Below are 72,089 nucleotides of genomic sequence, written 5' to 3' on the forward strand. Positions count from 1 at the left end.
CTGCACTTGTACAATCCTTCACTCCAATTTACATTTTATGAACCATCATTGCAAGATTAGGAAAAAAAATTTAAGTACAGAAATAGAACTTATAGAAGCTTATAGAATTGTAAATAAAACTTAAATAGTAAATATTGCTATGACTTTTTTTTAATATACAATAATATTACAACCTCCTTTTCCAGAACACTGCTTGCTGTCAATGTAAAGTAACATATATTTTAAGATGTGTTCTGGAAAAAGGTTAAACTGGGCTGAACCCGACCACTAATCTGGTGACCTGATCTAACTGCATCATAGGGTCCTAAATATATTGTAAGTTTGGGAAGGTACAAAAAAAATAACTTGGAAAAGCATTATTTTAGGTTTTCAAGATTTATTATAAAATAACTACATGATGAGATCCATTTGGACTTGGAATGGAGATTGGTAGGGTGAAGTTTAAAGATGATGGTAAATTATCTCTGGAAACTTAAGGAAACAGTCTGTGCACCCTCTCCTAAATCAATTGTGAATGCATTGGAATGGAGGTGTCATTTTTGTTGACTAATGAAGGCAATTCTTTGAGAGATTAATATATTAACTGCAGATCTTTCCTTGATATTTTTCTACTTTGCATTTTTGTAGATACAGGAAAAATATATCTTTGTAGCGTGTTAGCCAGTAGATAGAAAAATATTAAAATTTGACAATCCTCAGTGGTTGATACCTTTTATTGGCTAACTGAAAAGATGGTAACTAATGATATTTGTTGCCATATTTTCAGTTAGCCAATATAAGGTATCAACCATTGAGGACTCTCAAATCTTATTATTTTCCATCTTTGTAGGTAAAATCTATCTGTTATAGAACAGACTGTTTAGACAAAGATGTTAGCCCCCTATTAGGTATATTGGGGGAGAAGGACTTTAAAGATTTGGAGAGCATTTCATCTAACAATGATTTAGCTTTATTAATATAAGCCTATAATGTATGTAGGAACATATTCTACAGGACTAAGGTCACATAACAGACACCAGGGCTTAGATGTGAAAAGATTATTTACAGTCACAGAACTTTGAATAAGAGGCATAACTGAGAAGGTGGCAAGATCCCAACTAATTTCCTCATCATTTTGTGCACTTTGGGGGCTAATTTAATAAATGCCATATGCAATTGTACTTATTATTACATATGTATGAGGATGCATATAACTGCACTAATTTAAAGGAGTCTACATAGTCTCTTTAGATAGGAATGATGTGGAATATAATGCAAAATAAAGCAGTCACTTCTATCTCCTCTCAGTCCTCAGTTATGATTCTTTTCCTTGGCCTCAGACCATTCTGCTGATTTACCCCTGAACAAGTCTGTCTTACTCCATAGTAAGAGAGTCTGTGATACAACAGGGGACAAATAGCCAAATTGTGATAGGGGAAACTGGGAAAGCTGGGTGAGGACATCAGTGACTTTTCCAGGTGGTTACTCATATATAACTAGTTAAATATAAATTTTAGCAACTTGGCAGAAAGAGGAAATCAGAGTAATAAGTAATAATAATAATACTGGAGTGGGCATTGTGGGGAGAGTATTTCTCTAGTGAGTGGAGTGTAATGTAAGTAAGGAGTCCATCACTAGCACTGGTGAGGCTGAGCCTCTGTCCAGTCTCTTTCCTCTTCATTATATTGAGTGCAGTAAATCAGGCAGCGCTATTAGAGGTGGCACTTTTGGAAGGAGAGAGTGCCCATGTGCTTGACCCCTGACACCTGGCAGATAAATAATTCTCTCTCCTGAATTATTAAATGGAGAATTTTACCGCTAATCTCCCATTCTGTGACAAAAGGGAGGTCAGAGGCCTCTCCCACGGCTCCCAGTGAGTCCCAGCATCTCCTAGCATGTCCCCGGGATAGGCTCTGGCAGAGATGGATAGTCTGCGGTTCAGTTACAATATCAATGGGAAACTTGCTGAATTAACCCCTCCACACACTGCTCACCTTTGGAGGAGGTTACGTTTAGGTCTGTGTGTTAGGAAGCAGAGATCCGTGTATCTGTATATATATGAAAAAGGATTTTCAGAAATAGATGAGAGTTTAAAAGATAAGGGACATGATTAGAAATAACGATGGAAACGAAAGGATAGAAAGAAAATATCATAGTGTCGTGATACTATTAGAGATAGAAAACATCGGTCACAGACATATAATATATTATAGCAGCTCTGTATACAGGAAAAAAAAGATTAAAATGTGAAGCCACAAATGTAATTAAAATTATGTCAAACTGAATGAATAAAAAAATCAGGAAGCAACCTAGTGCTTGTATGGGAAATATATGACCTTCACTTTAACGAGAAAAAGGAAAGAAAGAAAGAAATCAAGGAATAGAGAACTAGAGAGAATGAGAGGAAATGAAAGAAAGAGAAAGAAAGAAAGAATGAAAGAATCGAAAAGTAATCTATAAGATAGATAAATAGATAGAAACATGTAGTTTAGATCTCATGTTTTCAGTGTTTGCATATATCTTGGCCCTTATAGAGTGCTTCTGTGTTTTCTTTTTTCAGATTTTAGCCATAAAATGTATTGTCCAATCAATTATTGGAGAGGGTCCCTTTGGGACAGACAGACAGACAGACAGATAGATAGATAGATAGACATTTAGAAGCAGCACCAGCAAAAAATGATGTGTGCCTAGTCTCCCTGGCAAGAAGTAAATCCTAAAACATCCAAATATAAAGACAATAATGGAGGCAGTACACCAATTGAAAAATTAGCAAATAATTCCAACTTTTAATAGCCCATTGTGGAGTCCATTTGGTTCATAGTGTGAACTTGTGCTGCCTCCAGTACTGGATGGATGGATGGATGGATGGATGGATGGATGGATGGATGGATGGAGAGATAGATAGATAGATAGATCTAAGAAAGGTCCCATAGAGCAGGGCTGAAATGTAGCATTTGGGTGAATCGCATCCTCCTCTATATACACTGTGCTGTATCACATTTGTATTTAGTTTGCTATAAGGGAAGCAGAGTCAGCTGTTCTGGGAGGAATTGCAACCATCATGTACACCCTGGATGTGCTGCTTTTTCCTTCTTCTTTTTTACTTTATCATAGATAGATAGATATTGTATTATATTGGTTTGCAGACACCCCTAGCAGTGAGTAGGGAGCAGCAGTCCATCATTTCCTGAGTGATTTCTCCTGGACATGCAGCTGATGGTTATGACAATGAATATCTTGGCCCCCGAGCCCCCTTCGGTTCCAGGGATGGGTCGGGGCTCGGGCGCCGGCTGCCTCCCCTTCTGCCGGCCCCAGTCTGTACTGCTGCACATATAGACACCATTTACAGCCTGGTGCCTGTACTAATCATTGAATGTTAATTAGAAATTCATTACAATTAGGGCCCTGTCTTAACACAAGGCAATGTTGTAATTACATCTGCTTTTTCATTCCGACTTCGTGTTTACACAGTAAGCAAAATCCGTCTTTACCTTGTGATTATCCCCACTACTCTTTATACTGTACTAATTATGTAAATGAAAGCTAATTATCAGACGAGGAGCACACTCCACTTCATTCCACTGCTAGGAGATGGGAGACGGGAAGACGGCAGCAGTCTGACAAGTGCCAGCCACACGTACAGCCGTGCCTACTGACAGGCCTCCCCTGAATGTGTGTGCCAGGGGGACCGATACCCAGCATCAGGGGGCCTCCAGCACTGGCTCTACAGGACATCAGAACACTGGCATCCTCACCCCATCATTATTGATGCTAATAATAAAAATAATCATCATCATATATTATACATGTAATATCAAAAGGTACTCATCAGATACCTCATCGCTGAATATTGTGCACAAAATGTCAGGAAACTCCAACCTGCATCTAAAGAAGAACAAAAAATACATATTAATATTAGTTATGGTTTTCCCCTGGCAATTGCCCATATAAATATGTTTCCATATGAGTTAAATAGCTGTGAAAAAAGTAACAAAATATTATAAATAACATTATAAACATAATATAAAAAATAAAATAAAAATGATTAAAAAAATATCATTTCAAAACAAAAAAATAATCATAAGTAATAATAACATACAATATTGATTCAACATAATTATTAAACAGCTTATTTAATTTCCAATAATACAAATGGCAGAACACATAAGTTTTATAGATTCATTTTTTACAGCTCAGATATCTACTATAAATATTTGATTGCTGTGACTATTATTATGGACCGATCATGTAAAATATCTATATATAATTGCTGGCAGTGACATATAAAGCTAAGGGATTCCTTGTACAGAACAGATAGAAAGAAAAACGAGTCAAAGTTTTTTAAAGTCGTAAAAGCTGACAATGCTGGGCTTCTTTAGGGAGATGTGTTTACATTTTGTTAATTTTATTGCAATTATTACTGATTATATTAATATTATAACCGGGAATCAACGCCAATGGCAAACAGATCTAGAGGTTATAATTGTTTCATTGATATTAATTGTTATTGTTATTATTAAGTAGTCTCATTATCATAACTAAATACCGTTAACGTATTAATAACTCATAAAATGTTAAGTAGATCGCTGCTATATATATTAAATATAAATATATATAAAAACACATATATATATATATATATATATATATATATATATATTTATTATTATTATTATTTATTTTTGTAGTATGCTGTGCTGTAATTTCCATGCAGTTTGTGATGTGTTTTTATGGACGTCTTTTCTTGGATGAGGACTTCGGTACCACCATTACCTAAGTGACGATCGCACATAGGACCTTCTCCCATTATTCAGCAGGATTGTAGCAGTCATGTATATGAGAAAAAAAAAGAACACCAGGTGCTGCTAAGATCCCGAAGCAATATGTGTAAGGTCTGGGGACAATGTTGGCAACTTCAGAGCTGTGGGAGCAATATTTCCACAGGGGACTTTAGTTCTGCAATATCCAGGATAGACTTCGGCACAATCACCCAGCTCTCAATTAAATAAGGGGTGTAAATATAGGGTGCACCTCTAATATGCGTCTGGAGCCATTATGCACAAGCCTGGCTTAGTTACACTACATGTGTGTATATATATATACATTGCTTAGAACAATGAGCTGTATACTGATGGTGTAAGGGTGTAGGGCCTAAGCTGGTGCAGGGCACAGACAGGTGACACAGGAGAAAGTTAAGAGAGAGGGAGACTGAAGTCTAATTACAGACATGTGAGGTGTGAGGAGCAGGGCTGAGGCTCCAGCCTCCTGTCACCAGCCTGACACAAGCCCTCACACACTCCCTGAATAATTGACAGCACAGGCATAATTACAGAATAACATTGTAATGATGGGGAAGGATGGAGGACGCCGGGCGGCTGCTCTGTAACCTGATCACAAGATCATTATCAAGTTCACCATTATCCGTTCCTATAAATGTTGCATCCAGGGTTGGGTGTATGTGACAGTCTGCAGAGGACATGGCCCTTCATGTAACCCCCATCCTCCCTCCCCTGGTGTAACCCAGAAAATAAAAAAAGAGGGGGTGCAAATCAGCCAAACTCCGGCTGCACTTAGCTATTAATAATGCCATATTGTAAACTTGCACACTACAATAATAAATACCCATTATAATGTATAGCATTCGATATTGTCCAGTGACTATTACTTTTCAGATGACATATTCAATTATTAGCATTAGGCTGAGAAAACAAGCAGATTTTAGCCATAAAATAATGTATTGTCCAATCAATTATTGGGGAGGAACCCTTTGAGATAGATAGATAGATAGATAGATAGATAGATAGATAGATAGATAGATAGATAGACAGACAGACAGACAGACAGACAGACAGTCAGACAAACTCACACTTTGAACCGAAATGTTTTGCACCTTAGTCATGGAATATATATATATATATATTTTTTGCTATGTTTTGAGTGCGACCTCTTCTTCACCTATAGATAGATATACAGTATACATAGATAGATATATAGATAGATACTGTTTTCTACTATATCATACAATAGTAAATTCTAACAAAGTACTGCCATGTCATACTGTATCAAACCATAGTTATTGTATACTGGGCTATATAATTTTATTACACTACACATTATTCTATAATTTCTTAAACTCTACAATATATAGTTGTTCTGTGCTTTATAACATCACCTTATTCTGCGTGTGCTTTAGGGCCCCAGTCTCTGCTATTATTATCATTGCTATTCTTGTAGAGGCTAGAGAGGCAACAGAAGTGTGGCCCGGGGCAATGCTGTGACCGATATTAACTTGTGTTTGATTAGTGTAATTGTTCGCATTTACTCCGGACAGTATGATTAATTACAGTTTAATTAACGTGTCCATTAAGAGCTGTTAATGCCATAGTGTTGTATAAAACGCCTGGGGGGCAACTCTGTGAAACCTCAAGCTGGACAGGCAGTGATGACTGGGGGGAAATCATATATAACACAATGCTACAACTAGAACACAAAAAGTAAATATCTGCCAGATATGTATAGATAATTATACATGACAAGGCCTGGATATCTGTTATCATCCCAGCTTAGGAAATAGGTGTCATATAGATCACTACCAAACAGAATGATTATATTGATTGGGTTATATATGCTAAAGAACGAAAAAGAAATAAGTATACAAATTGATATATAAAGTAGTAAATAAGTGAATAGATATGTGATGATAGAGAGATATGATTACAGATAGATAGATAGACAGCAACAACTAGAGGCAGCACTGCAGAAAATGAGGCAAAAAGAGTCGTTTATTTAGCCCATTGATATGATGGATAGATTAGATGGATAGATTAGATAGGAAGATAATATATACATATATATATATATATATACATATATATATAAATAAAATATATACCAGTGAGATAATAGACATAACTTCTATAGCAATGATTTGGCTGTGATCCATCTACATATTAGATGAGCTATATGCACAGACAGTGTAATAATGTAGTTTACTGTATACTTATTGCAACTAGACAGCTCCTGCTACTTTACAAACATTGTAGCTTTTATTCTTCATGGAGCTCACCCACACTCCTCTGGAGTATTCTGTATTACTGGTTATACATGAGGTTAGTGTAGCATCCCTCAGACAATCTTATAAATCTAAGAGACAGAATATGAGGAAATTGTGCGTGTGGGATTCTGCATGCACCACCATGTATGATCAGCTAAGGACAGCACAGCCAGAATACGCAGTGAGTATATTACAAGGGGACTGGGGCTGAGATATTATTTAGCTGTTGTTTATTACAGCTTCAGTTATCTATCCCTTAATATAACACCACTTGCCGCAAGAAAAAGACACTAAGAGTCTATAAATGCCTTATGGCTGTGTTACTGTTACAATGTGCCACCAGGCTCCACTTTCTAGCTGCCACTCTTAAATATGAAACTAATTTCCCTCACTGCTAAACTCTGGGAGAGATCCTGGGAAATGGATCGAATCCTCTTATGTTTATCCAGCAATTAATTAGTAATAATTATCATCTTCATGATTACACTTTTCTCACACATCAGATTTAAAGGGTCCCCCCCCCTACACACACAGAACAGAGAGGAGGTAGTGGGAGGAGAAGGATGAGGGTGGTATCTGCTAGTAGTAATAATAATAAACACTCACAGGTGAAGAGTAATCCCCCCACTTACCTCTGGTATCTTCTGCACATCTCACTCTCTAGGAGGAAGGAGCCCACCAGCCAGTGCTGTGCCGCTCACAAGGGGTTAAAGGGAACATGTCAGTGCTAAGTGGAGTCGCCTCCCTATTATTGTAGCTGTCACTGGATCATTGGGAGCACTCAGATCAGCCGCATCCTCAGCGCTTGTGTGGACCCCAAGCCCATGGTGCTAGCCTCAGCCTCCATGTCCTGCCACCCTCTGAGCCCATAAGTAGGGTACAGTGGAAGAGCAAGCTTCTAAACTGGAGGAGATAGCAGCAGCCCACAGTACACGAGGGTAAGTAACACTGTGCTCTGCACACAGCTTTTATGTCATCTATCTATTTCATATCTATCTATCTAACCTTGCAATCAAACAAAATATCATCATCACTATAGGTAATTTTCAGAGATCATTAAACCCATTTTAAATGTGATTTCACCCCCATAACAACCCTGTCAGGGTAGACAGAGGCCACCCCAATTTTAGCGAGTGCTGCTCCTCATCTTATTATTCTGTGTAATTACAATGCAATCCCCTTCATTAGGTGATCTCTTTATGATAAGCCGCTTTCCGTGGTTTTCGTGTGCAAGACTTGTACAATTGGTACAGTTAAATAAACTAAGCTGCTCCAGGATTATCCAATGTCAAGACTTTACCCAAAGACCAAGAGCTGGATTTGGAAAAGCACAAAAAGGATTATTAGGAGAGAGAAAATAAATATGTACAGGGGCATAAGGATTCACACATAATGCTCCACCGTGATATTAATGCAAGAATATTTACATGTGTGGGGACACAATATTTCTGTCTGCCTATATTCATTCATCTGCTTAAAAACTAATATAGGAGATACACACTAGGACGAATGGTTTCAATTTCAAAGCTGAATACTTAATACACACAAAGATTAAAATGAATATATATATATATATATATTTATATATATATATACACACATACACATATAGTGAATAAATAATATATATACATATGTATAGTAAATATATATATATATATTATATATAATCATGTATGGGTAGTAATATAAAAATAACATTACAGTACAGTAAATACTATTGTGCAATATTTAGATAGGCTAAATAGATGGATGTTTTGGAACATCATAGCAGTACAACAGAACATTGGTAGCAGTTCTGATGTTGTTCTGCTGGAATAATTAACATTTAGGTGATAGTTTTGTGTGACTGGACAGGACATCATGCATGGTCCTAGGACAGCCTGTACCTGTACTGTGTTGTCAAAGATGAAGGTACTGCCCCTACATTGGGTTGTGGAAATACAATAAGCAGGGGTTATAGACAGGAGACAGCTGTAGACTTGAAAGGAAGATGTTGGACTGTTTGCTGTGTAATACACAGGACATGTATGATGTATCTGTACTAAGGAATAGTGAAGTGATCCCAGTATTCAGCTCTGAGAGAGAATGGAAGAAGAGGGTATAGACCTCAGAGGGGATCAGGACTTTTTGTGTAGTGATAGTCCAGTGTAATCAGAAAGGTTACTAGCAGTTTGTACATAAATCTGTATCATACCAAGATAAGGCTCACACTATTTTTTTATACAGTTTATCCAAACTGATTGGACAAGACATGGTTTCCCTTTTTAACTATATTTAGACCTGGGTGTCTTGTAGTATTTATTTTTTATTCTGCCTGACATGAATATGATACTTCATCAGTTTGCAAGCCAAATAAATGAATGGTCAATCAATAAATATATATACAAACACATAATAAAATTCTTGAAGGACTGTTTACATTATTTAAAAAAACGCTGTATAACATTTATTGCTACTGTGAACAGTCTTACATTAACAATTCACAGACAGATCTAATGCTCGCCGACTGATATTAAACAAACTAGAAAACCCTACACAACTTCACTATATTATACATAGCAGACATTTAATTATTGTATACACACACGAGAATATTATATACACACAACATACCTGATCATACATTAATGAGATTATTATATAGACACACACAGCATACCTGATAATACACACGAGAATATTATATGCATACAACATACCTGATAATACATACATGAGAATATTATATACACATACACTACCCCATAGGTCACAATATGCGACCTTGTTATATACACACAAAATATTACTTTTTTTATACATACACACAATGACATTATCATGTACACTGTAACTTTATGTGCTTACAAGATATGATTTAAAACATCAGATTATTTATCATACATATGCCAATTGCACATACTTTATTTTTTTTGTATGCATACAATATATATATTCATTTTTTGTATATATATGTATAGCCTAAATACATGAGATTATCATACTTTACACAGCATATTCAAAATAACATACAAGAGTTAATAAGCGAAAAGGACACGAAATAATAATGCAGATGCTACACAAGATATAGGTGGTTACATGTCACATTTACAGACATGAATTTACAATATATATAAATTTAACAAGCAGAAATATTTTGACATTGGACACACATTGGCTTGTTGGGATAATCCATATATGTCACATCCTGCCGTTTAAGTCTCTGCACCGTTCAAAGCAGGTGGGGGACTGATATGAAAGCTAATGAAAATAAGTTTTGTATAAAACTGTACTTTTACATCAGTTGTAACATCAGCCATCTCTCCCGATCGGTTGCACGCAGATCTGTCCGACTAAGGGGCAATCAGTCAGCAGCTCTATTATTTTCTGTAGCTGCTGTGATCAGTTTAGGCAGAATGCACAGCACAGATCCGTCTCTCCAGCAGTGTGAGCAGGACTCCTCCACCACAGGTGTATTCTGCAGTGAGGAGATCGGACCCCCTTGTACTCCCTGTGTCATGCACCTGCTCCATAGTGTGACATTTGGGTCCTTTGTGTGCGGATTCCTCTACGAATATCTCTCAGCCCCCCATGCATTATAAGGCAGTGATTATATCTCTGCTCCCATGTCTGTACTGTCTCCTACAGTCATTTATTATTTATAATAACGCATCCGGACTGTTCTCTGCATCAGGCGGGGACCAGAAAATACTCTTAGAAATACCGGCAGTGAATATTGGGATTGGGGCCTGATCCTATGAGCTCACACTCTAAAACTGATGACGGCTCTGGCAATAAAGCAGGCCACCGCTCATTGTGTAGTTTCGGCTGTATAGACCACAAAACACATGAAGCGGAGACGACTTTATAAATTACTTTTTCCTTTGGACATCATTATGATTAATTAAGAATAAGGCTAGTCACACTATCAGTATTTCGGATCAGTATTTGTAGCCAAAGTCAGGAGTGGGTAAAAAATACAGAAGTGGTGACGAGTTTCTATTATACTTTCCCTGTGATTGTTCCACTCCTGGATTTGGCTTATAAATACTGATGTAAAATACTGACCAAATACTGATAGTGTGACCGTAGCCTAATAGAAAGACTACCTGCACCGCTATATATCTACATATCTATCTTGACAATACAATTGCAATATATAAAAATGTATGATAAATGTAGTTATATTACACTGGAATATGGGTAAAACGATATAATATTTGCACAAATAACTTTTCGAATAGAATATGCGGAAATATGAAAATTCCACTGAAAATAACATCATTAAACGAAATCTTCTGCTCTAAGAAATAACAAAGATGTAATATCGCAGAGATAGAAACTATAAGTATCACACCACTGCAAATAATACCGATAGTGCTGAGCAAATAACTTATCATTGGCCCCTTCACAGGCTGAGGACAACCAACATGTTTCCATTTTCCTCTTCCGTTACAAAAAGTTACTAACAATATTAAAAATATTTATTTATGAAGAGAAAACTAAACTCGCAACATTGTCACTTCTCCAAAATTGTCACTATTATTGACATGTCATAGTATAGAGATAGTCTATATATTATATATATATTCACAAAATCATCATCACTGACATGTCTATATATATATATATATATATATATATGTATATATATATGTAAAATATTTATATGTATATAGATATAAATATCTATCTATCTATACACTATTAATGAGTATAAATAATGTGCCATTAGCCAGGGGATAGTTTTCTATTAAATATTATATACCACAGATATACTGCATTATTCTATCCATCCAGTTGCATATCTATACTGAACTATATAGTATAGTACTGTATGTATAATATTATTGTATATAATATGTCAGATATAACAATTGTGCCTAGTGATTATAATTTATATTGTAGTTGTACAACACAGGCATGTTGGGCCATGATAGTGTACATATAGATTTGTATATGTACAGATGCCAATGTATATATACAGGTCGCCTTTGTGCTGATGACACTGACTTTTGTCCCACGTTGTATCTTGCAGGGGAGACACTATGGAGGGGATCAGCGCCCAGAGGGAGCCCGGCTCCTCGCCCAGCACTAAGCCCCCGGGCCAGGACACGCAGCCCTTCTCATCCCTGAAGCCCAACCAGGTGGGGGAGACGTCGCTGTACGGGGTGCCCATCGTGTCCCTGGTGATAGACGGGCAGGAGCGCCTGTGCCTGGCGCAGATCTCCAACACTCTGCTGAAGAGCTACAGCTACAACGAGATCCACAACCGGCGGGTGGCGCTGGGCATCACCTGCGTGCAGTGCACCCCGGTCCAGCTGGAGATCCTGCGCCGGGCGGGGGCCATGCCCATCTCGTCCCGCCGCTGCGGGATGATCACTAAGCGGGAGGCCGAGCGCCTGTGCAAGTCGTTCCTGGGGGAGCACCGCCCGCCCAAGCTGCCCGAGAACTTCGCCTTCGATGTGGTGCACGAGTGCGCCTGGGGCTGCCGGGGCAGCTTCATCCCCGCCCGGTACAACAGCTCCCGGGCCAAGTGCATCAAGTGCGGCTACTGCGGCCTCTACTTCTCCCCCAACAAGTTCATCTTCCACTCGCACCGCGCCCCGGACTCTAAGTACACCCAGCCCGACGCCGCCAACTTCAACAGCTGGAGGCGGCACCTGCGGCTCAGCGACCCCACCGCCTCCGACGACCTGGCGCACTCCTGGGAGGACGTCAAGGCCATGTTCAACGGCGGCACCCGCAAGAGAGCCTTCCCGTCCCCGGCGTCCAGCAGCTCGGCCCGCCAGCACCTGGAGCTCCGGCCTCCGCCACCGCCGCCTCCGCCACCAGCCAAGAGCCTGCGGGGGGACGAGGAGCAGGCGGCGCGCAGCTTCCCGCTCATCCCGGTGCCCAGCAAGAGCTTCTCCGGAGTGCTGCACAAGATGACGCCGCCGCTCTTCCCGCCGCCCCCCTACGGCTTCCCGGCCTTCGGTCTGTGCGCCAAGAAGGATGACGGCGGCCTGGGGGACAAGGGGGCTCTGCCCGGCGTCTTCTGGCCGGCCGCCCCGGCCTCCAAGGACTCCGTATACCCACCCTTCCCGGTCTTCTGGCCGGCAGCCGGGGCGCTACCAGTCCCCTCTTACCCCGCCTTGTCCCAGCAGCAGGCGTCAGCCAAGACCGCGGGGGAGGCGGAGGAGCCGGAGAGCAGCGGAGAAGCCCAGGAGGAGCAGTCCGCGAACCGGGAGGAAGAGCGCTCCGGGGATGAGGGGCGGCCCGGGGAGCCGCTCACGCCCAGAAAGCTCCGCTACATCTCTGCCTTCAGGCCGGTGGTGAAGGCTGCGGAGAGTCTGGCCAAGTTATACGGGAGCCGGGAGGTGTACGGGCCCAGCCGGCCGCCGGGGTACAGCTCCCCGGACCTGCTGAGCGACACCTCCAGTTACCGCTCCGCCTCTCCCGGCCCCGACACCGCAGACGAGCCCGAAGTAGACGTGGAGTCCAGCCGCTTCCCAGAGGAGGACCGAGGAGCCAGCGTAGTCCCGGGGCCGTGCTCCAGCGCCTCCTCTCCGGCATCAGCCCGGGACACCGAGGACAGGAGGGAGCACAGCCCGAGGGAGGACAGTCCGAGGAGCACCGGCGGCTACCAGGTGAGGAGCGGGGCCAAGGACGCGTGCGCAGAAACCACGGGTGTAATATACCACAGGTGTAATATACAGACATAAACTCGGGTGTAATATATACACATAAACCACAACCTGCTGGTGTAATATACAGACATAAACTCGGGTGTAATATACACACATAAACCACAACCTGCTGGTGTAATATACACACATAAACCACAACCTGCTGGTGTAATATACAGACATAAACTCGGGTGTAATATATACACATAAATCACGGGTGTAATATATACACATAAATCACGGGTGTAATATATACACATAAACCACGGGTGTAATATATACACATAAGCCACGGGTGTAATATTTACACATAAACCACGGGTGTAATATACACACATAAGCCACGGGTGTAATATATACACATAAGCCACGGGAGTAATATACCACGGGTGTAATATATACACATAAGCCACGGGTGTAATATATACACATAAGCCACGGGTGTAATATATACTCATAAGCCACAAGAGTAATATACCGCGGGTGTAATATGTACACATAAACTACGGGTGTAATATACACACACAAACCACGGGTGTAATATATACACATAAACCATGGGGGTAATATAGACACATACACTGTGTTCCAAATTATTATGCAAATAATATTTTCTCAGATTTTCCCAAATTACCTTTATGAATTGCAGTCATTGTAATTTTCCAGTCAAATAACTATTAGAGTACAATTGAAAGGTTTTTGTACAAACTGCCTATGATAACAGAATATTTTTTAAAAAATAAAAAACTCAGACTGCACTCAAAATGCATGTTCCAAATTATTATACACAGCAGAGTTTTCAACCTTTTCATTTTAATAAAGAACAAAAAAATTGTCATTTGTGAAATTCTAAGCATTAGCAGGTTATTACAAACTGAAATCAAACAGTTTTCAACTCAAAACTTTATTCTAGGTGATGTTACATTTGCACATAGGACCGCTTGTTTGAAAGGAGCTTCTGAACTCTCTCGTCCATTGAATTTGTCAGGTTTTGGATGGTTTCTGCTTTAATTGTTTTGCATGAGGACAGAATACCCTCCCAGAGCTGTTGCTTAGATGTGAACTGCCTCCCGCCATCATAGACACTCCTTTTGATGATGCTCCAGAGGTTCTCAATGGGGTTGAGGTCAGGGGAGCATGGGTGCCACACCATAAGTTTGTCCCCTTTTATGCCCATAGCAGCCAGAGATGCAGATGTGTTATGTGCAGCATGAGACGGGGCATTATCATGCATGAAATGATCTCGATGGTCCAGATGGATGGAATGGAGGATGGCTGGTTGATGGACACCCCATGCAAACACGGCTACGGCGCTAACAAGGAGTAGGTGGAGTAATGTTTTGGGCTGGAATCATGGGGAGAGAGATTGTCGGCCCTTTTAGGATCCCTGAAGGGGTAAAGATGAACTCCATAATGTATGTTGAGTTTCTCAAACAGCACTTCCTTCCATGGTTCAAGAAGAAGAACCGTGCATTCCGCAGAAAGATCATTTTCATGCATGATAATGCCCCGTCTCATGCTGCACATAACACATCTGCATCTCTGGCTGCTATGGGCATAAAAGGGGACAAACTTATGGTGTGACACCCATGCTCCCCTGACCTCAACCCCATTGAGAACCTCTGGAGCATCATCAAAGGGAGTGTCTATGATGGCGGGAGGCAGTTCACATCTAAGCAACAGCTCTGGGAGGGTATTCTGTCCTCATGCAAAACAATTAAAGCAGAAACCATCCAAAACCTGACAAATTCAATGGACGAGAGAGTTCAGAAGCTCCTTTCGAACAAGGGGTCCTATGTGCAAATGTAACATCACCTAGAATAAAGTTTTGAGTTGAAAACTGTTTGATTTCAGTTTGTAATAACCTGCTAATGCTTATAATTTCAAAACTGACCATTTTTTTGTTCTTTATTAAAATGAAAAGGTTGAAAACTCTGCTGTGCATAATAATTTGGAACATGCATTTTGAGTGCAGTTTGAGTTTTTTATTTTTTTAAAAATATACTGTTATCATAGTCAGTTTGTACAAAAACCTTTCAATTGTACTCTAATAGTTATTTGACTGGAAAATTACAATGACTGCAATTCATATAGGTAATTTGGGAAAATCTGAGAAAATATTATTTGCATAATAATTTGGAACACAGTGTAAACCATGGGTGTAATATAGCACGGGTGTAATAGACACACATAAACCACGGGTGTAATATATGTACACAAACTACGGGTGTAATATACCATAGGTGTAACATATACACAAAAGCACTGGTATAATATATACACATAAACTACAGGTGTAATATATACATATATATCCCATGGGTGTAATATATACACATAGACTACGGGTGTAATATGTACACAAACTACTGTACACAAACTACAGGCGTAATATACATACATAAACCATGGCTGTAATATATAAACATAAACTACGGGTGTAATATGTACACAAAAACTACGGGTGTAATATGTACACATAAACTACGGATGTAATATATACACATAAACTACGGGTGTAATATGTACACATAAACTACGGATGTAATATATACACATAAACTACGGGTGTAATATGTACACATAAACTACGGATGTAATATATACACATAAACTACGGGTGTAATATGTACACATAAACTACGGGTGTAATATGTACACATAAACCACGGGTGTAATATACACATATAAACCACGGGTGTAACATGTACACATAAACTTCAGGTGTAACATGTACACATAAACTTCAGGTGTAACATGTACACATAAACTACGGATGTAATATATGCACATAAACTACGGGTGTAATATACCATAGGTGTAATATATGCACATAAACCACGGGAGTAATATACCACGATTGTAATATATACACATAAACCACGGGGGTAATACAGACACATAAACCATGGGTGTAATATACACACATAAACCATGGGTGTAATATATGCACACAAACTGCGGGTGTAATATACCACAGGTGTAACATATACACAAAAACACTGGTGTAATATATACACATAAACTACAGGTGTAATATATATACATATATCCCATGGGTGTAATATATAAACATTAATTACGGGTGTAATATGTACACGTAAACTACGGGTGTAATATACACACAAACCATGGGTGTAATATACCACAGGTGTAATATATACACATAAACTACAGGTGTAATATATACACATATATCCCATGGGTGTAATATATAAACATAAACTATGGGTGTAATATATAAACATAAACTATGGGTGTAATATGTACACATAAACTACGGGTGTAATATGTACACATAAACCACGGGTGTAATATATACACATAAACTACGGGTGTAATATGTACACAAACTACGGGTGTAATATGTACACATAAACTACGGGTGTAACCTGTACACATAAACTACGGGTGTAATATATACACATAAACTATGGGTGTAATATACCATGGGTGTACTATATACACATAAACCACAGGGTTAATATAGACACATAAACCATGGGTGTAATATACACACATAAACCATGGGTGCAATATACCACGATTGTAATATATACACATAAACCACGGGTGTAATATATACACATAAACCACGGGGAAAATATAGACACATAAACCATGGGTGTAATATACACACATAAACCATGGGTGTAATATATGCACACAAACTGCGGGTGTAATATACCACAGGTGTAACATATACCGTACACAAAAACACTGGTGTAATATATACACATAAACTACAGGTGTAATATGTATACATATATCCCATGGGTGTAATATATAAACATTAACTACGGGTGTAATATGTACACATAAGCTACGGGTGTAAAATACACACAAACCATGGGTGTAATATACCACAGGTGTAATATATACACATAAACTACAGGTGTAATATATACACATATATCCCATGGGTGTAATATATAAACATAAACTATGGGTGTAATATGTACACATAAACCACAGGTGTAATATATACACATAAACCACGGGTGTAATATGTACACAAACTACGGGTGTAATATGTACACATAAACTACGGGTGTAACATGTACACAACCTACGGGTGTAATATGTACACATAAACTACGTGTGTAACATATACACATAAACTATGCGTGTAATATGTACACATAAACTACTGGTGTAATATGTACACATAAACTACGGGCGTAATATGTACACAAACTACGGGCGTAATATGTACACAAACTACGGGTGTAACATGTACACAACCTACGGGTGTAATATGTACACATAAACTACGGGTGTAACATATACACATAAACTACGGGTGTAACATATACACATAAACTACGGGTGTAAAATATATACACCTAAACTACGGGTGTAAAATATATACACCTAAACTACGGGTGTAAAATATATACACATAAACTACGGGTGTAAAATATATACACATAAACCACGGGTGTAATATATACACACAAACCATGGGTGTAATATTCCACGGGTGTAATATATACACATAAACCACGGGGTTAATATAGACACATAAACCATGGGTGTAATATAGACACATAAACTATGGGTGTAATATACCACAATTGTAATATATACACATAAACCACGGGTGTAATATATACACATAAACCACGGGTGTAATATAAAGACATAAACCACGGGGGTAATATAGACACATAAACCACAGGTGTAATATACACACATAAACTACGGGTGTAATATACCACGGGTGTAATATACACACATAAACCACGGGTGTAATATATACACACAAACTATGGGTGTAATATACCACGGATGTAATATATACACACAAACTACGGGTGTAATATACCACGGGTGTAACATATACACAAAAACACTGGTGTAATATACCACGGGTGTAATATATACACATAAACTACAGGTGTAATATATACACATATATTCCATGGGTGTAATAAACTACGGGTGTAATGTGCACACATAAACCACAGGTGTAATATACACACAAACCATGGGTGTAATATACCACGGGTGTAATATGTACACATAAACTACGGGTGTAATATGTACACATAAACTACGGGTGTAATATGTACACATAAACTACGGATGTAATATGTACACACAAACTATGGGTGTAAAATATATACACATAAACTACGGGTGTAAAATATATACACATAAACCACTGGTGTAATATATACACATAAACCACGGGTGTAATATATACACATAAACCACGGGTGTAATATATGCACACAAACCATGGGTGTAATATACCACGGGTGTAATATACACACATAAACCACGGGGGGTAATATATACACATAAACTACGGATGTAAAATATATACATATAAACTATGGGTGTAATATGTACACAAACTACAGTTACAATATACCGTATACACAACCTACGGGTATAATATATAAATATAGAATATATACATAACACATAGATGTAGTATATATATATATATATATATATATATATATATATATATATATATATATACAGTACAGACAAAAAGTTTGGACACACCTTCTCATTTAAAGATTTTTCTGTATTTTCTTGACAATGAAAATTGTACATTCACACTGAAGGCATCACAACTCTGAATTAACACATGTGGAATTATATACTTAACAAAAAAGTGTGAAAAAACTGAAAATATGTCTTATATTCTAGGTTCTTCAAAGTAGCCACCTTTTGCTTTGATGACTGCTTTGCACACTCTTGCCATTCTCTTGATGAGCTTCAAGAGGTAGTCACCGGAAATGGTTTTCACTTCACAGGTGTGCCCTGTCAGGTTTAACAAGTGGGATTTCTTGCCTTATAAATGGGGTTGGGACCATCAGTTGTGTTGTGCAGAAGTCTGGTGGATACACAGCTGATAGTCCTACTGAATAGACTATTAGAATTTGTATTATGGCAAGAAAAAAGCAGCTAAGTAAAGAAAAACGAGTGGCCATCATTACTTTAAGAAATGAAGGTCAGTCAGTGCGAAAAATTGGGCAAACTTTGAAAGTGTCCCCAAGTGCAGTTGCAAAAACCATCAAGCGCTGCAAACAAACTGGCTCACATGAGGTCCGCCCCAGGAAGAGAAGACCAAGAGTCACCTCTGCTTCTAAGGATAAGTTTATCCGAGTCACCAGCCTCAGAAATCGCAGGTTAACAGCAGCTCAGATTAGAGACCAGGTCAATGCCACAAAGAGTTCTAGCAGCAGACACATCTCTTCAACAACTGTTAAGAGGAGACTTTGTGCAGCAGGCCTTCATGGTAAAATAGCTGCTAGGAAACCACTGCTAAGGACAAGCAACAAGCAGAAGAGACTTGTTTGGGCTAAAGAACACAAGGAATGGACATTAGACCAGTGGAAATCTGTGCTTTGGTCTGATGAGTCCAAATTTGAGATCTTTGGTTCCAACCACCGTGTCTTTGTGCGACGCAGAAAAGGTGAACGGATGGACTCTACATGCCTGGTTCCCACCGTGAAGCATGGAGGAGGAGGTGTGATGGTGTGGGGGTGCTTTGCTGGTGACACGGTTGGGGATTTATTCAAAATTGAAGGGATACTGAATCAGCATGGCTACCACAGAATCTTGCAGCGGCATGCTATTCCATCCGGTTTGCGTTTAGTTGGACCATCATTTATTTTTCAACAGGACAATGACCCCAAACACACCTCCAGGCTGTGTAAGGGCTATTTGACCAAGAAGGAGAGTGATGGGGTGCTACGCCAGATGACCTGGCCTTCACAGTCACCAGACCTGAACCTAATCGAGATGGTTTGGGGTGAGCTGGACCGCAGAGTGAAGGCAAAAGGGCCAACAAGTGCTAAGCATCTCTGGGAACTTCTTCAAGATTGTTGGAAGACCATTTCCGGTGACTACCTCTTGAAGCTCATCAAGAGAATGCCAAGAGTGTGCAAAGCAGTCATCAAAGCAAAAGGTGGCTACTTTGAAGAACCTAGAATATAAGACATATTTTCAGTTGTTTCACACTTTTTTGTTAAGTATATAATTCCACATGTGTTAATTCATAGTTTTGATGCCTTCAGTGTGAATGTACAATTTTCATAGTCAAGAAAATACAGAAAAATCTTTAAATGAGAAGGTGTGTCCAAACTTTTGGTCTGTACTGTATATGCATACAAACATATGTACATTACACACAAAGTTATTATACATGTACCACGCATAAAATAGTGAGATAATATATCCATACAAGATGTATATAAAGCATATTGAATATATACCATATATTAGAAATATATAATGTATGGCATATGCTGTGGGATATAAATATAGAGCACATAAAACATACATATATAAGATACGTGTAGTGCACAGAGCACTTAGGGTATACATATGGAACAGACATGTAGGGCAATATAAATTTCACTTGTAACAAATATGTGCACATTTAACGTACAAATAGATCTCACATACAAAATCAGTAAGAATATTTACAATGTAGTATATATTTATAGCACATGTACCATGCACACATACTATCCATGTACAAAACACGTAACATACAAACTTGATATACATATACAGCACACATACCATATACATGTAGAGCAAATATACCATACATACAATATACATATACACAGAACATATACCATATACACATGCTATACATAAACAGCATATATAACATACACTCAATATACATGTACAACACACATACCATACATTCATGATATACATATACAGTAAATACATCATACATGTGATATACATGTATGACACACATATCATACACACATTATATACATGTACAATACACATATCATATACTCAAAATACATGTACAGCACACATACCATGATATACATGTGCCTCACATACACCATACACAAACAATATACATGTACATCACACAAACAATATACATGTACATCACACATACAATACACATATGATATACATGTACTTCACACATACCATAAACATGATGTATATGTAAAGTACAGACACCATACACATTATATACATGTACAATATACCTACCATTCACCAATATACATGTACAGCATATATTCCATACACACAATATACATGTACAGTTCAGACACCATATACACAATATACTTGTACAACACACAATATATACATGTACAATACACATACCATACACATAAACATTTACAGCATACATACCATACACACATGATATACATGTATAGTACACATACCATACACACACGATATACGTGTACAGCACACATACCATACACACATGATATACGTGTACAGCACACATACCATACACACACATGATATACACGTACAGCACACATACCATACTCACACATGATATACATGTACATCACACATACAATACTCATATGATATACATGTACTTCACACATACCATAAACATGATGTATATGTAAAGTACAGACACCATACACATTATATACATGTACAATATACCTACCATTCACCAATATACATGGACAGCATATATTCTATACACCCATATACATGTACAGCATATATTCCATACACACAATATACATGTACAGTTCAGACACCATATACACAATATACATGTACAACACACAATATATACATGTACAATACACATACCATACACATAAACATTTACAGCATACATACCATACACACATGATATACATTTACAGCATACATACCATACACACATGATATACATTTACAGCATACATACCATACACACATGATATGCATTTACAGCAAACATACCATACACACAGGATATACATGTACAACACACTTACCATACACACACATGATATACATGTACAACACAATTACCATACACACACATGATATACATGTACAACACACATACCATACACACACATGATATACATGTACAGCACACATACCATACACACACGATATACATGTCCAACACACTTACCATACACACACATGATATACATGTACAACACACTTACCATACACACACATGATATACACGTACAACACACTTACCATACACACACGATATACATGTACAACACACATACCATACACACACATGATATACATGTACAGCACACATACCATACACACACATGATATACGTGTACAGCACACATACCATACACACACATGATATAAATGTACAGCACACATACCATAAACACACATGATATACGTGTACAGCACACATACCATACACACATGATATACGTGTACAGCACACATACCATACACACACATGATATACATGTACAGCACACATACCATACATGTACAGCACACATACCATGCACACATGATATACATGTACAGCACAAATACAACACTCACATGATATACATGTACAGAACACATACCATACACAATATATAGGTACATCACACGTGCCATTCATGCGATATTGTGTAACACACATACCATACACACATCATAAACATGTAAAACACCTACCATACACTCATGATTCATATGTACATCACACAATAAATAGGGCACAGGCTCTATCGGCAATGGCATAGCCACCCACAGATGTATCATGTATATTGTGCTGTTATGCTATGCTCACCAGTGTTACATAAGGGGCAGCTATAGGCTAAACACTTGTTCGGTCCACAGCTGTTCCTCCTGACTCCCGAGCAGGCATGATTATTTTTGTAGGTTGGGGAATGACCATCATCCCACACACCCTATACTTATTCCCTATGATCGCATATAATATCAGTATTGTGCAGGTGTAGTAGTCTGCACCCAGTAATATCAGTATTGTGCAGGTGTAGTAGTCTGCACCCAGTAATATCAGTATTGTGCAGGTGTAGTAGTCTGCACCCAGTAATATCAGTATTGTGCAGTTGTAGTAGTCTGCACCCAGTAATATCAGTATTGTGCAGGTGTAGTAGTCTGTACCCAGTAATATCAGTATTGTGCAGGTGTAATAGCCTGTACCCAGTAATATCAGTATTGTGCAGGTGTAGTAGTCTGTACCCAGTAATATCAGTATTGTGCAGGTGTAGTAGTCTGCACCCAGTAATATCAGTATTGTGCAGTTGTAGTAGTCTGCACCCAGTAATATCAGTATTGTGCAGGTGTAGTAGTCTGTACCCAGTAATATCAGTATTGTGCAGGTGTAATAGCCTGTACCCAGTAATATCAGTATTGTGCAGGTGTAGTAATCTGCACCCAGTAATATCAGTATTGTGCAGTTGTAGTAGTCTGCACCCAGTAATATCAGTATTGTGCAGGTGTAGTAGTCTGTACCCAGTAATATCAGTATTGTGCAGGTGTAATAGCCTGTACCCAGTAATATCAGTATTGTGCAGGTGTAGTAGTCTGTACCCAGTAATATCAGTATTGTGCAGGTGTAGTAGTCTGTACCCAGTAATATCAGTATTGTGCAGGTGTAGTAGTCTGCACCCAGTAATATCAGTATTGTGCAGTTGTAGTAGTCTGCACCCAGTAATATCAGTATTGTGCAGGTGTAATAGCCTGTACCCAGTAATATCAGTATTGTGCAGGTGTAGTAGTCTGCACCCAGTAATATCAGTATTGTGCAGTTGTAGTAGTCTGTACCCAGTAATATCAGTATTGTGCAGGTGTAATAGCCTGTACCCAGTAATATCAGTATTGTGCAGGTGTAGTAGTCTGCACCCAGTAATATCAGTATTGTGCAGGTGTAGTAGTCTGCACCCAGCAATATCAGTATTGTGCAGTTGTAGTAGTCTGCACCCAGTAATATCAGTATTGTGCAGGTGTAATAGCCTGTACCCAGTAATATCAGTATTCAGCAGATGTAGTAGTCTGTACCCAGTAATATCAGTATTGTGCAGATGTAGTAGTCTGCACCCAGTAATATCAGTATTGTGCAGGTGTAGTAGTCTGCACCCAGTAATATCATTATTGTGCAGTTGTAGTAGTCTGCACCCAGTAATATCAGTATTGTGCAGGTGTAATAGCCTGTACCCAGTAATATCAGTATTCAGCAGATGTAGTAGTCTGTACCAAGTAATATCAGTATTGTGCAGATGTAGTAGTCTGCACCCAGTAATATCAGTATTGTGCAGTTGTAGTAGTCTGCACCCAGTAATATCAGTATTGTGCAGGTGTAATAGCCTGTACCCAGTAATATCAGTATTGTGCAGGTGTAGTAGTCTGCACCCAGTAATATCAGTATTGTGCAGTTGTAGTAGTCTGCACCCAGAAATATCAGTATTGTGCAGGTGTAGTAGTCTGTATCCAGTAATATCAGTATTGTGCAGATGTAGTAGTCTGTACCCAGTAATATCAGTATTCAGCAGATGTAGTAGTCTGTACCCAGTAATATCAGTATTGTGCAGGTGTAATAGTCTGTACCCAGTAATGTCAGTATTGTGCAGGTGTAGTAGTCTGTATCCAGTAATATCAGTATTGTGCAGATGTAGTAGTCTGTACCCAGTAATATCAGTATTGTGCAGGTGTAATAGTCTGTACCCAGTAATATCAGTATTGTGCAGATGTAGTAGTCTGTACCCAGTAATATCAGTATTGTGCAGGTGTAGTAGTCTGTACCCAGTAATATCAGTATTGTGCAGGTGTAGTAGTCTGTACCCAGTAATATCAGTATTGTGCAGGTGTAATAGTCTGTACCCAGTAATATCAGTATTGTGCAGGTATAGTAGTCTGTACCCAGTAATATCAGTATTGTGCAGATGTAGTAGTCTGTACCCAGTAATATCAGTATTGTGCAGGTGTAGTAGTCTGTACCCAGTAATATCAGTATTGTGCAGGTGTAATAGTCTGTACCCAGTAATATCAGTATTGTGCAGGTGTAGTAGTCTGTACCCAGTAATATCAGTATTGTGCAGATGTAGTAGTCTGTACCCAGTAATATCAGTATTGTGCAGGTGTAGTAGTCTGTACCCAGTAATATCAGTATTGTGCAGATGTAGTAGTCTGTACCCAGTAATATCAGTATTGTGCAGGTGTAATAGTCTGTACCCAGTAATATCAGTATTGTGCAGGTGTAGTAGTCTGTACCCAGTAATATCAGTATTGTGCAGATGTAGTAGTCTGTACTCAGTAATATCAGTATTGTGCAGGTGTAGTAGTCTGTACCCAGTAATATCAGTATTGTGCAGGTGTAGTAGTCTGCACCCAGTAATATCAGTATTGTGCAGTTGTAGTAGTCTGCACCCAGTAATATCAGTATTGTGCAGGTGTAGTAGTCTGTACCCAGTAATATCAGTATTGTGCAGGTGTAATAGCCTGTACCCAGTAATATCAGTATTGTGCAGGTGTAGTAGTCTGTACCCAGTAATATCAGTATTGTGCAGGTGTAGTAGTCTGTACCTAGTAATATCAGTATTGTCAGTATTGTAGTCAGTATTGTGCAGATGTAGTAGTCTGTACCCAGTAATGTCAGTATTGTACAGGTGTAGTAGTCTGTATCCAGTAATATCAGTATTGTGCAGATGTAGTAGTCTGTACCCAGTAATATCAGTATTCAGCAGATGTAGTAGTCTATACCCAGTAATATCAGTATTGTGCAGGTGTAATAGTCTGTACCCAGTAAAATCAGTATTGTGCTTGTGTAGTAGTCTGTACCCAGTAATATCAGTATTGTGCAGGTGTAGTAGTCTGTACCCAGTAATATCAGTATTGTGCGGGTGTAGTAGTCTGTATCCAGTAATGTCAGTATTCAGCAGATGTAGTAGTCTGTACCCAGTAATATCAGTATTGTGCAGATGTAGTAGTCTGTAGCCAGTAATATCAGTATTGTGCAGATGTAGTAGTCTGCACCCAGTAATATCAGTATTGTGCAGGTGTAGTAGTCGGTACCCAGTAATATCAGTATTGTGCAGATGTAGTAGTCTGTACCCAGTAATATCAGTATTGTGCAGGTGTAGTAGTCTGTACCCAGTAATATCAGTATTGTGCAGGTGTAGTAGTCTGTACCCAGTAATATCAGTATTGTGCAGATGTAGTAGTCTGTACCCAGTAATATCAGTATTGTGCAGATGTAGTAGTCTGTACCCAGTAATATCAGTATTGTGCAGATGTAGTAGTCTGTACCCAGTAATATCAGTATTGTGCAGGTGTAGTAGTCTGTACCCAGTAATATCAGTATTGTGCAGGTGTAGTAGTCTGTACCCAGTAATATCAGTATTGTGCAGATGTAGTAGTCTGTACCCAGTAATATCAGTATTGTGCAGATGTAGTAGTCTGTACCCAGTAATATCCGTATTGTGCAGGTGTAGTAGTCTGTACCCAGTAATATCAGTATTGTGCAGGTGTAGTAGTCTGTACCCAGTAATATCAGTATTCAGCAGATGTAGTAGTCTGTACCCAGTAATATCAGTATTGTGCAGGTGTAGTAGTCTGTACCCAGTAATATCAGTATTGTGCAGGTGTAGTAGTCTGTACCCAGTAATATCAGTATTGTGCAGGTGTAGTAGTCTGTACCCAGTAATATCAGTATTGTGCAGGTGTAGTAGTCTGTACCCAATAATATCAGTATTGTGCAGGTGTAGTAGTCTGTACCCAGTAATATCAGTATTGTGCAGGTGTAATAGCCTGTACCCAGTAATATCAGTATTGTGCAGGTGTAGTAGTCTGTACCCAGTAATATCAGTATTGTGCAGGTGTAGTAGTCTGTACCCAGTAATATCAGTATTGTGCAGGTGTAATAGTCTGTACCCAGTAATATCAGTATTGTGCAGATGTAGTAGTCTGTACCCAGTAATATCAGTATTGTGCAGGTGTAGTAGTCTGTACCCAGTAATATCAGTATTGTGCAGGTGTAGTAGTCTGTACCCAGTAATATCAGTATTGTGCAGATGTTGTAGTCTGTACCCAGTAATATCAGTATTGTGCAGGTGTAGTAGTCTGTACCCAGTAATATCAGTATTGTGCAGGTGTAGTAGTCTGTACCCAGTAATATCAGTATTGTGCAGGTGTAGTAGTCTGTACCCAGTAATATCAGTATTGTGCAGGTGTAGTAGTCTGTACCCAGTAATATCAGTATTGTGCAGGTGTAGTAGTCTGTACCCAGTAATATCAGTATTGTGCAGGTGTACTAGTCTGTACCCAGTAATATCCGAATTATGCAGTTCTAACTTTTTGTACAAAGTAATAGGAAACTGCAACAAATATATTAAAATAAATAGCAGTGATGATTGGTAGCCCACTTCTCCGCAATTACCTCCTATCATTCATGACTGTATTGTTCGCTTTCCTCTACACAATTGATGTTGCACAGAGAAAATATTGTAAATGTCACTTACAATCCTGATACCACTGTCACATACTCTGCATTAATAGTTATTGCTTTTTCATCACTGATGTTTTGTGCGTAATTGTATGTGTTCAGTTCTGAAGAGGGGATAATTACAGACCATAACATTTACCTTGGAAATACACAGCAAGACCCCAGGAGTTTAATTCTGCTTTGTGTTTCCCGTTCCCCCCTGTAGACTGAGAACACCTGTAAGGTTCCATGTAAGCACATTAACATAGAGTTAATTATCCTGATTAGAGAAAGTCCTTTCATGCTCGGAGGCTGCAGGGTACCATGGCGGCCCTTTGAAGAGACTGTGCATATTGGCCCTCTTCTAATGTGGGCAATTTTCTCTGAAGCAGTGGTAATTATATATAATAAAATGCTTGTCCTCTTTAAGATCTTGTATTATTTACATCTGCCTGATGATGCAACAAAGGTGCAGGATATGGAGGGCACCAGAGGGGTAAAATAGGAGCCTTTTATAACAATTTGGGAGAGTTTATTGAAATAGGAGCTAGAAGAGACTGGGTAAAATGCTTCCGATCCGGACCATGTTTGAGATATATCTTTAAAATATGACCTCCTTTAATACCCACTTTTATAAATAATGGAATCTGGAAGCTGTGGTAGGGATGTAGTGTGGCAAAATACAGAAGTATTCTACAAAGGCTGAAAATGCCCCAATGAGTCTTCTATCAGGACCTTACTACTGACCCCTATATGCCACAGTTCTGGGTGTAACAACATCAAAATGCCATTGGGCTCGTGTATCAATATTCCACAAAAATAGAGCATTAGAAAACTTGTAGGGTGAACTGTCCATTTAATTAATACTTTTATGCCAACAGCTCAGACTGTTTTCCTTTTCTATAAAGGGATGGCGAGGTTAGAAACCTATCTAAGCACTTTTGTCTGCTAAAAATGAAGTAGGTCTGATGGGTTAGATCTGCTGTACAGTTGCTGCTCCAGACAAGTATGCCCCCTCCCTAAATTATATGGTCTTCAATACTGTCCTAGTTAAGTGATGGACAGATTTCAATCTAAATGTACCAGTTTATCAGTCCAGATCATTTAACAGAATCCCTTTGTAATACTATAATACATTTCTCCTGGTACAGATTATCCTGGAAGATGGCACCTATCAGAACCATTTTAGTCATGGTCCTCCTCATTGTCGGACTGGGGTGCCAAGGGCCCACCAGTAACCAACTCCAGGGCCTCACTTTTCAGCTACATGTAAATGTGACTTTATCCTCAATCAGAAATTTATATAACAATGAACCGGGTAGATTGTTATATGAATAAGATGCTGCCTTTGTCTGTACATAGTGATTCAAGTATATTGTGCCAAATACTGCTCAGATAAGAGGGTGGTGGCCCACCAGAGAATTCTCCTGCTCTCCTGTGGGCCAGTCCGAGCCTGGGACTCCTCCTAAAACTGTCAGCTCTTATGGCAAGCTACACTAGATGCTAAGGCGCCTTTGTTTATAAGAGTGAAGGAGAAGAGGTAATATGATGATTTTGGTTTAATGTCACGTTCTGCCTTTTAGTTCGTTTTCTGGTCAGTCTTATCTACAGCAAAATAATACAATTATAAACTAGAAGTAAATATCTACAAGTTACAATATCTATTATCTTGTGTTCTGCAGGTATACACAAAGCAGATAGCAGACGCTCCTCAGACCTTGAAGACGACTGCCCCCCATCAAAGCCTCCCAGCACCTTATCTCTGCAGCCTAGACCCAAATGGTAAGAATAATAACTTCAGTTACTAAGTTCGTCTAGCTTTTCGGATACCGTTCATTTCTGATATCAATGTAGATGAGTATACAAAAATCTATACTTTCATAATGCTAACATGAATATGAAAAGGGCGGTATATTTTAAACTTACAGTTATATGAAAAAGTTTGGTCACCCCTATTAATCTTAAGCTTAATGTTTTATAAAAATTGGTGTTTTTGCAACAGCTATTTCAGTTTGATATATGTAATAACTGTTGGACACTAATGTTTCTGCCTTGAAATGAGGTTTATTGTACTAACAGAAAATGTGCAATCTGCATTCAAACTAAATTTGACAGGTGCATAAGTATGGGCACCCTTATCATTTTCTTGTTTTAAATACTCCTACCTACTTTTTACTGACTTACTAAAGCACTTTTTTTGGTTTTGTAACCTCATTGAGCTTTGAACTTCATAGCCAGGTGTATGCAATCATGAGAAAAGCTACTTAAAGTGGCCACTTGCAAGTTGTTCTCCTGTTTGAATCTCCTCTGAAGAGTGGCATCATGGGCTCCTCAAAACAACTGTCAAATGATCTGAAAACAAAGATTATTCAACATAGTTGTTCAGGGGAAGGATACAAAAAGCTGTCTCAGAGATTTAACCTGTCAGTTTCCACTGTGAGGAACATAGTAAGGAAATGGAAGAACACAGGGACAGTTCTTGTTAAGGCCAGAAGTGGCAGGCCAAGAAAAACGTCAGAAAGGCAGAGAAGAAGAATGGTGAGATCAGTCAAGGACAATCCTCAGACCACCTCCAGAGAGCTGCAGCATCAACTTGCTGCAGATGGTGTCACTGTGCATCGGTCAACTATACAACGCACTTTGCACAAGGAGAAGCTGTATGGGAGAGTGATGCGAAAGAAGCCGTTTCTGCAAGCACGCCACAAACAGAGTCGGCTGAGGTATGCAAAAGCACATTTGGAGAAGCCAATTTCTTTTTGGAAGAAGGTCCTGTGGACTGATGAAACCAAGATTGAGTTGTTTGGTCATACAAAAAGGCGTTATGCATGGCGGCAAAAAAAAACAGCATTCCAAGAAAAGCACTTGCTACCCACAGTAAAATTTGGTGGAGGTTCCATCATGCTTTGGGGCTGTGTGGCCAATGCCGGCACCGGGAATCTTGTTAAAGTTGAGGGACGCATGGATTCAACTCAGTATCAGCAGATTCTTGACAATAATGTTCAAGAATCAGTGACAAAGTTGAAGTTACGCAGGGGATGGATCTTTCAGCAAGACAATGATCCAAAACACCGCTCCAAATCTACTCAGGCATTCATGCAGAGGAACAATTACAATGTTCTGGAATGGCCATCCCAGTCCCCAGACCTGAATATCATTGAACATCTGTGGGATCATTTGAAGAGGGCTGTCCATGCTCGGCGACCATCAAACTTAACTGAACTGGAATTGTTTTGTAAAGAGGAATGGTCAAAAATACCTTCATCCAGGATCCAGGAACTCATTAAAAGCTACAGGAAGCGACTAGAGGCTGCTATTTTTACAAAAGGAGGATCTACTAAATATTATTGTCACTTTTCTGGTGAGGTGCCCATACTTATGCACCTGTCAAATTTTGTTTGAATGCAGATTGCACATTTTCTGTTAGTACAATAAACCTCATTTCAAGGCAGAAACATTACTGTGTCCAACAGTTATTACATATATCAAACTGAAATAGCTGTTGCAAAAACACCAATTTTTATAAAACATTAAGATTAAGATTAATAGGGGTGCCCAAACTTTTTCATATAACTGTACATATGGTGACTAGGATCTAAGGGGTAACGTTTCTCCTTGTGGAGAGTGACAAGCCAGGAGACTGAGGAAAGGAGACTATATAGGCCATGCATGCTCCTCTGGTAAATTAAATATGCAAATTGTCTCTTCAGAGAGGAAGAGGACTTGAACTGTAGTGCAACCTATTGGAAGTAGCAATCCTAAAAGTCCATATCGACCCTTTAACGAGCCTTGCCATATGACTTAGGATAAAAGCCAAATCAGAATCTCAATTTGCAGATACAGTGTTTCGGGTATTGCCCCTCGTCAGGGCAATGTATGAGATCTGATTTGGCTAGGTGAGAGGCTAAGACTGGGATCTAAGGGGTAAGGTTTCTCCTTGTGGAGAGTGACAAGCCAGGCCTGGCATGTCAGAGTGAGGAGACTTGTATACGCCATGCATGATCCTTGGTGGCACTAGAGTTCTAGTCCTCTTCCTCTCTGAAGAGATAATTTGCATATTTAATTTCCCAGAGGAGCATGCATGGCGTATATAAGTATCCTCACTCTGGCATGCCAAGTACATGGTACAGTAAGGGTATGTGCACACTTTCTGTATTTGTAGCAGAAAAATCTGCTGCAAATAATGGAGTGTTGGCAAGGAAAACGCTGCCTAAAATATGCATGTTTTTGGCGTGTTTTTGCATGCATTTTTTTATGTGTTTTTAATGCAATTTTCCCATTCATTTAAATGGGTGTAAAACGGTGCGAAATCACTGAAAGAATTGACATACTGCAGATCTGAAACTCCCTCAAATCCGCAAGGAAAAAACAAGCAGCATGTGCGTGAGATTCTAGAAATCTCATTCACTTTACTGGTACTGTAACAGCATTGTATTTTTTCACGCTAAAAACGCAACGTGTGAACATACCCTTAGCAAGCTTTTTTTGGGAACACTTTATTCTGATCAAAGGAGAAAAATCTCTGTGTGAGCGCACTGATCTTATATTCTAGAATGATTGCTACAGTACAGTAAGTACTAGATACAAGAAGAAAGTGCAAGTAGTCAGCGCACCCATGTGGTGTTTGCCGCTGATTGGAGATTCTGTGCACGGAGCACTCGGAGGCGTCCATAAATAGGACCATATATCAGAAACAGGTATCCAGCAACAGGAATCCGTTACAAAACATTTCTTTATTCTATGCAATTAAAGCTTACAGATATTTTCCCCACTTGTCTTGTGAACCGTAATACACTGCACCTTACAGATTGCTCTTTCATCATGGTGAAGTGGTAATCAGAAATGTGTAGTGTGTTACAGTTCACAAGATAAGTGGGCAAAATATCTATAAGTTTTACTCGCATATAATAAAGATATGTTTTTAACAGATTCCTGTTGCTGGATACCTGTTGTCTGATAAGCAGTATAGTAAATATCTTATGCGGCGAGTATGCAGCATCCAAATTTTGAGTATTCCTAGTGTGTAGGTCACACATGTATATGATCATATTGATTTGCTTGCAACAATCGTTTTTTATTTTCAGTATTCCGAAAGAATCCTCTTCAAGGAAAATGTTTTTAAAGTGAGTCTTGAAGACTCCTCCTCAATCAGACAAGCATTCAGTTATTTGTTTCCGCTATTGTTGCGATGCTGGAAGATATTTTCTAATACAAAGATCTGTTCGGATCTGTGCAGATTTTGTTCATCATACATTGCTCTAAATCAGGGTCTCAAACTCAGCTGGGCAAATGGGCCGCACACAGAAAAACATTTAATTTGGGGGGCCGCATTATTTGCATGACAAAGTAACATTTTTAGTGATACCATTTTATTTTCTATACACCTTTTGAACTGGTCCTCATCTTGCAGACATGGTTTCCCATCCAGGTCCTTCATATTGCAGACATGGTCTCCCATCCAGGTCCCCCATACTGCAGACATGGTCTCCCATCCAGGTCCCCCATACTACAGACATGGTCTCCCATCCAGGTCCCCCATACTGCAGACATGGTCTCCCATCCAGGTCCCCCATACTGCAGACATGGTCTCCCATCCAGGTCCCCCATACTGCAGACATGGTCTCCCATCCAGGTCCCCCATACTACAGACATGGTCTCCCATCCAGGTCCCCCATACTGCAGACATGGTCTCCCATCCAGGTCCCCCATACTGCAGACATGGTCTCCCATCCAGGTCCCCCATACTGCAGACATTAATTCCCATCCAGGTCCCCCATATTGCAGACATGGTCTCCCATCCAGGTCCCCCATATTGCAGTCATGGATTCCCATCCAGGTCCCCCATATTGCAGACATGGTCTCCCATCCAGGTCCCCCATATTGCAGACATGGTCTCCCATCCAGGTCCCCCATATTGCAGACATGGTCTCCCATCCAGGTCCCCCACATTGCAGACATGGTCTCCCATCCAGGTCCCCCACATTGCAGACATGGTCTCCCATCCAGGTCCCCCACATTGCAGACATGGTCTCCCATCCAGGTCCCCCACATTGCAGACATGGTCTCCCATCCAGGTCCCCCACATTGCAGGCATGGTCTCCCATCCAGGTCCCCCACATTGCAGACATGGTCTTCCATCCAGGTCCCCCACATTGCAGACATGGTCTTCCATCCAGGTCCCCCACATTGCAGACATGGTCCCCCATATTGCAGACATGGTCCCCCATATTGCAGACATGGTCCCCATATTGCAGACATGGTCTCCCATCCAGGTCCCCCATATTGCAGACATGGTCTCCCATCCAGGTCCCGCATATTGCAGACATGGTCTCCCATCCAGGTCCCCCATATTGCAGACCTGATCTCCCATCCAGGTCCCCCATATTGCAGACATGGTCCCCCATATTGCAGACATGGTCTCCATATTGCAGACATGGTCCCCCATATTGCAGACATGGTCCCCATATTGCAGACATGGTCTCCCATCCAGGTCCCCCATATTGCAGACATGGTCTCCCATCCAGGTCCCCCATATTGCAGACATGATCTCCCATCCAGGTCCCCCATATTGCAGACATGGTCCCCCATATTGCAGACATGGTCTCCATATTGCAGACATGGTCCCCCATATTGCAGACATGGTCTCCCATCCAGGTCCCCCATATTGCAGACATGGTCCCCCATATTGCAGACATGGTCTCCCATTCAGGTCCCCCATATTGCAGACATGGTCCCCCATATTGCAGACATGGTCTCCATATTGCAGACATGGTCCCCCATATTGCAGACATGGTCCCCATATTGCAGACATGGTCTCCCATCCAGGTTCCGCATATTGCAGACATGGTCTCGCATCCAGGTCCCCCATATTGCAGACATGATCTCCCATCCAGGTCCCCCATATTGCAAACATGGTCTCCATATTGCAGACATGGTCCCCCATATTGCAGACATGGTCTCCCATCCAGGTCCCCCATATTGCAGACATGGTCCCCCATATTGCAGACATGGTCTCCCATTCAGGTACCCCATATTGCAGACATGGTCCTCATATTGCAGACATTGTCTCCCATCCACGACCCCCATATTGCAGACATTGTCTCCCATCCACGACCCCCATATTGCAGACTTGGTCCCCCATCCAGGTCCCCCATATTGCAGACATGGTCCCCCATCCAGGTCCCCCATATTGCAGACATAGTCCTCCATATTGCAGACATGGTCCCCCATCCTGGTACTTACCTTGCAGACATGTCCCCCATCCAGGTCCCCCCCATACTGCGCACAGGGTCCGCCCCCCCCCATACTGCGCACAAGGTCCGTCCGTCCCCCCATACTGCGCACAGGGCCCTCCCTATACTGCGCACAGGGTCCCCCTCCCCCCATACTGCGCACAGGGTCCCCCTCCCCCCATACTGCGCTCAGGGTCCCCGTCCCCCCATACTGCGCTCAGGGTCCCCGTCCCCCCATACTGCGCTCAGGGTCCCTTTCTCCCCATACTGTGCTCAGGGTCCTCGTCCCCCATTCTGTGCTCAGGGTCCCCGTCCCCCCATACTGCGCACAGTGCCCCCCCCCATACTGAGCACAGGTCCCCTGTGCGGTATTTCACATGACAGAGAAAAAAAAAAGATTCTCACCTGTCCTCCGTTCCCTCAGCGTCCTTTCTGCACCTGTGGCCCGCAGGCACAGACCCCGTAATGATCGCGGCTCTCTCCAGCAGCCGCTGACATCAGCGCTGTAGTGCAGTGTATTGCCGCGCAGAGATCGGCTCTCTGCACAGCAATACCAGTGCCAGTCGCCAGCCTATCAGAGGCCAGCAGTTGACATCTGTGCATGGCAGTGACGTCATACGCTGCTGCACTGGGACGCAGATGTCAGCTGCTGGCCTCTGACACTGGTATTGCTGTGCGCTGATGTCAGCGGCTGCTGGAGAGAGCCGCGATCGTTACGTGGTCTAGGTGCCTGCGGGCCGCAAGAAGCAGCCGGAGGGGCCACATGCGGCCAGCAGGCCACGTGTTTGAGACTCCTGCTCTAAATAAATTGTTCCTTAATACTATTGCAGTTAGAAGTAGTGAATTTTAAGGCTGTGTTCACACTTTGCGTTTTTGCTGCATTTTTTTTTCTGCAGGCAAAACCTGTTCTCTTGGCAGTAAAGAAGCTGCTTAAAAAAAGCAGGTTTTGTTCCTTTTTTTGCTGCTTTTTTTTCTTCTGTTTTTCATGCAGATAGAGTTTAGTGCCTATTGTTCCTGAGTTTTCTGCACCAAAAATGCAACAAAACCTGATTCCTGTGTTTTTGCTGTGTTTTTCACTTTTTTTCATTGCTTTCTATGAGTTAAAAAAACACTGCAAAAACAGTGAAAGAGGTGACATGCTGCAGTTTTCAGAATCGCAGCAGTTTTCCAATTCAGTCAAGAAAAAAACCCAATGTGTGTGCATGAGATTTCTGAAATCTCATAGCTTTTGTCGGTACTGTAAAACGCAGCTTTTAATTTGCATAAAAAATGCAGAAAAAATGCAACGTGCGAACAAAGCCTAAAGCAGCCCTGAAATATAATGTATAGTGCTGGGCTAAAGTAATCTCTCCTCTTCTAGATGTCGTCTGTTGTTGCTTATTTGTCACAATGAGTTGTTACTTGGCTTTAAAGTGTAATATTAAAAATAAATCCAAACATTTCTAAAATTTGTTAAAAAGAGGTAAAATAATAATGTATGCTCTCACTAAATAGCAAGATAACACTAAGAATAAGATGTCCTAATGTGTGTGTCTTTAGGTCTCACTTGTACTGCGGTCCGGATGTAATTCCTATGTGCTCTGCAGATCAGGTCGCAGAAAATAGATATTATGCCTGTAGTGACAGGGAATGTGAAAAGTCTGATGTCCACTAATCCACTGTAACGGATTCATCCAATGTCAACGAATGTTGACTCCCAGATCATTGTGGTTATGGAGATCCAGGGGAGCTCTGGACGGTAGCTTCCCTGGTGATTACATGGGCTTGTTCTTCGAGTTGGCATGTCACATCACTTAATAACAGAGCACAGTGGCCTGTGAGAACCAAACTGCTTATGCGTTTCGGAAAGAGAACTTTTCTGAAATGCGTGGGTCATTGGTTCACACAGGTTAAGTAAAGTCACGTGCCAAGTCCGGGAACATAAGCATGTGATCACCAGGGTCGATACCGTCCAGAGCGCCCCTGGATCTCCATAACCACAATAATCTGGGAGTCGACACTCGTTTGTTGACATTGGATGATTCTGTTACAGTAAATTATTGGACACAGGACGATTCATATTCCCTGTCACTAGACCAGAGATGTCAAACTCAAATACACAGAGGACAAAAATCAAAAACATTGACAAAGTCGCTGGTCAACCAGTATACATTATGATGGGCCCCACATAGTCCTCCATACGGAATAATGGGCCCCACATAGTCCTCCATACAGAATAATGGGCCCCACATAGTCCTCAATATAGAATAATGAGCCCCACATAGTCCTCCATACAGTATAATGGGCCCCACATAATCCTCCATACAGTATAATGGGCCACACATAGTCCTCCAAACAGAATAATGGTCTCACATAGTCCTCCATACAGAATAATGGGCCCTAAATAGTCCTCTATACAGAATAATGGGCCCCACATAGTCCTCCATACAGAATAATAGACCCCACATAGTCCTCCATACAGAATAATAGACCCCACATAGTCCTCCATACAGAATAATGTCCCCACATAGTCCTCCATACAGAATAATGGGCCCCACATAGTCCTCCATACAGAATAATGGGCCCCACATAGTCCTCCATACAGAATAATGGGTCCCACATAGTCCTCCATACAGAATAATGGGTCCCACATAGTCCTCCATACAGAATAATAGACCCCACATAGTCCTCCATACAGAATAATGGGTCCCACATAGTCCTCCATACAGAATAATGGGTCCAACATAGTCCTCCATCCAGTATAATGGGCCCCACATAGTCCTCCATACAGTATAATGGTCCCACATAGTCCTCCATTCAGAATAATGGGCCCAACATAGTCCTCCATACGGAAAAATGGGTCCCACATAGTCCTCCATTCAGAATAATGGGCCCCACATAGTCCTCCATTCAGAATAATGGGCCCCACATAGTCCTCCATACAGAATAATGGGTCCCACATAGTCCTCCATACAGAATAATGAGTCCCACATAGTCCTCCATTCAGAATAGTAGACCCCACATAGTCCTCCATACAGAATAATGGGTCCCACATAGTCCTCCATACAGAATAATGGGTCCCACATAGTCCTCCATACAGAATAATGGGTCCCCATAGTCCTCTATACAGAATAATGGCCCCACATAGTCCTCCATACAGAATAATGGGTCCCACATAGTCCTCCATACAGAATAATGGGCCCCACATAGTCCTCCATACAGAATAATGGGTCCCACATAGTCCTCCATACAGAATAATGGGTCCCACATAGTCCTCCATACAGAATAATGGGTCCCCATAGTCCTCTATACAGAATAATGGCCCCACATAGTCCTCCATACAGAATAATGGCCCCACATAGTCCTCCATACAGAATAATCGGTCCCCATAGTCCTCTATACAGAATAATGGCCCCACATAGTCCTCCATACAGAATAATGGCCCCACATCGTCCTCCATACAGAATAATGGGTCCCCATAGTCCTCTATACAGAATAATGGCCCCACATAGTCCTCCATACAGAATAATGGGTCCAACATAGTCCTCCATACAGTATAATGGGCCCCACATAGTCCTCCATACAGTATAATGGTCCCACATAGTCCTCCATTCAGAATAATGGGCCCAACATAGTCCTCCATACGGAAAAATGGGTCCCACATAGTCCTCCATACAGAATAATGGGCCCCACATAGTCCTCCATACAGAATAATGGGTCCCACATAGTCCTCCATACAGAATAATGGGCCCCACATAGTCCTCCATGCAGAATAATGGGTCCCACATAGTCCTCCATACAGAATAATGGGTCCCACATAGTCCTCCATACAGAATAATGGGTCCCCATAGTCCTCTATACAGAATAATGGCCCCACATAGTCCTCCATACAGAATAATGGGTCCCCATAGTCCTCCATACAGAATAATGGGTCCCCATAGTCCTCTATACAGAATAATGGCCCCACATAGTCCTCCATACAGAATAATGGCCCCACATAGTCCTCCATACAGAATAATGGGTCCCCATAGTCCTCTATACAGAATAATGGCCCCACATAGTCCTCCATACAGAATAATGGCCCCACATAGTCCTCCATACAGAATAATGGGTCCCCATAGTCCTCTATACAGAATAATGGCCCCACATAGTCCTCCATACAGAATAATGGGTCCCACATAGTCCTCCATACAGAATAATAGACCCCACATAGTCCTCCATACAGAATAATGGGTCCCACATAGTCCTCCATACAGAATAATGGGTCCCACATAGTCCTCCATACAGAATAATGGGTCCAACATAGTCCTCCATACAGTATAATGGGTCCCCATAGTCCTCTATACAGAATAATGGGCCCCACATAGTCCTCCATACAGAATAATGGGCCCCACATAGTCGTCCATACAGAATAATGGGCCCCACATAGTCCTCCATACAGAATAATGGGTCCCACATAGTCCTCCATTCAGAATAGTAGACCCCACATAGTCCTCCATACAGAATAATGGGTCCCACATAGTCCTCCATACAGAATAATGGGTCCCACATAGTCCTCCATACAGAATAATGGGTCCCCATAGTCCTCTATACAGAATAATGGCCCCACATAGTCCTCCATACAGAATAATGGGCCCCACATAGTCCTCCATACAGAATAATGGGTCCCACATAGTCCTCCATACAGAATAATGGGCCCCACATAGTCCTCCATACAGAATAATGGGTCCCACATAGTCCTCCATACAGAATAATGGGTCCCATATAGTCCTCCATACAGAATAATGGGTCCCCATAGTCCTCTATACAGAATAATGGCCCCACATAGTCCTCCATACAGAATAATGGCCCCACATAGTCCTCCATACAGAATAATGGGTCCCCATAGTCCTCTATACAGAATAATGGCCCCACATAGTCCTCCATACAGAATAATGGCCCCACATAGTCCTCCATACAGAATAATGGGTCCCCATAGTCCTCTATACAGAATAATGGCCCCACATAGTCCTCCATACAGAATAATGGCCCCACATAGTCCTCCATACAGAATAATGGGTCCCCATAGTCCTCTATACAGAATAATGGCCCCACATAGTCCTCCATACAGAATAATGGGTCCCACATAGTCCTCCATACAGAATAATAGACCCCACATAGTCCTCCATACAGAATAATGGGTCCCACATAGTCCTCCATACAGAATAATGGGTCCAACATAGTCCTCCATACAGTATAATGGGCCCCACATAGTCCTCCATACAGTATAATGGTCCCACATAGTCCTCCATTCAGAATAATGGGCCCAACATAGTCCTCCATACGGAAAAATGGGTCCCACATAGTCCTCCATTCAGAATAATGGGCCCCACATAGTCCTCCATACAGAATAATGGGTCCCACATAGTCCTCCATACAGAATAATGGGTCCCACATAGTCCTCCATACAGAATAATGGGTCCCCATAGTCCTCTATACAGAATAATGGCCCCACATAGTCCTCCATACAGAATAATGGGCCCCACATAGTCCTCCATACAGAATAATGGGTCCCACATAGTCCTCCATACAGAATAATGGGCCCCACATAGTCCTCCATACAGAATAATGGGTCCCACATAGTCCTCCATACAGAATAATGGGCCCCACATAGTCCTCCATACAGAATAATGGGTCCCACATAGTCCTCCATACAGAATAATGGCCCCACATAGTCCTCCATACAGAATAATGGGTCCCACATAGTCCTCCATACAGAATAATGGGTCCCACATAGTCCTCCATACAGAATAATGGCCCCACATAGTCCTCCATACAGAATAATGGGCCCCACATAGTCCTCCATACAGAATAATGGGTCCCACATAGTCCTCCATACAGAATAATGGGCCCCACATAGTCCTCCATACAGAATAATGGGTCCCACATAGTCCTCCATACAGAATAATGGGCCCCACATAGTCCTCCATACAGAATAATGGGTCCCACATAGTCCTCCATACAGAATAATGGCCCCACATAGTCCTCCATACAGAATAATGGGTCCCCATAGTTCTCTATACAGAATAATGGCCCCACATAGCCCTCCATACAGAATAATGGCCCCACATAGTCCTCCATACAGAATAATGGGCCCCACATAGTCCTCCATACAGAATAATGGGTCCCACATAGTCCTCCATACAGAATAATGGGTCCCACATAGTCCTCCATGCAGAATAATGGGTCCCCATAGTCCTCTATACAGAATAATGGCCCCACATAGTCCTCCATACAGAATAATGGGCCCCACATAGTCCTCCATACAGAATAATGGGTCCCACATAGTCCTCCATACAGAATAATGGGCCCCACATAGTCCTCCATACAGAATAATGGGTCCCACATAGTCCTCCATACAGAATAATGGCCCCACATAGTCCTCCATACAGAATAATGGGTCCCCATAGTTCTCTATACAGAATAATGGCCCCACATAGGTCTCCATACAGAATAATGGCCCCACATAGTCCTCCATACAGAATAATGGGCCCCACATAGTCCTCCATACAGAATAATGGCCCCACATAGCCCTCCATACAGAATAATGGCCCCACATAGGGTTGATGGTTTTGGTGTTGAGGGCCAAATAAAACCACCTTGCGGGCCAGATTTAGCCCGCGGGCCAGAGTTTGACATGTATGCTGTAGACGGACAATATTCACTTTCTGCTGCCTCATCTGCATATCACTTTGGAATTACATCCGGACAGTGGCACAAGCGAGACGTAAAGTCTCAGACATTACAGCAATTCATTCTCAGAGTTCAGCATTGTCTCTTAGTGAGCGCAGAGATTATTATTTTCCCTCTTTTTGGCAGTATATTTCTCCTGATACGACTCATACACAGGTTTGAATCCGATCTCCTGCAGCCACACTGATAGACTTCAAAGGCACTAGGGTATCCTCTTGTTTTATTACTAATTTCTTAAAATTTCCTACAATTGTTCACAGTTTTATCCCCATGGCTTGTGTTCATAACTAAGCCATAACAGGCAAACGGAGGCAATCAAATCATCATGGATCTCATTTTACTCATTTTATAGTAGAATCCTTAATCCTTTAGGCTTCATGTATATTTTGTATAACTCTGCAGACTGTGTTTTTTTTGGGTTTTATAAATATAATTATGTGTCTGTGTATAGTTGTATATTAGCAGACGTACACAATGCACATAAGCTTGTCAGTCATACGTCGTTGGTGTAACACTATATATTCCAGGGATATAGAGCGGCTTCTAGTAAGTTTTTGTGGGTCAGATGTATATTGTCTGCTCGCCTACAGTTGAAACCTTGTTTATTGCTTTTTAAGAGCAAGATTCAGAAGACAGTCATTCAACTGCTGAAGATCTGGAAAGCAGGAAGTCATTCCAAGACCAAAGGAGTCATATATCTCACACGAGCCCCGTACACACTGACAGAGGTAGGTGCTATCTCTGGCCCCGCGCAGTATATCTTACTAATGTAACATCCTCACACATTGTGAATGTTCCTTTCCCACTTGTCGAATAAATGAGCAGTTTGTGCTCTACCTACCAATCCCATAAAATGTGCGCATTACCCCGTCTTCCCGTTTAATGCCCACATTAATAATACATCTTTGGCACTTCGTATTCACAATCGATAGACGGAGATTTAAATCAGCAGTAAAACAGCTTGTCCCCTCCAGCTTTCACCGGATAAATATTTAAATAAGTAACTCAATTGTGTAAAGAATAACCTTTCATGGGAATATGGATCTTACTTGGGCATGCTGCTTTCTGCAAGACGTTTCTGCACCAAAACTATTGGACTTTGCCTACAGTAATATATAGGTCTAGACCACATGAGCCAGTTCTCTTCGATTCGATATTAAAAATGTACAGTATCAAAAACAATCGACTAAAGGAGCAAGAATTTCCTTAAAGGAAAAGTCTGATGAAAATATGCAGTCGTGTTCTTTATAGCACGTGTATTCTGTACAAAGCTGAGCAGCAATTGTCTAATATCTCATCCAGTGTAATGTACTAATGTAATAAACTTAATGGTATTCAACATGTTTATTTTTTAATGAGTCTTTATTACAAACTTTATAGTGAGATCATTTGCATTTTATAAATAGTATTGCTGCTATAAAATAATTATTAGAAGATATTTGTAACTTCTCATATACTGAGAATTTTGAACACTATGCACAAGTTTGTTTTTGTTTTTTACACCCCCCTCCTCCTTGCCGAAGTTTGGGAATTATTTCGATTTACTTGTTTTCACTAGAGTTGAGTAAAAAGATTCACAGGACACTGGTTCTACAGCCACATCGAAATCTGTGGCCGCCGGACCGTACTGGTATGTTCACACGTTGCATTTTTGCGGTGTTTATCTTTGTGCCAAAAACCAGATTGGTGGCAGGAAAAATGCTGCGTTCAATACACTTATTTTTGTCATATTTTCACTTGTTTTTTTTTTGCAGCGTTTTTGCATTTGAATGAGGGAAAAACCCTGCAAAACGCTGAAAGAATTTACATGCAGAATCTCATTAATCATGCTAGTACGGTAATAGACTGCATATTTTACGCACAGAAAACGCTTCATAAAAACCGCTGCCATGTGTGAACCTACCCTAACCTCTCCTCCTACCTACGGACATCCCTAGTGCCTCGTCTGATTAATATATCTGGGGTGACATCTCTGCGGTGTGACGCATGAATGACAGTCATTCGCAGGGCTCTTGTCAGCGGCCACAAAATGCCAGCGTGCCCACTAGACCAGGGTCCTGCTAATGCTTTTGTTTCACCTTAGTGTTCACCAAATTATTGCCAGATCATTTTTGAGTTTTTTAGGCTTTGTGGATAATATTTCACTTTCCTTGTGATTTAATTTAATTAATTATACTTTATTAGCTGGATTGTATTTTCACAAGACATTTTACATGGCAGCATAAAGTCATGCCTATTTGTTTTTTTCTCATATTTTATTTTTAGGAAAATTAATGAAAACCTATTAAGTAGCATGATTTTTATACAATGGTCTTTCTCAAGTTACATTAACCGCAGGATTCAATATCTTTAACATTCAATGGTACTTGGGACATCTAACATAATGTCACAGACATCTGAGATCTGCAGCACATGAATGACTGGAGGGTGCAGCCAATCACTATAAACAGCTGTATTTGTGGAGTGCATGTACTGATAACCTAGTAGCGCCTCCTACAGTACAGTGCGGTACTACATGTTCTGCACAACTGTGTCAGGAGGAGCTGCTGCTTTAGGCACCAGCTGAGGGCGATACCATGTTATTCTCATGGTACCTACTGTACTGGACCTTGAAGAAGCTCCCGTCCTTTACACAGAAAGTGGTTTACAGCTTCTAGCATTTTTTCCGACTTTTTTTTATATAAGGTTCTGCTTTATTAGTATCAGTTTTGTGCTTTTATCTTTTTTTATATATTTTTTGGGATAACATTTGGGGCTTCTAAACTAATTTTTTACAGTCAAATAGAATTACATTCTAAAGTTTCCTTTTAACTTGCAACGTTCTTCCCAGAGCCAATTAATATTGTAACTCGAGGGAGCCCTGTATTAATGGCAGTATGTGGGTGTTTGCGTCACCTATTACATCTGTATGGCTCAGCCTTTAAGTCATCCTTTTAGTGAATATGAAATGTAAAAGGAATCGAATAGACTGAGAAATAGTTAATATAATTTAATGCACATAGTAAAGTTATGTTAGTTTCCTTTGCTGGGAGAAATGCATGTGATGTCAGTGTTATATCACTATTTAATGTCTATCAGGGAATGACATATTAATCACTACGTCATTAGTAGGAAACGGATGACTTAGCTATGAGCTGGCCATAGATATAGCGATTATCATTAATGAGATCAACTATTTTATGATTATGATGGTTATTTTTATGGGACTAAAAGTGATCGAGTCCAGCTGATGGAAATCTGTTACATTGGTCATATATGTTTAAATTGAGCTTCAAAAATTGTGTTATTACAGTAGCTACGGTTGTTTTTATCTTTACGTTACCCTACTCTGAATATCATCATCTACTACCTCCTCGGAACATTATAAGTACGGAGAAAACTGAGTTATATTTGTATAAAGATTCATATTTTACTAGCTGTATCTGGCCACGCGTTGCTCTGGCTCAGTCTGGTTAGATAGAAAAGAGAAAGCGCACGTTTCTAAAATATTTAATTTCACAAAAGGATTCATAGTTTATTAACAATGAAATAACATTAATTTTAAGGTTTTGCTATAAAATATACAGTTGTGCTCAAAAGTTTACATACCCCGGCAGAATTTTTCCTTTCTTTACCTTGTTTCAGAGAATATGAATGTGAACAAAAAAACGTTTTCTCCACTCATGGTTATTGGTTGGGTGAAGCCATTTGTTGTCAAACTACTGTGTTTTCTCTTTTTAAATCTTAATGACAACCAAAAACATCCAAATGACCCTGATCAAAAGTTCACATACCCTGGTGATTTTGGCCCGATAACATGCACAGAATTTGACACAAATGGGTTTGAATGGCTACTAAAGGTAACATCCCCACATGTAACCCGTTTGCTTGTAATCAGTGTGTGTGCATAAAAGCTGAGTGAGTGTCTGGGATGCAGACAGACTCTTGCATCTTTCATCCAGCCACTGACATTTCTGGATTGTGAGTCATGGGGAAAGCAAAAGAATTGTCAACGGATCTACGGGAAAGGGTATTTGAACTGTATAACACAGGAAAGGGATACAAAAAAATATCCAAGGAATTGATCATTTCGGTCAGCAGTGTTCAAACTGTGATTAACAAATAGAAAATCAGGGGCTCTGTAAAAACCAAACCACGGTCAGGTAGACCAACAAAAATTTCGGCCAAAACTTCCAGGAAAATTGTTCGGGATGCAAAGAAAAACCCATAATTAACATCAGCTGAAATTCAGGACTCTCTGAAAACTAGCGGTGTGGCTGTTTCAAGAGGCACAATAAGGAGGCACTTGAAGAAAAATGGGCTATATAGTCGAGTCGCCAGAAGAAAGCCATTACTGCGCAAATGCCACAAAGTATCTCGCCTACAATACGACAAACAGCACAGAGACAAGCCTCAAAACTTCTGGAACAAGGTAATTTGGAATGATGAGACCAAAATTTAACTTTTTGGCCACAACCATAAATGTTACATTTGGAGAGAGGTCAACAAGGCCTATGATGAAAGGAACACCATTCCTACAGTAAAGCATGGAGGTGGATCGCTGATGTTTTGGGGATGTGCGAGCTACAAAGGCACAGGAAACTTGGTAAAAGTTGAAGGAAAAATGAATGCAGCACGTTATCAGCAAATACTGGAGGTAAATTTGCACTCATTAGCCTAGGAGCTGCGCTTGGGACGTACTTGGACGTTCCAACATGACAACGATCCAAAACACAAGGCCATGTCAACCTGTCATTGACTACAGCAGAACAAAGTGAAGGTTCTGGAGTGGCCATCTCAGTCTCCTGGCCTCAGTATCATTGAGCCACTCTGGGGAGATCTCAAGCGCTCAGTTCATGCTAGACAGCCCAGGAATTTACAGGAACTGGAGGCTTTTTGCCAAGAAGAATGGGCATCTTTACCATCTAAGAAAATAAAGAACCTCATCCACAACTACCACAAAAGACTTTAAGCTGTCATTGATGTCAGAGGGGGCAATACACGGTTTTAAGAACTGGGGTATGTGAACTTTTGATCGGCGTCATTTGGATGTTTTTGGTTGTCATTAAAATTTCTCTGAAACAAGGCCAAGAAAGGAACAATTCTGCCGGGGTATGTAAACTTTTGAGCACAACTGTACAAAAATGGTGGCATGACAATAAGACAGATACGTCCACAGCAACCTGCCATCATTTCCCCAAGAAGTGCATATGTTATCAATCTCTAGCAAAGTGCAGTGCAGGCAATTTAAGAAAAATCCCATGTGCTATATGAAACCTGGACTATCAGTGTCAATCTTATTAGTTACAATAAACTTCTATGGCACCAAGTACATAAAAGAGGAGGAGGATAATCTTACCAGGGTTTTAATCAGGTAACGGTGGACTGAAGTGGCGGTAAAATGACCCCGACACGCGTTTCGTGGCGTACACAGCCACTTTCTCAAGGGGCAGTATCCTCAGAACATTGGCTGCCAGCTATATCTAATAGCAGGGCAGTATGGTAACACTATGTTAGGGCAGAATGGTAACATTGTGGTAGGACAATGTAATAACACTATGACAGGGCAGAATGGTAAAACTATGGTAGGGCAGAATAATAAAACTATGGTAAGGCAGAATAATAACACTGGTAGGACTGTATGGTAACACTATGGTATTACAGTATAATAGCACTCTGTTTTGGAAATATCTTAACACTTTGGTAGGCCAGTATGCTACTATGGTAGGGCTAAATGATGACACTATGGTAGTGACTCACCCCCTGGGCCGTGGGGTACCCGGAACCGGGCTTCTGTACGATGCTGGGGGTAGTAGTGGCAACCCGATCCCGTGGCTCAGGGTGGTCAGACCAAATTGTGGCAGTCTATTTATCAGTGTTTTGAATGTCCGACTACGCCACCCGTGGATTGCGGTCAGAGATAACCGCCGCTGCAAGGCAGACCGCTGAGGCTGGTGTTGGTGAGCAGCACAGGGGTAGGATAACTCCCCACGGGAAGAGTATAGCCTCAGGGCAGTGTAGGTGGATGCTGGGGGTGATAGTGCGGCCGCAATAGTAAGAGTTCAGAGTCCACTTCAAACAGTCCAGGGTCTTTATTGTAGGTATTATTACTGACCCAACGGTGGTACTGGTTAGGAATGGGCCTGGGTGTCTGAGAGCATTCGGGCGAGCCCCACTGGTCAGGGTGAGTGTGTAGGCCTACCGTTCTCTCTATGCTCTTTCTGACTATCCCCCTCTTCGTGGTGTAATAGCCCACGTCCCTGAGCTGGCCGTGTACTTCTCGCCCGTATGGCTTGCAACTTGGGTTCCTTTTACCGTTGGCCTCTCTTGGCCTTGCTGGTCCCTTCTGTTGTGGCGGAGCCTCCAGGTTTCTCAGGCCAAAGGACATGAAATCCCTCGCGGATTGGTTCTCTGCTGCTGGGCTTATAACCCTGACAGCCTCGGACCCCAATGTCAGGTAGATTGGTTCTCTGCCAGGATCGGCTCTCGTCGCCTCTGTCCCTGGCTTGCAGTTTCTCCTCTGCCTCACGGACTCTTCAGCTACAGCTGAACTGTCCCTCCTTCTCTGGGACTAGTCTCAGTCCTGAGCTAGGTCGTCCAGTTCTCTCTAACCCTGCCCCCAGTTCCAGCTTTTATAGGGGCAGCCAGCTCCCCCTACTGGCCTGGGACAGGAGGTGCTGTATGCTAATTGCCCCTAACCAGGGAACCTCCCTCCTGCTCTCAGACACAGCCTTTATTATTTGTGGCATTCAGGCCTGGGGTGACACAGTAGCACTATTGTAGGGCAGTATGGTGCCACTATGGTAGAGAAAATAATCATATAATTTATATAGTGCGAGATTCCAGCAGAAAAAAAAACATAGAAAGAGGTATAAATAAATAGATGCAATCCCCATATCTCACAAAAACATGAAAAAGTTAGGCTAGGCATAAAAAATACCAATTAATCCTATATAGAAAAATACACAAATAGCTAATGGTAATTTATATTAATCTTTATTAAATTGTTAAAAACAGAAGATAAAAAAGTGTCAGGTGGAAAGGCGACACGCTTGGACAAAATATATCAATATAAATGTCTAGAATTATGAAAAAAAATCCATAGACCAAAGATAAAGTGTTTAAATAAATGTAAAATAATACTAAAGTAGTCTTGAGCTAAATGGAAGTTATACTATATGCGCAGTACACAAACAAAGTAATCACATGATATATCTAGATAATGTACCTACCTGTAAGCTGTCCACTCGTTTGCATGGTGCCCACACCTACACTTGTTTTGGCTATAGCTTTCTTCTGGTGGTGAGTAGTATAAAAACACTATGGTAGGTCAGTATGATATCACTATGATAAGGCAGGCAATACCACTATGGTAGGGCTGAGTGGTAACATTCTGATAGGTCAGTACAATAACACTATGGTAGGGCTATATGGAAATATTATGGTATGGCATTATAATAACACTATTGTAGGGATATATAATAACACTATGGTAGGACAGGATAAATAACACAATGGAAGGACTGTATGATAACAATCTGGTAGGTCAGTATAATAACACTATGGTAGAAGAGCAGTATAAATAACACTATGGTAGGGCTATATGGTAACACTATGGTAGAGCTATATGGTAACACTGTGGTAGGGCTATATGGTAACACTATGGTAGGGCTATATGGTAACATTGTGGTAGGGCTATATGGTAACACTGGTAGGGCTATATGGTAACACTGGTAGGGCTATATGGTAACACTGTGGTAGGGCTATATGGTAACACTGTGGTAGGGCTATATGGTAACACTTTGGTAGGGCTATATGGTAACACTGTGGTAGGGCTATATGGTAACATTGTGGTAGGGCTATATGGTAACACTGGTAGGGCTATATGGTAACACTGTGGTAGGGCTATATGGTAACACTTTAGTAGGGCTATATGGTAACACTGTTGTAGGGCTATATGGTAACACTTTGGTAGGGCTATATGGTAACACTGTGGTAGGGCTATATGGTAACACTGTGGTAGGGCTATATGGTAACACTGTGGTAGGGCTATATGGTAACACTGTGGTAGGGCTATATGGTAACACTGTGGTAGGGCTATATGGTAACACTTTGGTAGGGCTATATGGTAACACTGTGGTAGGGCTATATGGTAACACTGTGGTAGGGCTATATGGTAACACTGTGGTAGGGCTATATGGTAACACTGTGGTAGGGCTATATGGTAACACTTTGGTAGGGCTATATGGTAACACTGTGGTAGGGCTATATGGTAACACTGTGGTAGGGCTATATGGTAACACTGTGGTAGGGCTATATGGTAACACTGTGGTAGGGCTATATGGTAACACTGTGGTAGGGCTATATGGTAACACTTTGGTAGGGCTATATGGTAACACTGTGGTAGGGCTATATGGTAACACTGTGGTAGGGCTATATGGTAACACTGTGGTAGGGCTATATGGTAACACTGTGGTAGGGCTATATGGTAACACTGCGGTAGGGCTATATGGTAACACTGCGGTAGGGCTATATGGTAACACTGTGGTAGGGCTATATGGTAACACTGTGGTAGGGCTATATGGTAACACTGTGGTAGGGCTATATGGTAACACTGTGGTAGGGCTATATGGTTACACTGTGGTAGGGCTATATGGTAACACTGTGGTAGGGCTATATGGTAACACTGTGGTAGGGCTATATGGTAACACTGTGGTAGGAATACATGGTAACACTGTGGTAGGGCTATATGGTAACACTGGTAGGGCTATATGGTAACACTGTAGTAGGGCTATATGGTAACACTGTGGTAGGGCTATATGGTAACACTGTGGCAGGGCTATATGGTAACACTGTGGTAGGGCTATATGGTTACACTGTGGTAGGGCTATATGGTTACACTGTGGTAGGGCTATATGGTAACACTGTGGTAGGGCTATATGGTAAGACTGTGGTAGGGCTATATGGTAACACTGTGGTAGGGCTATATGGTAACACTGTGGTAGGGCTATATGGTAACACTGTGGTAGGGCTATATGGTAACACTGTGGTAGGACTATATGGTAACACTGTGGCAGGGCTATATGGTAACACTGTGGTAGGGCTATATGGTTACACTGTGGTAGGGCTATATGGTAACACTGTGGTAGGGCTATATGGTAACACTGTGGTAGGGCTATATGGTAAGACTGTGGTAGGGCTATATGGTAACACTGTGGTAGGGCTATATGGTAACACTGTGGTAGAGCTATATGGTAACACTGTGGTAGGGCTATATGGTAACACTGTGGTAGGGCTATATGGTAACACTGTGGTAGGGCTATATGGTAACACTGTGGTAGGGCTATATGGTAACACTGTGGTAGGAATACATGGTAACACTATGGTAGGACCATATGGTAACACTATGGTAGGGCTTACATTGTTGGGATCATGGTTGGCAGTATAATGTATATTTGCTGTTCCCTATTTTCATGGGTATCCAAAGATCATGCTAAGAAACCCAAGCATATATATCTTCTCTGGGTAAAAAGGCTGTGAACCCCATTTTAGACTGGAATATATGTGAATGATAAGACTGCTATGGAAATAAAGCATCAATAGTCATTATGAATAAATGCATGATCTCAAGCATATTATAAGTCCTGTTCATTTCTGGCCCAGTTGGGGTCAGACAAGCTTAGGAAAAATTGTCTGAGTTTCCTCCAGAAAATGCAGATGATTTTCATCCATAGTGTCATCCATGTCCTTTGTGTCCTTATTTTACGTCCGTGTGACATCCGGTTTTATACATCAACATTTTAAAATGTACATGATCAAATACAGTTTCTTAGGCTTAAGAATTGCAATATATCCGGAAAAATCAGATGCCACACAGATGATCTGTTTGGGATCTGATTTTATTTTCTTGCTCACTTTTACACTTTTTATAGGCGATTCTCATTCGATACTCATTAGAGAATAGTGCATGCTGCAAGACTTTTCACACAAGCACTCAGTCGGTGTGAAAAAACTGTCAACTGAATTACATTGGTCTTTGTTATGTATAACTTTTACTCAGACATCACACGGCTGTACAACACTCTAGTCTGAACGAGCTCTTATATTGCTTTATCTTATTAAAGCTTCTCAATGTAGCATCATTATATTACTATGTAGATGCAAATGTTATAATCTATTATTGAATATTGCTGTTTGTTTTATTTCCCATATCTGTTGTCTCGGACAAATCCCCATTCACATCACTGTTAATCAGTTCAGACACTTATTTTAAGTTGCCATAGTTTCCACTTAATATGCATTGGAAGCAATGGAGGGGGAATATGTTTTATTATATGCTGCAGGATACAATTACATTTGTTTTTCACTTCCATGTAAGATTATGTGGATCATAAAGGTGATTTTTATAGTCAGCATTAGTCTTACTGTTCTCGCTTATCACAAACAGGGGAAGACAGTCCAATCGATGTCACTGGGACCCAGTTTGTAGAAAAAGACATTGAGAACATGGCAAAAGGTGAGTGCAGTCTTCTGCTGACCAACCTCCTATTCTTCTATTCTTCCTATGTTAAATGAACATATACCCTGCTGTAAGGAAAAAAGGAAAAGCAATTGTGCATATAAATAACAGGGTACTTTTTAAACACCGTTTTTGTTAAAAAAAAGCATAAAAGCCATCCCACCAACGTCAAGTTGTCTGTTTAGCCCCTTCATGACCTTGCGATTTTCCGTTTTTGCAATTTCGTTTTTTGCTCCCCTTCTTCCCAGAGCCATAACTTTTTTATTTTTCCGTCAATATGGCCATGTGAGGGATTGTTTTTTTGCGGGATGAGTTGTTCTTTTGAACTACACCATTGATTGTACTATATAATGTACTGGAAAACAGGAAAAAAAATTCTAAGTGCAAGTGCAGTGAAATTGCAAAAACAAAGTGCAATTCCACAATTGTATTTTGGGTGTGTTATATACCATGTTCACTAAATACTAAAACTGACCTGTCATTATGATTCTCCAGGTCATTACAAGTTTGCAGATACAAAACATGTATAGGTTCTTTTTTTATTTAAGTGGTGGAAAAAAAATACAAAATTTGTTAGAAAAAAAAAATGGCGCTATTTTCCAAGACCCGTAGCGCCTCCATTTTTTGGGATCTGGGGCCGGGTGAGGGCTTATATTTTTTGCGCGCCGAGCTGTCGTTTTTATTGATACCATTTTGGGGTAGATCCAATGTTTTGATCACCTGTTATTGCATTTTATTGCAATGTTGCAGCGACCAAAAAAACATAATTCTGCAGTTTTGATTTTTTTTCTCGTTACGCCGTTTGTCAATCGGATTAATTGTTTTTATATTTTGATAGAGTGGACATTTCTGAACGCAGCGATACCAAATATGTGTATTTTTTTTGTTCTTGAATGAGGCAAAAGGGGGGTGATCTCAACTTTCATATTTTTTAAGCCTTTTTTTTTTTCTTGCTTCAATAGTCCCCCTAGGAGACTTGAAGTTGCGATCTTCCGATCGCTTGTGCTACACATAGCAGAAACCATCACGGGCCAGCGTTCAAAGGAGATCAGCAATGACAAGCACGGGGATCTTCTGCAGACCCCCGGCTGTCATTCCAAGCCATCAGCACACCGCAATCACGTGACAGGGCTGCCGATGGGTGGGTCTTATGATTCTCTTCAGTCAGTGATTGACAGCAGCATTTAACATGTCAACAGCAGTGAGAGGATTGCGATTCCACCTGCGGATGTTAGGGGCACATGTCAGCTGATAAAATCAGCTGTCATGTGCCGGGAACGATGCCGACTCAGCGCCGGAGCCCGCATTAAGGGAAGAGATATGACCTATGACATATCTATGCGTCATAGGTCGTGAAGGGGTTAATGACTAGTGTGAACATGCTCCTATTTTGCATGCATACCAACTTATACTCCCAGTTCATTTTTTTCGGTTAAGTTTCCTATGTTACAGAATTGTAATGTATCCGTAAAAATCAGATGGCATGATGTGGCTCCATATGGTATCCGATTTTTTTTCTTGCACCCAACCGATTTTGGAGTGAGATCACAGTATGTTGCAATATTTTTCAGAGACAGATTCTGTCAGTGAAAAAAACGGTCATCAGCACTGCCCCATTAAATAACATTGGTCTGAGTGCTGTCCGCTAAAAAAATCGGATAGCACTCCGATTTATACGGCGGTGTGAGCAAGCCCTAAAACTCCCTACACCCGCTGGATCTCTGCCTTCCAAAACACCTTCCAAAAAAAGATTTTTCTTGTGTGTATTTAGGTTTTGCCTCTGTAACTGATTGTTTTCCTACAGATGAGCTGCAGAAATTGTTGGTGGAACAGATGGATCTTAGGAAAAAGCTGGAAAGGGAATTTCAAAGCTTGAAAGGTATGATAAGCGGCATTAATAGCGGATTTCTGTACTTTCTGTACTTTTCCTGCTGATCTGTGAGCATGCATGTGACACTATGCTGCTTCTTTACCAGATAGCTTTGTGCTGTTTTTATTTTCCATTTGTGCCATACAAGTGTGAAAGAGATTTGCATGCTGCATTGATCCCTTCTGAAGTGCTTTTAAAATGGCTCCTGAGTATGTGGAATTTTTTTGAACCACTATGGAAATTTTGAAAAACCAGTAGAGGCTATATCCAGTATCATTTTTTTTTGACTGGAGATCCCCTTTGTCCGAGTGAGGAATGATTTTGTTAGTTAGCAATGGCTCAGATTTTCCCATTACTGAGATAGGAGATGGCAGTTGGTGCTTAGAAAGTTCTTTGGAGAACTGTAACTGTTGTTTTTTAGAAGAACTTGCCCCAGAATGTCTGTGTCTGCCTCCTCTTCCTCTCCTCCATAGAATTTTAAAAGCACAACTGTCATCTCTTATCTCAGCAATGTGAAAATCTGTCTTCACTGAATTACCTGAATTTACCTGTGAATTGAGAATTTTGTGAATAATGATCAGTCCAGGAGAAGGTATAAGTAGATTTCTTTAATAAGATATATTACAAAGTTTCTTATTTTCTCATGTACAATTGTTTAATATAAAAAACAATTAAAATGACGGTAACAATAAAAGTGTCCACACAGATCAGTCCTGGAGGAGAAAGAAGCAGATTTCTTTGATGAGATGTATTACAAAGCTGCTTTTTTTAATGTGTACTATTGATTTATGAAGTAACAATTAAAGTAACAGGTACCCTTTATGGGCTTATAAACTGTTAAGAAGAAAGTAAATTTGCTATAATAGTAAGAAAATGTCATATTAAAACCCACTTTAACAATTATTCTCACGGATACCATGGGCATGCACTTTGTACTGACACATGGGCATGCACTTTGTACTGACACATGGGCATGCACTTTGTACTGACACATGGGCACGCACTTTGTACTGACACTGAACCATCTAAAATGCAAAACCTGACTTAGAAAGTCAACTTGGGAGAATGTAATTGAAACATCCCCTGGGCATGTACTGCTTCCCTAGCACTATCATAGACAAGGAAGCCGTGATTATCGCCTTTACAATGTGACCTTATGGTTTTCTGCCTCATAGAACATAGTGGTTTGATGGCCTGGAACAGCTTAGCAGTGTCAGGCGGCTTACCACTCCACACTGGCTCGGGAATATTCTTGTCACTAATATCCTGCCCTTGTTTTTGTCGGGAATTATTTTTGTTTGTTTCATTTCCCTCTATTTTTTTTTCTAGACAATTTCCAGGACCAGATGAAGAGGGAGTTGGCGTACAGAGAAGAGATGGTCCAGCAGCTGCAGATTGTCAGAGGTAAGTTCTCCCGCAGTTCTGCCGTCATCTGACGCTGCTTCCAATCCTCTCAGTCGCTTTGGTTTAAATGCAAGGTAGTTTAACAATTATTTTTTCTTATTTAATATCCTCTGATTAGCCTGAACATTGCAAACAAGCCTCGCTCGGGCCTTGCAGGCACCATTACCAAACAGTGATTGAACTCCTCTGCACACTAATTTGCATGGGTTTCTAAATTAAAAATCGAGGCGTAAAATTACCTGCGTGTTAATGCCTGCGATTGTGTTTAATTCCACTCGTATCCATCTGCCTCCCAGCGCAAAATCACAGGCAGTGTCCTTACTGTAACTCACTTCTAACAAAGTGCTCTGCTTTTAACCCAGTCCTGTCTACGCCGGTGCCTTCCCCCGCATGTACAGTGCTGAACACCTACATCTGTGCTTTTTGTGCTTATTATAGCGGCATATTATATAGTGAACATGGATATTTGTCTAATTGTACTATGGAGAGGATAATTAAGTGGACAGAAATATAGGAAAAATATTTTATAATATATATATTTCATGCTAGAATTATGTCAAAATTAACCAATTGTGATGGGTCAGTAGACCTATTAAGGACAGTGGTATTGCGGCTGCAATCAGACTGAGAAATGTATAAATGAAGGATGTGTATTTACTGGCAAGGAAGGGGTTGAGTATTTGGAGAAGAGCCTGTCATTGAGCATGAGAAGCTAAAGTCTCCGTTCTTTCCCCAGACACCTTGTGTAATGAACTGGATCAAGAGAGGAAAGCACGCTATGCCATCCAGCAGAAATTAAAAGGTATTAGCAAAGGAGACGAGAAAAGTGTGTCACGGAGCAATTTCAACTGCATAAAAACTGTGAATACAGAACAAGAGCGGCTGCACATGTGCTGAACATACAGTCATGGCTGAAAGTGTCGGCACCCTTGAAATTGTTCCAGAAAATGAAGTATTTCTCCCGAAAATTATTGCAATTACACGTTTTGTTAAACACATGTTTATTTCCTTTGTGTGTATTGGAACAACACAAAAAGAAGGGAAAAAAGGCAAATTAGACATAAATTCACACAAAACCCCAAAAATTGGCCGGACAAAATTGCAATAATTTTCTGGGAGAAATACTTCATTTTCTGGAACAATGTCAAAGGTGCCAACACTTTCGGCCAAGACTGTATATGTACATGAGGAACATACATAATAGAGACAGAGCAAGGTTGTAAGTATACATAGGCAGGGGCGTAACTACAATAGGTGCAGGGGATGCAAAAAGTCCCTTTGGTATATTGATATGAGACGCATTCTATTAAAGACTTGCAATAATTGGGGGGCTCCATTGGAACTTTTGCATTTGGGGCAATGAGCTTCAAATTACGCCACTGTACAAAGGTGTACATGTCATAGAAGCAACTAGAGCAACTGTTATGGAGTGGATGAGCTCAGAATGGTCCTAGCCACTACCCTACAGAACTTGTGCTGGGCCTCCAACTTTTCTATCATAGCAAAGTTAGCAGAGATGTGAAAGGAGAAGTGGCCAAAAGGTGGTGCTGTAATACAGGGAATAGAAAGGGGATTGTAGGGGTGCAAGACCTTTCTGCCCTGTGATAATGAGGAATAAAATAAGAAGCAGCACCAGATGGAGGGCCTCTTTGGTTCGAGTGAGAAACTCATCACCATTGTGGCCAGTGATTGGTTATAGGTCTCCATGATAGAGCTGATACTTGTACATTAGAAAAGTTTTAAAACAACACTCCAGCGTATTTTTTATTGCAGCCCTGGAGAGGTGCTACTAAACAAAGTTCCCTGCCCCATGTCTTATTCTTACCAGCTGCAGTCTTCATCTGTTCTCAGCCCTGCTCCGGTAGTTTTCCAGCAGTTTGTGACCTGCTGGAGCGAGCTGGAGGTCACATCTCAATGTAAGTCTATGAGAGCCAGAATGAGGACTGAACGAGGCTCGCTTAGACTTACGCTGACAGCTTGTGACCGTTATCACTCACTTATGGTCAGAAGTTGCGGTCACAAGATGGCGCAGGACTGGAGTGGTGCCGGGAACAGCTGAAGACGGCAGCTGGTAAGTATAAGACTAGCGGCAAGGAACTTAGATTAGTGACACCACTCCAGCTCTGAATTTAAAAAAAAACCCGCTGAAGTGGTGGTTTAATGAAAAAGGGCCACTTTGTGATCATACGTGTTTACTGTTCATGTTTTAATACATGCTGACATTTTCTATATATATGTATTTTATTTAAGATGCCGATACCAAGACCTTGCACAGAGAACTGTTCCTTCAGTCTTCTAATCCAGCACCTCTTAGCTATATTTGGGCTCCAAGGAAATTAATGTATCCTCCAGCTCCGTGAGAGAAACACAGGGAATAGTTTCTGTACAAATGAAGCCATTCGCTGTCTCCAGTGGAAAGAAAGCACAAGCGTAGCCGACCATATTGGAGTGTCCCCTCGGAACAATAGGCGAACTTGTATATATTGTAAAATGAGCAACAGGATGTCTGTGAACTGAGGAATCTGAGCCAGGAATGATCCACAGATCGACTGTGTAATATAAGGCTTTTGTTAATAACCAACACCTATATATAATATAAATATATATAAATATATATATATAAACAACTCTTGCAAAAAAGTCCAATGTATTATTGTTTTACGATTTAATTCCTATTCTGTATGTTTCCACTAAACCTCAGTAGAACCAATGGGGGTTTCCGTCTGGCACCAAAAGTGTTACACTAGGGGTCATTGGTGGTAGAGTGGCCACGTGCAATGGATATCTATGTACTGTGATTCTTATTAAAGCAGTATTTTTTTAAGTTATTTGAATTATTTTCTATATTTGGTTGATTTACCCATCTTTTGTATTTTGGATGATGTAATAACAGCACTTTAAGGAGAAATCCTCCGACTTGTGTACAAAACAGAAAATTCAATTTGTTCTAAAGGAAAAAAAAAATCTGTATAAGTGAATTTTGTTCTTAAATAAATCAAATTTGCAGCATATTTTGGATTTGTACATCAGCAGTCACAGGAGAAGTTTCTTTGCAGTAATAATACCAGAAAGATTTTTATTAGTGTTTACATGTACAGGGGAGAAAATAATTATTTGATACACTGCCGATTTTGCAAGTTTTCCCACCTACAAAGAATGGAGAGGTCTGTAATTTTTATCGTAGGTACACCTGTGAGAAACGGAATCTTAAAATAAAAAATTCGCATTGTATGATTTTTAAATAATTAAATTGCATTTTATTGCATTAAGTAAGTATTTGATCACCTACCAACCAACAAGAATTCTGGCTCTCACAGACCTGTTAGTTTTTCTTTAAGAATCCCTCCTACTCTGCACTCATTACCTGTATTATTTGCACTTGTTTGAACTCGTTATTTGTATAAAAGACACCTGTCCACACACTCAATCAATCACACTCCAACCTCTCCACCATGGTCAAGACCAAAGAGCTGTCTAAGAACACCAGGGACAAAATTGTAGACCTCCACAAGACTGGGATGGGCTACTGAACAATAGGCAAGCAGGTTGGTGAGAAGGCAACATCTATTGGGCGCAATTATTAGAAAATGGAAGAAACACAAGATAACAGTCAATCTTCCTTGATCTGGAGCTCCATGCAAGATCTCGCCTCATGGGGTAAGGATAATTCTGAGAAAGGTCAGTAATCAGCCCAGAACTATATGGGAGGACCTGGTCAATGACCTGAAGAGAGCTGGGGCCACAGTCTCAAACATTACTGTTAGGCCACAGTATTTGGTCAGTATTCAGTCAGTATTTTTTTTCATCAGGAGTGGGAGCCAAAACAAGGAGTGGGTGATAATTGCAGAATCGGTGCACTTGTTTCTATTATACCTTTTCTCTGATTGTTCCTCACCTGGTTTTGGCTCCCACTCCTGAGAAAAAATACTGACCAAATACTGACAGTGGAGCCGTGGCCTTAGTAACACACTACGTCGTCATGGATTAAAATCTTGCAGGGCACGCAAGGCCCCCTGCTCACGCCAGCACATGTTTAGGCCCGTTTGAAGTTCGTCAGTGACCATCTGGATGATGCAGAGGAGGCATGGGAGAAGGTCATGTGGAAAGATGAGACCAAAATAGAACTTTCGGAATCAACTCCACTCGCCTTGTTTGGAGGAAGACGAATGATGAGTACAACCCCAAGAACACTGTCCCAACCATGAAGCATGGTGGGGGAAACATCATATTTTGGGGGTACTTTTCTGCAAATGGGACAGGGTGACTGCACCTTATTGAAGGGAGGATGGATGGGATTATGTATTGTGAGATTTTGGCCAACAACCTCCTTCCCTCAGTAAGAGCATTGAAGATGGGTCGTGGCTGAGTCTTCTAGGATGACAATGACCCAAAACACACAGCCAGGGCAACTAAGGAGTGGCTCCGTAAGAAGCATTTCAAGGTCCTGGAGTGTCCTAGCCAGTTTCCAGACCTGAACCCAATAGAAAAATCTCTGGAGGAACTGAAACTCAATGTGCACAGTGAGAGCCCCGAAACCTGAAAGATCTGGAGAAGATCTGTATGGAGGAGTGGGCCCAAATCCCTGCTGCAGTGTGTGCAAACTAGGTCAAGAACTACAGGAAACGTCTGACCTCTGTAATTGCAAACAAAGGTTTCTGTACCAAATATTTAGTTCTGATTTTTTCTATTGTATCAAACACTTATTTCATGCAATAAAATGCAAATTACTTATGCAAAAATCATACAATGTGACTTTCTGGATTTTTTTAGATTCATTCTATCACAGTTGATGTGTACCTACCATAAAAATTACAAACCTCTCCATTGTTTGTCGGGAAAACTTGCAAAATCGACAATGTATCAAATACTTATTTTCACCACTGTATATTTCAAACTGTAGTAGGTACAGTAGATTAAAAAGTCTACACACTCCTGGTAAAATTTTATGGTTCAGTTTATAAGCCAAACCAGAAGAAGATTTGAAAGGAAGGACTTATACTTCTCCTTCCTCATGGTTGCCGGTTTAGGCTCAAAAGCTATGAATCGATTTTTCAGAAAAATGCAGCTTTTTCCATTAGTTTGAGCAGATGTTACATGAAAGTCTAATTTCAAAGGCTCTATTAACAATGCCTTTTTAGGGGGGAAGGGAGGTTGGGGGGACTTTTGGTGGAATTTTTTTCAGGATTTAATAAAATCACCAGAAAACAAAAAAAACAAAAACAAATGTAAAATGCAATAAATGAAGAAAAAAATTCAATTAAAAACACTTTTTCTTTCAAGCAAAAATAAAATGCACGTGAGAAAAAACAACTTACATTGGTTACTTAAAAAGCAGGTGTGGAAATATACACTCAAGAGGTCCACAGTAAAATTGCCCGTAGCATAACGGCTCCAGCAGCCGCTATATGAAGGGTATGTTCATATGTGCCAGATTTGTGCAGACATTTCTGCAATTGAAAATCTGTTCTAAGCATCTAAATGGTTTTGTTTCTGCAATCCTCATTCAGATGCATGGAACACTAGTAGAAATTCAGGAACATATCAGCCGCATGTGTATATCCCCTAAAAAGTCTTGCTACTGACATCCTTATTGGCAGTTAGACTTTAGCAAACAGCTGGGGAGCCGCGGATGGCTGACTGCTGCCTTACCAGTGACGGATCCCGGAAGAACAACTGAAGAAATGACTGTGGCATTGCTGATAGTAAGTTCGTTGCTAATTTGTGTACCGTATGGTGACACAATGTTGACGTTGCACTGTGGAGCTATTTATACACTTTTTATATGCATGTATATGTAGTATTTTTAAGAATGTCTAGCAATATTTGGGCACTGTATGGTGGTATCACATAGGCATTGTATAACATTTTTTTTTCAGAGATACAAGGTGGGCTGGGTGGATTTATAATAATGAAACCATGTTGAGTGTGATTAGGCTAACACCCTGCCAATCCAATCATTTTTTTTTTAAATAATAATAATGCCAGACAAAAGTCTGAGCGTTATGTGTGCATGTATGTAATGCGTGTGCATATGTTTGAGCTCCTGCATGTACGGAGTATGAGTATAAGGGTACACTTGGTCCGAGTGTCACCTTAGTGTGATTAGATTCTCTCGCATGAGAGCACAGGTGCAGAGAAGATGGAGAATGTAATTTCTCCATCTTCTCCATTGTCTCTGTGAGCGTACATCAGACTGCACAGGGATGACATCCGAGAGCAGTTAGATGTTTCACACGCACCCATAGACTTGTATCCGAATATTAGAGGCACTCGCAGCATGCTGCAATTGTTTTCTCATGCCGAATCGGTATGAGAAAATAATCGCAGATCTGCACTGCCCCATAGTACAATATTCGGCCGAGCGTGGTGTGGGCAGACCCTTAGGGTATGTTCAAGTGGGTATTATACACAGCAGATTTTCTATGCTTCCTTCATATTACATGTATATTACAGTGGAGTGCCAGCACTGGGGATGAGTTTTTTCAAATTCTTATCTACAAGCTACAGAGAAAATCTGGAGTGTAAGGCCACTGCCCCACTATCAGTATTTTTCCTCAGGAGTGGGGGCCAAAACCAGGAGTGGGTGATAAATGCAGAATTGGTGACTTGTTTCAATTATACCTTTTCTCTGATTGTTCCTCACTGGGTTTTGGCTCCCACTCCTGAGAAAAAACACTGACCGAATACTGACCAAATACTGAGGGCCATGGCCTAAGGTTCAGGCACGTGCCGGTTTTTCGGTCCAAGTGCGATGTGACAAAACATCGGATCGCACTTGGACCAATTTTATTCTATTGGCCGTGCCCATGTCATATTTTTTCCTCGGACCACAGCATGCCTAAGTTTGACCTGATATTCGGATCGCACTCGACCATGCAAGTCAATGAGTTAGTGGAAACCATCAAACTGCACTCGGATGGCATCTGTGTGCAGTCCGATTTCAGTGCACTGATCTGAGTTTGACCAGTGTGTGATTTCCATAATTAACCCGATTCTCTCGGATGAGTAACTATACGTTTGTGTGACCCTTGCCTAAAGCTTATCCACCCCAGATTGTGCCTCTGATGATTTACTCAGTGGAAAATGTTTTACAGTAGTGTTCAAAATAATAGCAGTGTGTTCAAAAACATGCGATAAGCTCAAAATCGTTATACTAGTTTTTATTTCCAAGCATTGGGAACATTGCACATTGTTTTCTAATTCAAAACATGAAGAGAAATGTATATAATTTTTAACAACTTTACAGAAAATAACAAAAAATGAGCATTGGGCTGTACTAAAAAATAGCAGTGTCTGCATTTGTCTTTACAAACTCACAATATGTACTCTTTTTTTTTTTAAGGTTTAGCATGCCTGTGAATCACTAACCTAATATTTAGTTGTATACTCACAGTTTTTTAGAACTGCTTCACATCTATGTTGCATAGAGTCAACCAACTTCTGGCATCTGTCACCTCTTTTTCCAGACCAGGATGCTTTGACTACATCCCACAATTTTTTGGCATTTGTTGGCTTTGCCTCAGAAACGGCATTTTGTATGTCACCCCACAAGCGTTCTATCAGATTAAGGTCCGGAGATTGGGCTATCCACTCCATAACCTCAATTTTGTTGGACTGGAACCAAGATTTTGCTTGTTTACTGGTGTGTTTAGGGTCATTGTCTTGTTGAAACACCCATTTCAAGGGCACATCCTCTTCAGTGTAAGGCAACATGACCTTTTCAAGTATTTTAATATATGCAAACTGGTCCATGATCCCTGGTATGCGGTAAATAGGTCCGGCACCATAGTAAGAGAAACTTGCCCATATGACGCTTGCACCACCTTGCTTCATTGTATTCAGAGTGTACTGTGACTTGAATGCAGAGTTTGGAGGTCTTCTGACGAACTGTCTGAGGTCCTTGGACCCAAAAAGAACAATTTTACTTTCATCAGTCCACAAAATATTTCTCCATTTCTCTTTAGGCCAGTTGATGTGTTCTTTGGCAAATTGTATCCGCTTCAGTTCATATCTTTTTTTTTTTTAACAGTGGGACTTTGAGGGGACTTCTTGCTAAGAGATTAGCTTCACACAGGCGTCTTCTAACTGTCACAGTACTCACAAGTAACTTGAGACTTTCTTTGATCATCCTGGAGCTGATCATTGGCTGAGACTTTGCCATTCTGGATATTCTTCGATCCATTCGAATGGTAGTCTTCCTTTTCTTCCACGTCTCTCTGGTTTTGTTTTCCATTTTAAAGCATTGGATATCATTTTAGCTGAACAGCCTATCATTGTCTGCACTTCTTTATAAGTTTTACCCTCTCCAATCAACTTTTTAATCAAAGTACGCTGTTCTGAACAATGTCTCGAGCGACCCATATTTCTCAGGCTTTCAAGGAGAAATGCATGTACAACATGTGCCGGCTTCACCCTTAAATAAGAGCCACCTGATTCACACCTGTTTCTTCACAGAATGATTGACCTCACTAATGGAACTCCCCACTATTATGTTGAACACACCCCCTTTCAATTAATTATTCAAAAACACAGACTCAAAAACACGCAGATCATGAATGCGGAGTCTGGTGGTTTTCTTAGAATCTACTGCACCAACTGGTAAATTGTTTGACATGTGGTAATATAATTTATACCAAAAACAGTGATTAATCTGGTTAGTCATATTGGACTGCTATTATTTTGAACACTACTGTACCTGCAAAACCATAGTGCTGATTTTTATGTCTTTGCCGTTCTGCGAGTGAAGTAGCCGTTACCCTGCAAAATCAAATAATTGTTTAAAATGCTATTTAAAAACTGCAATGCCTGCCATCCGCTATGTTTCTAGGCCACTAAATGAACGCTGTGTCTACCCTTACCATTGTGAACACTTCAGTAAGTTTTTTTTCTGTAAAAAAAGATGGATCTTCATCAGTGTATTGGATCAATTTTTCATCTATTTTTGGTGCATGTGATGGTTTTTACCATCCGTGTATCATCCGTTTTTCTCATATGCAGAAAAAAACTGATAAAGGCTTCCCAAACTTCTCCTAGCAAAGAGCCAGTGCAAAACATATGGCACGCTGATGCTATCAGAGTGCTTTTTTTTCCCACCAATTTACTTGAATGCCGAAGTTCTGTTCGAAAATGAGAGTAGAACTTGTTCATCTTTTTTTTTTTAAATGTGGACTATTGGTTTACCAAAAATTGTCGTGTGAATATCCCCATTGAATATAATGGGGTCATGTATTTTCAGGGCCAATTTTAAAGTCAACGTAGCCTTATGAAGACTACACAGACAGGACATGGAATGAAAACACACTCATATGAATGAGTTGTGAAACTGACATGAATTCTCTTAAATCCAACTGCTTTCTGTGTTTAATAGGACGACTTAAGGATAGCCATTCTTAGGTTTCCGTCTGCCGTGAAAGTACCTTGGCACCCCTGTGATCAGGTCTCTGAGGTCTCTGAGGTCTCTGATGAACTGACAGAGAGGTCTCACTTTTCGTTTAGCCACCTACAGTGGGGCTTCAAAATTTATGAACCCTTTAGAATTTTACATATTTGTGCATAAATTTGACCTAAAACTACATCAGATTTTCACCTAAGTACTAAAAGTAGATAAAACAAAATCAAACAAATGAAAAATATTAGACTTTGACATTTTTTTTATTGAGGAAAATCATCCAATATCACATGTCTGTGAGTGGTAAAAGTATGTGAACCTTTGCTGTCAGTATCTGGTGTGACCCCCTTTTGCAGCAATAGCTTCACCTAAACATTTCTGGCAAATGTTGATTAGTCCTAAACATCGGCTTGAAGGAATTTTAGCCCATTCCTCCCTACAAAACAACTTTGTCTCTTTAATGTTAGGAGATTTTCACCCATGAACTACTCACGTCAGGTCCTTCAACAACATTCTACAGGATTAAGGTCAGGACTTTGACTTAACTTTATTCTTCTTTAACTATTCTTTTGAAAAGCGACTTGTGTGTCATTGTCTTTGCTGCATGACACACATTCTTTTGAGATTCAGCTCATGGACCGATGTGTTGACATTTTCAGAATTTATTGTTTCATCATTGCAATCCTGCCATGCACACCATTGTTGTTCAGTTTCTTCTTTATGGTGGATTCATAAGCAGTAACATTAGCTAATGTGAGAGAGGCCTTTAGTTGCTTAGTGGTTACCTTAGGTTCCTTTGTAACCTTGAGGACTATTATGCGCCTAGCTCTTGAAGTGATCTTTGTTGGTTGATCACTCCTAAGGGGGTTAATAATGGTCTACAATTTCCTCATTGTGTCTGTCTGTGGGTTGGTGGAGTCCAAACTATATAGAGCTGAATTTGTAACTCTTTCCAACCTTCCGTCCAATATTTTTTACTCATATATTTTATTTAATCATTATCTACTCTAAGGACTTGTAGGAAAATCAGATGTGGTTTTAGGTCAAACCTATACAGAATGTAACATCCCTGGCGGCGTGCTGGCATGGCTTACCATCTCCCACCATGCTAGACCACCAACTTACCTACCAGTCCAGGCTGTACACTATACTCCTCTACTTGCTGTGTGCATGTCTCTTGTCTGCTGGCTTAGGGCAGCGGCGCGGGAACTTCCTGATTCTTAAAGTTACAGTGTGCGCAGTCCTAATGCGTCCCCAGCCTATTGCTGTGAGTCACTGGATACTTAAACCTCCTACAGCCAGTGGTAGGTGCCTGAGCAACACTTTCTTACAGTGTGTTCTGTGCAACTGTGAGTTGCCAGGTCCTGTCCTGAATCTAGTCTGTTTCTGCCACCCTGGGGACTGAGTACCCTGGCCCGCTACCTGTATCTGTGACTTCTAGTCTATTTCCGCCACCCTGGGGGCTGACTGCCCAGGCTCATTCCTGTATCTCGTTCCTGTGTCAGTTCCTGTCTGAACTGTGTCATAGCCCATTACCTGTTTGTCTCTATGCCCGATCCTTCCCTTTTCCTGCAGTGTCTGAACCAGTACCTAACTCCTACTTGTTGTTTCTGTACTTCTGTTTGTGAGTTTTGTGTCCACTCGCTACTTCATAGCAAGTACCTTGTGTGTATCTGGTTCTGCTTGTCCCGTTTACCTTCCTCTGTATCTACCTCCTGTGTTCTGGCTATCTTCTTGTGTTTCCCGCTCCCTGTCTGTTCCATGTGAACAGAGCCCTGTCCTGTCTGTCCGCACCAACGGCACTGCTCTGCTCCACTTCCCTTCCGCACCTGCGGCTCTGCTCTGCCTTGCTCCACTTCCCCTCCGTACCTGCGGCTCTGCTCTGCTCTGCCCTGCTCCGCTTCCCCTCTGCACCTGCGGCTCTGCTCTGCTCCGCTTCCCCTCTGCACCTGCGGCTCTGCTCTGCCCTGCTCCGCTTCCCCTCTGCACCTGCGGCTCTACTCTGCCCTGCTCCACTTCCCCTCTGCACCTGCGGCTCCGCTCTGCCCTGCTCCGCTTCCCCTCCGCACCTGCGGCTCTGCTCTGCCCAACTCCGCTTCCCCTCTGCACCTGCGGATCTGCTCTGCCCTGCTCCGCTTGCCCTCCGCATCTGCGGCTCTGTCCTGTTCTGACTTGCTCCGCTTGCCTGCCGCAACTGTGACTCTGCTCTGCTCTGCCCTGCTCCGCTTCCCCTCTGCACCTGCGGCTCTGCTCTGCCCTGCTCCACTTCCCCTCTGCACCTGCGGCTCTGCTCTGCCCTGCTCCGCTTCCCCTCTGCACCTGCGGCTCTGCTCTGCCCTGCTCCGCTTCCCCTCTGCACCTGCGGCTCTGCTCTGCCCTGCTCCGCTTCCCCTCTGCACCTGCGACTCTGCTCTGCCCTGCTCCACTTCCCCTCTGCACCTGCGGATCTGCTCTGCCCTGCTCCGCTTCCCCTCTGCACCTGCGGCTCTGCTCTGCCCTGCTCCGCTTCCCCTCTGCACCTGCGACTCTGCTCTGCCCTGCTCCGCTTCCCCTCTGCACCTGCGGATCTGCTTTGCCCTGCTCCGCTTCCCCTCTGCACCTGCGGATCTGCTCTGCCCTGCTCCGCTTCCCCTCTGCACCTGCGGCTCTGCTCTGCCCTGCTCCGCTTCCCCTCCGCACCTGCGGCTCTGCTCTGCTCCGCTTCCCCTCTACACCTGCTGCTCTGCTCTGCCCTGCTCCGCTTGCCCTCCGCATCTGCGGCTCTGCCCTGCTCTGCCTTGCTCCTCTTGCCTGCCGCAACTGTGGCTCTGCTCTGCCCGGCTCTGCTTCCCCTCCACACCTGCGGCTCTGCTCTTCCATGCTCCGCTTGCCCTCTGCACCTGTGGCTCTGCTCTGCTCCGCTCGCCCTCCGCACCTGCGGCTCTACTCTGCTTCCCCTCCGCACCTGCGGCTCTGCTCTGCTTCCCCTCCGCACCTGCGGCTCTGCTCTGCTTCCCCTCCGCACCTGCGGCTCTGCTCTGCCCTGCTCCGCTCACCCTCCGCATCTGCGGCTCTGCTCTGCCCTGCTCTGCTTGCTCTCTGCACCTGCGGCTATGCTCTGCCCTGCTCCGCTTCCTCTCCGCACCTAAGGCTCTGCTCTGCTCCGCTTCCCCTCTACACCTGCTGCTCTGCTCTGCCCTGCTCCGCTTGCCCTCCGCATCTGCGGCTCTGCCCTGCTCCGCTTGCCTGCCGCAACTGTGGCTCTGCTCTGCCCGGCTCTGCTTCCCCTCCGCACCTGCGGCTCTGCTCTTCCATGCTCCGCTTGCCCTCTGCACCTGTGGCTCTGCCCTGCTACGCTCACCCTCCGCACCTGCGGCTCTGCTCTGCCCTGCTCCGCTTCTCCTCCGCACCTGCGGCTCTGCTCTTCCATGCTCTTCTTCCCCTCTGCACCTGCGGCTCTGCTCTGCCCTGCTCCGCTCGCCCTCCGCACCTGCGGCTCTGCTCTGCCCTGCTCCGCTCGCCCTCCGCACCTGCGGCTCTGCTCTGCCCTGCTCCGCTTGACCTCCTCACCTGCGGCTCTGCTCTGCTCCGCTCGCCCTCCGCACCTGCGGCTCTGCTCTTCCATGCTCTTCTTCCCCTCTGCACCTGCGGCTCTGCTCTGCCCTGCTCCGCTCGCCCTCCGCACCTGCGGCTCTGCTCTGCCCTGCTCCGCTCGCCCTCCGCACCTGCCGCTCTGCTCTGCCCTGCTCCGCTTGACCTCACCTGCGGCTCTGCTCTGCCCTGCTCCGCTCGCCCTCCGCACCTGCGGCTCTGCTCTTCCATGCTCTTCTTCCCCTCTGCACCTGCGGCTCTGCTCTGCCCTGCTCTGCTTTCCCTCCGCACCTGCGGCTCTGCTCTTCCATGCTCTTCTTCCCCTCTGCACCTGCGGCTCTGCTCTGCCCTGCTCCGCTCGCCCTCCGCACCTGCGGCTCTGCTCTGCCCTGCTCCGCTCGCCCTCCGCACCTGCGGCTCTGCTCTGCTTCCCCTCCGCACCTGCGGCTCTGCTCTGCTTCCCCTCCGCACCTGTGGCTCTGCTCTGCCCTGCTCCGCTCACCCTCCGCATCTGCGGCTCTGCTCTGCCCTGCTCTGCTTGCCCTCTGCACCTGCTGCTCTGCCCTGCCCTGCTCCGCTTCCCCTCTGCACCTGCGGCTCTGCTCTGCCCAGCTCCGCTTCCCCTCCGCACCTGCAGCTCTGTTCCTGTATCCCAGTCTGTACTGGTTCCTATCCAGCCTGTTTACCTACCAGCCAGTACCCGCCTGTCTGTATACCAGTCGTGCCTGCCAGTACCCGCCAGTCTGCACACCAGCCGTGCCTGCCAGTACCCGCCTGTCTGCATATCAGCCAAACCTGCCCGTTCCTACATTCCCCGGTGTGGGTCAACAGCTTTGTGACCGGGGTCTGACCTGGAGTAGCACCTGGGCCACCTCCCACGTCCCTCCTCGGACCACGGAGTCGATTAAGCTGCCGTGAGTCCGTGGTTGGATCTGGCGAGGCCCCTAGTCACGCCCCTCCAGGCACTCCTCGGTTCGTGGCCCAGTGGGACCACTAACCACACTCACGCCAAACAGTCCGGGCATGAGCGTAACACAGAAATATTGAAACTTTTTAACGGTACACAAACTTTCAAGCCCCACTTTAGATTTATTTCACGGCTGCTATTGAGCACTGCATCTAATGGGTTAAACTGGGAGGATTGATGTAGCACTGCCACAGATACATTTACACAAATATTGCAGTATATTGTACAAGCGATCAAGCGACCATAGATTCAAGTCCCTTAACAAGAATATTTAAACTGCTTTTTATTTTGCAATAATTAATAAATATTTAAATAGAACAATATAAAACTTTATATCACCCCTGTTTCTCATGATCCAAATAATAAAAAAAAACATATTTAGTATTGCAAGTGTTTGTAATTGTTTGTACTTTTGGAATAAACAGATTGTGCAAAAGTTTTAGGCAGATGTGGAAAAAATGTTGCAAAGACAAAAGCTTTTAAAAAATAAGGGTTAGTAGTTTACTTTTATCAATTAACAAAATGAATCAAAAGATATCAAAAGATATATCTAAATCAAAGCAATATTTGGTGTGACCACTCTTTGCCTTCAAAACAGCATCAATTCTTCTAGATATTTTTGCACACTTTGAAGGAACTTGGCAGAGAGGTTGTTCCAAACATCTTGGAGAACTAACCACAGATATTCTGTGGATGAAGGCTTGCACATATCCTTCTGTCTCTTCTTATAATCCCAGACAGATACAATGATTATGAGATTAGGGCCATGTGGGGGCTATATCATTACTCTTTGTACTTCTTTATGCTGAAGATAGTTTTTAGCGACACTGGCTGTATGTATGGGGTTACTTACCCATTATGCAATACAATATGAAAGGCATTTTAATTGGTTCCAAATTAATTCTCAATCAGGACAATGATCCCAAACATACAGCCCATGTCATTAAGAACAATCTTTAGCGTAAGAGAGAACAAGGAGTCCTGTAAGTGATGATGTGGCCCCCTCAGAGCCCCGATCTCATCATCATTGAGTCTATGTGGGATTACATGAAGCCTAAAGCACTGTACTGTTCTTCTTTGTCCAGGCACTAAGTGCAGAATTTTAAATACATACAATATATTAAATAAATGAATACTTTTATATTCTGTGAACAAATAAATAAAAAATATAAATTGGGCATCTCTTTACCCTATCCACCCTATGTTGGCCAAATTTGAATATTCTGTGCATTTAAAGGAGATGTCCAGGTTCGGGAACAAAGTCTGTTGTTACTTTGTGACTGCAGATTGCCAGATTGTGACAGTGACTGCCCTGAGTATTTTCTGGGTGAGCAGGCAGTCATATGACTGCATGTTTGTGATTCGCATATTTGCAGTCACATGCCCGCTAGACATGTTTGTTTTCTCTTCATAAAAGTTTTCACCAGGAATAGCAGGGAATCATGACAGCATGCACACCACACAGCCTGCATTCACATAGAATGACTGCGGACTTATGTCCCAATATATATCTATTCCAAAGTCACTATGCAACCGAAAATATGCTTGATAGATACCAGAGACACACTTCACAGTATAAATACTAAACAATCAAAGAAAATTTCAGGTGCAACATATTTCCAAAGTAGTAATTTTTACCCAAAATCAATAAAAATAGAATCCATAAGGCCACAATCACACATTCAGTATTTGGTCAGTATTTTACAACAGTATTAGTAATCTACAATCAGGAGAGGAACAATCAGAGGAAAAGTATAATAGAAACACGTCACCACTTCTGTATTGATCACCCACTCCTGGTTGTGGCTTACAAATACTGATGTAAAATACTGACCAAATACTGAACGTGTGAACATGGCCTACTGGGATTATTAAAAACAGGACATTTAAGTTGTGTGCCCACGTTGAGCTTTTGGTGAGTTTTTGATGCTGCGTATTTTTGCTGCTTTAAAAATGCAGCATCTTACATTTTACAGCAGAATCGAAGGGATTTAAAGAAATCTCCTGCCCACTGCGCTTCCTTTTTACTCACGGTAAATTGACCTGCGGTGTGTGTTTCAGCTTTATTTAGAACATGACACACCAACAAGAGATGAAAAATGCAAGTAAGCTAATTTACTTAAATTGGTTGTCCCATGAACAAAAGTAAATTTTATTCACTAGATTTTGGAATAATAATAAGCTCCACAATTGGTTGTGTTAAAAAAAATGTTCCTGTGCTGAGATAATTGTGGCACCCCAGGGGTCTGGTTTCCACGGTAATAGCAATGTTATGTCTGAGAGCAGGTGGGAGGTCTCTTGGTCAGGAATCCTATGCATGCCACACCTCCTGCCCAGTCCTGGGAGGGGAAGAACTTCCCCTATATAAAGCTGGGGCTGAGGCAGGGTTGGAGGAGAAGAGTAGAGAGAAGAAGAGGAGCAGCTTAGGAAAGAAAGATCAGGAGCTCAGTGGGAGCAGTGCTAAAAGGAATCAGGGGCTGGCAGCTGAAGAGCTCGCCCTGATTGAAGAGTTACCACCGGACCCGGAGTCCGAGGCTGTGGGGATTAACCCAGACCCAGCAGCAGAAACCGCCCGGCAGGGGATTTC

General features: G+C 41.6%; 1 protein-coding gene across 1 annotated transcript; it reads left to right on the forward strand.

The window, feature by feature from the left end:
- Nucleotides 1-7,724: 7,724 nt before the first annotated feature.
- SKOR1 (SKI family transcriptional corepressor 1) lies at nt 7,725-58,302 on the forward strand. Its single transcript, XM_073650863.1, has 9 exons — nt 7,725-7,971; nt 12,054-13,644; nt 29,548-29,647; nt 42,423-42,533; nt 52,232-52,300; nt 54,108-54,182; nt 55,503-55,577; nt 56,314-56,379; nt 57,828-58,302. Exons 2-9 carry the CDS (start codon nt 12,064-12,066, stop codon nt 57,935-57,937), a joined length of 2,187 nt encoding a protein of 728 aa, XP_073506964.1. The 5' UTR covers nt 7,725-7,971; nt 12,054-12,063; the 3' UTR covers nt 57,938-58,302.
- Nucleotides 58,303-72,089: the final 13,787 nt, after the last annotated feature.

The sequence above is a fragment of the Phyllobates terribilis genome, unplaced genomic scaffold (genome assembly GCF_046119375.1).
Source record: "Phyllobates terribilis strain yellow unplaced genomic scaffold, ASM4611937v1 Scaffold_11__3_contigs__length_659146591, whole genome shotgun sequence".
Classification (NCBI taxonomy): Eukaryota; Metazoa; Chordata; class Amphibia; order Anura; family Dendrobatidae; genus Phyllobates; species Phyllobates terribilis.

Coding starts and splice junctions, on each gene's coding strand:
- SKOR1 (XM_073650863.1), top strand. CDS start 12,064: ATGGAGGGGATCAGCGCCCAGAGGGAGCCCGGCTCCTCGCCCAGCACT. Junction 29,648..42,422: donor CTGCAGCCTAGACCCAAATG/GTAAGAATAATA, acceptor TTGCTTTTTAAG/AGCAAGATTCAGAAGACAGT. Junction 54,183..55,502: donor GGAATTTCAAAGCTTGAAAG/GTATGATAAGCG, acceptor TTTTTTTTCTAG/ACAATTTCCAGGACCAGATG.